The 72,089-nt window shown below is 36.0% G+C and overlaps 4 protein-coding genes across 9 annotated transcripts; 1 reads left to right on the plus strand and 3 right to left on the minus strand.

Annotated features, from left to right (window-relative positions):
- The first annotated feature begins 1,470 nt into the window (after positions 1-1,470).
- On the plus strand, positions 1,471-9,613 carry LOC109190500 (putative pentatricopeptide repeat-containing protein At1g19290). Of its 6 annotated transcripts, none has more exons than XM_019340987.1 (7): positions 1,471-4,319; positions 4,614-4,682; positions 5,080-5,227; positions 6,218-6,389; positions 8,136-8,204; positions 8,348-8,509; positions 8,841-9,613. In XM_019340987.1, the coding sequence occupies exons 1-2, from the start codon at positions 1,604-1,606 to the stop codon at positions 4,646-4,648; spliced, it is 2,751 nt and encodes a 916-aa protein (XP_019196532.1). In that variant the 5' UTR covers positions 1,471-1,603; the 3' UTR covers positions 4,649-4,682; positions 5,080-5,227; positions 6,218-6,389; positions 8,136-8,204; positions 8,348-8,509; positions 8,841-9,613. The 6 variants fall into 6 exon arrangements, with proteins under 6 accessions (XP_019196532.1, XP_019196531.1, XP_019196534.1 ...); XM_019340986.1 differs by having other exon boundaries at positions 8,146-8,204; XM_019340989.1 differs by lacking the exon at positions 5,080-5,227 and having other exon boundaries at positions 4,453-4,682; positions 8,146-8,204.
- A 6,063-nt stretch (positions 9,614-15,676) lies between these two features.
- Positions 15,677-17,788, minus strand: LOC109190504 (metacaspase-4). The gene is made up of 2 exons (XM_019340995.1): positions 17,307-17,788; positions 15,677-16,828 (listed from the first exon to the last, which is right to left on the minus strand). The coding sequence occupies exons 1-2, from the start codon at positions 17,650-17,652 to the stop codon at positions 15,915-15,917; spliced, it is 1,260 nt and encodes a 419-aa protein (XP_019196540.1). The 5' UTR covers positions 17,653-17,788; the 3' UTR covers positions 15,677-15,914.
- Positions 17,789-27,182: 9,394 nt separating this feature from the next.
- LOC109190275 (L-tryptophan--pyruvate aminotransferase 1-like) lies at positions 27,183-31,802 on the minus strand. The gene is made up of 5 exons (XM_019340750.1): positions 31,671-31,802; positions 29,083-29,685; positions 27,994-28,289; positions 27,635-27,836; positions 27,183-27,361 (listed from the first exon to the last, which is right to left on the minus strand). Exons 1-4 carry the CDS (start codon positions 31,793-31,795, stop codon positions 27,637-27,639), a joined length of 1,224 nt encoding a protein of 407 aa, XP_019196295.1. The 5' UTR covers positions 31,796-31,802; the 3' UTR covers positions 27,183-27,361; positions 27,635-27,636.
- An 18,240-nt stretch (positions 31,803-50,042) lies between these two features.
- On the minus strand, positions 50,043-53,568 carry LOC109190293 (L-tryptophan--pyruvate aminotransferase 1-like). The gene is made up of 5 exons (XM_019340767.1): positions 53,333-53,568; positions 52,026-52,631; positions 50,836-51,131; positions 50,484-50,685; positions 50,043-50,212 (listed from the first exon to the last, which is right to left on the minus strand). Exons 1-4 carry the CDS (start codon positions 53,566-53,568, stop codon positions 50,489-50,491), a joined length of 1,335 nt encoding a protein of 444 aa, XP_019196312.1. The 3' UTR covers positions 50,043-50,212; positions 50,484-50,488.
- Between the last annotated feature and the right edge of the window lie 18,521 nt (positions 53,569-72,089).

The raw sequence follows: 72,089 nt of genomic DNA on the forward strand, positions 1-72,089 counted from the left end.
CACTAGCAGCTATTTAGCAAACACCCCCTTAGTCATTAAAAGTTTTAACAAAATCTTATGGGAAAAGCGTCAAATAAGCCCTCTAACTTTATACAAAAGTGAAATTAACCCCTCAAAATTTTAAATGTGCAATTAAACACTCCAACTAGCTATTTTAATGCATTGAAATCCTAACATTGATTAATGACCTGCAATAGCAGGTCACTTGTAGGTAATCGACCGCCAGCTTCATCCGAATAGAAGGCCACCACATTTAGGTCACCTTCTCGTTGGAAAAGGTGACCAAGGTGGTCGTCTTTGCCTGGCGATGGCGACCACTAGTTGCCTTCTTCAAAGAGGGCGACCGACGGTCGGGTTGTCGGTCATCGATTTTCCTCCGTTCAATGATATTCCAAGGTAGTCAAAGTAAATAGTAACAGTCAACGATGACTTATATACCGGTAACCTGTTGGTTACCGGTAAAATGGGCTTATTTGATCTAATTTATATTGTTGGAGTGTTTAATTGAACTTTTTAAAAGTTTAAGGGTCTAATTATATTTTCGTGTAAAGTTAGATGACCTATTTTACCATTATCCCAAAGAGTTATATCTACTTTTGGTCCCACAAGTATGGAACTATTTCCACATTTGGTCCCTGACTATCAAAATATTTAGATTTGGTCCCACGACTTTTAAACCCTTGCCACATTTGATCCCTGACTATGAAAATTTTCAGATTTGGTCCCACGACTTTTAAATCCTTGCCACATTTGGTCCCTGACTATTAAAATTTCTAGATTTGGTCCCATGACTTTTAAATCCTTGGTAAATTTGGTCTCGACTATTAAAATTTCTAGATTTGATCCCACGACTTTTAAATCTTCGCAACATTTAGTCCCTGACTATTAAAATTAAATTTGATCAGGTGATTCTAATCCCAAAATTAACAACTAATCTCCCTCCTAATTAAATAAATTGTATTTCCTTTAAAAAATAAATAAATTGTATTTTGTACAAAACATTCCATGTTTGTAAATTTAAATTTGTAATATAATTTTCATTTATTTGATTTTAACATTATTAAAGTTTGTATACAATATTTGTATTCTGTGATCATAATATCATTAATTCAACACCATATTAACTTATAAAGAATTTGGAGGTAACTTTATCGTAGGACCAAATCTGAAAATTTTAATAGTCGGGACTTAATGTGGCAAGGACTTTTGTAGAACCAAATCTTAAAATTTTAATAGTTGAGGACCAAATGTGGTAAGGATTTAAAAGTCATAAAACTAAATTTAAAAATTTTAATAATCGGAAACTAAATGTGAAAATGATTCCATACTCGTGAGACCAAAAGTGAAAATAGTTGTTTTCCCAAATCTTATTGAATACAGTCTCTATTTTTGGGTTGCTTTAATAAATTAAAAAGAGTCACTGTTAGTATTAAAAAAAAAAAAAAAAAAAAAAAAAGGAAAACTTGGAATAAACTTGAACTTGAACTTCACTTGGTCTCTTTAAATTGGCGTATGGCAACCGGCCGGCGTTCTCTTTTGATGGACCGAATGTGGATGGAGACGAGCTGATGAGAACTGAATCCGTCGGCGGCGAGGAAGAATAATGGTAAGAAGCATCTTCCCTCTCTCCAATCGCAGACTCATTCGTCGTCTCCTCCCTCCGCTCAAACAACAGACGGCCGCCATTCACACTACAACAGTTACTCGTCGACGGCTCCGATTTGAGTCCCAACTGACCCGTTCCGAACTCCTCGATCGGATATGTCGACTCTTAATTCTCCGGCGCTATGACAGCATCAATATTGATTTCTCCGACGCCCTCGTTGACGCCGTTCTTCGAAAGCTCAAGCTAAACCCCGAAGCCTCTCTTCATTTCTTCAAACTAGCTTCAAAGCAGCAATTTTACAGGCCGCACATGAAATCTTACTGCATAATCGTTCACATATTGTCGAAAGCTCGAATGTTCGACGAAGCGCGGTCTTATTTGGATGAGCTCGTGGAACTCTCTAGACAAAAGGAATTAACGTCGCTTGTATGGAATGGATTGGTTGCAGTTTATACAGAATTCAAATTTTCTCCCACGGTTTTTGATATGGTTCTGAAAATTTACGCTAAGAAGGGGTTGATTAAGAATGCATTGTACGTGTTTGATAATATGCCCAAGTGCGGCTGCAGGCCGAGCTTACTGTCTTGTAATAGTTTGTTGAGTTGTTTGGTGAAAAATCGTGAATATCATACTGCATTTTGTGTTTATGATCAGATTACTAGAATTGGAATTTCTCCTGACATATACACTTGCACAATAATGGTAAATGCCCATTGTAAGGATGGTAGAGTTGATAAAGCTGAGGACTTTATTGAGAAAATGGAAGCAAAGGGTTTGGAAGCAAATAGAGCCACTTACCATAGTTTGATCAATGGGTATGCGGAGAATGGTGATATGACTGGAGCTGAAAGAGTGTTAAGATTAATGATTGAAAGAGGTATATCCAAGAATGTGGTGACGTACACATTGCTAATCAAGGGATATTGCAAGCAGGGGAATATGGAGGAAGCAGAGAAAGTATTTCGAGGGATGGAGGTGGCAGAGAATGATACAGTAGTTGTGGATGAGCAGGCCTTTGGTGTGTTGATAGATGGGTTTTGTCAAATTGGGAAACTGGATGAAGCAATTAGGATTCGAGATGAGATGTTGAAATTAGGCTTGAAAATGAACCTATTTATTTGCAATTCATTTATAAATGGTTATTGCAAGCTTGGTCAAGTCCGCAAAGCAGAATGGATTATAAGGACTATGATGGGCTGGAATGTAAGACCAGATTCTTACAGCTATAATACCCTATTAGATGGTTATTGCAGGGGAGGTTGGACAAGTGAAGCATTCAACCTTTGTGATGAAATGATTCAAGTTGGTATAGATCCAACAGTTGTAACTTACAATACTCTCATGAAAGGTTTATGTCAAGCTGGTGCCATTGGTAATGCTTTGGACCTCTGGCATTCGATGCTTAAGAGAGGTTTTGCTTCTGATGAAGTTGGATATGGTACTCTTTTTGCTGCACTTTTTAAGGCAAATGATTTTGAGAAGGCTACAATGTTGTGGAAACATATTATGGCTAGAGGGTATACCAAAAGCCTAATTCTTTTCAATACAATGATCAAGGGACTATGTAAGATGGGGAAAATGATTGAAGCTGAGCAGCTTCTTGACAAAATGAAGGAGCTTGGCTGTTCACCTGATGGAGTAACTTATAGAACCTTAATTAACGGTTACTGTAAAGATGGTCAAATTGAAATGGCTTTGAGAATAAAGGGAGTCATGGAACAGCAAGGAATCCTTGCTTCCATTGAAATGTACAATTCATTTGTTAGTGGATTTTTTATGGCTAGGAAGTTGAACAAAGTCGAAGATCTTCTCAATGAAATGCATGCAAAGGGAATAACGCCCAATGTTGTTACATATGGTGCCCTTATTACTGGATGGGTTAAGGAAGGAGAGCTTGAGAGAGCTTTTAATGCATATTTTGTGATGATAAATCAGGGGTTGAATCCAAATGGGATCATATTCAGCACCATTATTGGTGGATTATATAGGCATCGCAGGACTGCTGATGCAAATATGTTGTTGCAAAAAGTAATGGACTTTGATACTAGTCTGAACCTTAACTGTCCTCATGGTTTTCCGAACCCCCATGTAAGATCATTAGATGTTCAAAAAATTGCAAATTCCCTTGATGAGGGGGTAAAAAATTCTATTGTGCCGAACAAAATACTATATAATCTAGCAGTACTGGGGCTATGCAAAATTGGAAGGATGAATGATGCCAGAGAAATGATTAGTGCTTTGTTTGAGAAAGGATTTATCCCAGATGAGTTTACATACTGTGCCTTGATACAGGGTATTTCATTAGCTGGTAATGTTGATGAGGGTTTTAAATTACGGGATGAGATGCTAAAAAGGGATCTTGTTCCTAACATTGCTATCTATAATGCTCTCATCAATGGCCTTTGTAAAACAGGAAATGTTGATAGAGCACTGAGACTTTTTCATAAGCTTCACTCAAAAGGCCTAACCCCCAATGTTATAACCTATAATACTTTGATTGATGGGTACTGTAAGACTGGTAATACTAGTGAAGCTCTTGAATTGAAAGAGAGAATGATAAAAGCTGGGATTACTCCTTCAATGATTACTTATTCTACTTTGACAAATGCTCTGCGTAGACAAGGAAATGTGGAAGAAGTATCAAAACTTTTGGATGAAATGATGAAGGCTAGCGGGGAACTGAATCTTGTGACGAAGAGAACAATAAATGAAGGTAATGACATCTAGGATTACTTCAAATTCACTCACTTTATTTAACACACATTCTTTAGAATATCAGTTATCTTATTGCTTGTGTAGTATGCTATTGTGCCGATTATAAAATTCAAATTGATTTTTTTTTTTAGTGGCAGGCATTGGGGTTTAGTCTCCACTTGCAGGGAAATGTTACAAACAGATGAAGAAGCCTAATTAATCTGGCTCCTTCTCCTTGATACAAAATGCATTGTTGAATTTTAAGAACTTAGGGAATCAACCAAATTCTAAATCTGGAGTTGGATGTATGCAGCTCTGTTTTATTGGGTTGAAGTAACTAAGTTATAGAGATCATACATTCGCTGTGTTATGTGCTTTTCAGGTATGAACCCTCTAAACCTTCTGTTACTTCAATATTATTGTAATTTGATATTTCTTTTAAAAAAGAATCCAATAACAAGCCTAGTTATTACAGAGACAACTACCATCATAATAGAGTTGAGTAACCTGTACTAACAATTATGTCATCTTCTCAAAGACACATCTATTTATTGTTTGTGTAGATATCGTGGCTTGGGATATAATACCGTCTTTTCTCATCTCTTTTACTCTTAGAATGTACTTTAACTTGATTTCAAATGTTTTAGTATCAATTCAACAGAACATTATAATATAATTTGTTCCGTTTTATTTAATTTAGCAAAGTCTACTAGCTCAAAACCCTTGTCATTTCATGACATAGATCACATCTTAAACAGACATGGATATTTGATTCACAGGGATTGGTCCATGCTGCGTGACCTAGGGTTAACTGGTCACTCCTCAACAGCATGTTCAATGAGGTCAATCTCATAGGAAAATATTCATTTTGGCCTGAAACCATGTCATTGGAGGGGCTGGATCAAACCAAACAAGAGTACAACCTCGGTGAGAAAAATGAACCAAGCCCTGTTTGTTGTGGAAATTTTAGCATTAGAGCTAGTTCCTGGTAGTTTCTACTTGTTAACATTTGTATTTAAAAAAAAAAACATATGTTAATCTTGTCTTATTCAGCATTCTTATCCTAAATGCAGTAAATGCTCCTACTTTATGACATGAAAATTTTCTCATGGCAGCATGCACCATTCAAGCTTCTCATTTTTAAGAAGTAAAGATTATATGTGCATATATACACCTACTATTGCTTCTATTTATCGTGCTATATAATGTCTTAATTTGCAATATTATGAGTGATGTCTTGTGAATAGACCTTAAACACAACTTTGTACAAAAAATGAAAAGAAAAAGAAAAAGAAGCAGAACTTGTGAGATAGGCTAAACAAATTCATCACTGTTTGCTTCAAACTATTGCATTATACAGTTTCCGAGGATTCCGTTCAGCAACTATTGCCCTGTAATCGGTAAAGACTAACAAATTCACTGAAACAATTTGCTGGAATTTACACCATAGAATTTACTCAGTTTGCTATGGAGTACGGGAATGACTATTTAACTTCTTTTTTTTTTTTTTTTTTTTTTTTTTTCCTGATGATTTTTACTAAAAAATTTCAAAGAAGAAAAACAAATGGTATTAAGATTCTGCCAGGTATGATGCTATAAATAGAAATTCATTGCCACATAGACACATAGTTGTGCTTTTCCCTAGGGTATTGCCCTCAATCACATAACACTTGTTCGATTCTCACTTTTTTTTGTTTTTTGTTTTTTGTTTTTTTTTTTGGGATGGGTAAAAACGCTTTTTATTCTCACTTCTCAGCAAATTCTGTGGCTTTGTAGATGGATATCTGTTGGCTGTTGCATGATTATTTTTACCACAGAAGTTGCTGAAAACTATAATTAAATGTTATAGTTGTATGCAATATTGACTTAGGTTCTGGTGGTTCACTTGATGAGTATCTTGTATTTTTGTATTTGCAGATAGTGAATCACAATTAAATGAAGATGAACAAATTGCCAGAGCTCTTTGGGAGTGCTTGAGCATTGAATATCCACCTTTGCAGGCAAACCAAAATGGCAGTTGGCAGGGATGTGGATATAGCAATGGGAACTTCTATCAACTTGTAACTTCCCCCTACACAACAAGTTGTAGGTTGGTTAAATCTTCTTACTTGCCCCAAATTTTCTCATCCTAAGCAATAATTTATATTCAAAGACCTTAACTTTTCTAAATCCACTGGGTTCATCAATGTCCTAGCTGCATCCATTTGGATGCTACCTTACATAAATTTCACATATGCCTCTTCTTTCTTTTGAAAGACAGATCAGAGCTTCACAGATTGTGCAGTTTTGCAGTTTGAGTGTTTGTTTGTTTGTTTTTGTTTTTTTGTTTTATTTTATTTTTAAATTGTTATTACTGATAAATGATATTTGCATTTGTTAGGATGTTCTGGTTGTAACACTGAGATTAGTCATGGATAATTCTTAATTGCAGGTTACATTTTGGCATCCAGAGTGTTTTAGATGCTATGCTTGCTGGATATGGCATTGTGCACAATATTTTTGCTGGATACACTTTAATCTATATCTCTTAGTTTCCATCTCACCAAAAAAAAAAAATCTCTTAGTTTCTTGAGAAAGCGTGCCAGTTTATTGTCTATTCTTGTATTGGTTTTACTATTCCTATTTGCATACAGAATATCTGTGAAAAAGCTTTCATTTAGCAAATTACTTGAATGTGTTGATTAAAAGAGATTTATGCTTTGTATTTACTATAAGAGTCTATCTCTGTATGTGTATGTGAGATATATATATATATATATATATATATATATATATATATCAAATGCCTTTTACTAGAATGCTTGTTTCTAAAAATGGAAAAAGTAGGGGTTTATTGATCACATATCAATTGGGTAGGAAAAGAAGGAAAAAAAAGTGGCATAAGACAAAAAATGCCTCCCATATATATATATATATATATATATATATATTTGGCAAAAAACAAGCTCTCTCTCTCTCTCTCTCTATATATATATATATATATATATGTGTGTGTGTGTGTGTGTGTGTGTGTGTGTATTTATTTATTTATGTGTCCATGTGTTATAGGAAACTGTGCAATTTAAGTAAGGATTGATGAAGCAATGGGCAATAAAAAAATTGGCCTTTGATTTGGGTATGAAAGTGTAATTGGAGAGCAGAAATTCTTTGTTGTGAGCATATCATTAGTAAATTGTCTCCAAGTGTGATCTGCCTTATTTCATTCCTCTTCCTATATTTGCAGCTTTCTATGTCTGGAAACTATCCATCATTGCACGTAAAGTGCAATCAGCCTTCTTTTTTTCCTCTTCCTATATTTGCAGTTTTCTATGTCTGGATGCTATCCCTATCACTGAACTTGCTACAAGATGCAGTATCACCCACAATGTGATTTCTACAAACACTTAACATATATTTATATAATCTAGTATTCATTCAACAGTTGTTTTCTCTTCACTTTTATGTTACATTTCCTTTTCTTTGATAGCCAGCAATATATAACCAAATTGGGTTTTATCTGTCATTGTGTAAGTGGTTCATAATGTAATTAGACCTAGAACTTGTTTAGCACAGATGTGTAGGTCAAATGCAGTCAAATTATTTTTTAACATAAAAGCGTATCATTTACTTTGAAATTTTCAGATGCCAAATATAGGAACCTGAAAATCCTTTCACAGACATGAGAACTGAACCATATAGATTGACATGTCTTGAAGTTGCATAATTCTTATTTTGTGTGGTCTTCTTAGGTAGTGCTTACTTTTATGTTTGTTTCTTGTCTCTTGCTGTTTGTAAGGCACTAAGGCTAGGATGAACCATAACTGAGCTAAATAACCACGGAATGCTCTGCATGCAGGGGATTGCAGGCTGTTGATAGGATTGATCCTTGTGTATGGGAATATTCATGCTTGGCTTCAACTCAAAGGTAACTCTCAAATGTGCTGTGCCATGATGTTGATCTGAAATGATTTCATTTGCATGGCAATTCATCTATCTGTATTATCAGCTGGAAAAAAAACTGCTTCCTATTGATCTTGGTAGTGGACTAAATTTGTTGGGTATATGTAGGTGCTGGTGCTTATGTGGCAAGAATCTCGGATTATGTCCTTGTTGTGCAGCAACAGTGCTCAATTCATACTCTCAAATCACAAGATCAGTTCTTATGAATGGAATCTCAGGAGGTACTTCTAACACCAGATTGAATCTTGGATCACTGGTTTATGGAAATAGGTACTGAGCCAGTTTGCTGGCAGTCCTTAATTATACTTGAAATAATTCTTGATGACAGTTTACTACTCTGTACTAGCTAGCCTATGGTTAAACTTTGTGTCTCATGCATAGTAAAACTTTTCCAACCTTTTTCGTTACAAAAGGCATCGATTCTTATATTTTTCTGCTCATCATAGCATTATGATGAGTGCTCTTTAATCCCTTGCATAGATAATAACTAGGCATCTCTTTTTCAGGTTCAGAAAAACTTGATATCCTTTAGATTCCAGATCTTAAAAATATGTCGTTTTCCACTCATAGTCTAACATTCAACATTTTGTATATTGTCCAGTCATAGTATTTCCATTCCAGACTTCGTTGCAAGCTCGAGCTATTTGGGATGTGGAATCTCTGGAGAGCATTCTTATTGCCTGATTTGTGGTCACTAAAGAGAAGCTAGTTTTGACATTCTTTACGACTGTGAGTTTGCACAAGCCTGCTGGATGCAAATTATTGATACCCATAAGTAAGAACAAGAATACTCAATATTGGGTGTGAGAAAATTGCTGCTGAATTCAATACAGTTGGGCATCCGCTGGACAATATTTGTCCGGGCTTAGCTCAATGATTCAGTAGGCAGTATTTTGGAGAAGAGATCAATGTTCGAACTTCGGTGGCGACAGTGTGGAGAATATGCACAAAATGGGCAGATCTTTTGTGCGCACCGGCATTTGGCCATGTATGTTGAGTCATTGAGTCAGCATGATTTACATCCTCTCATATATTCTGTCGGGCCGGGATGTGGGAGGCCCTTGGAGTTGAGGATTCAACCTTTTGGAAGAAGTATTTTGCTTATATGATCTGGAATATATGGAAATTGAGGAGCTCCCTAGCTTTGAAGGGTATTCGAATCTCTCCAGAAGCATCAGAGTCCTATGGGTAGGGGATAAGGAGATTAAGATTTATATGAGTTGTCAACTGCATACCTCACACAAGGATTTTGGAAGCTTAGTTCTGATGGAAAATTAAGCTCATGTGACAATGTGTTAAAATTTACTAAAAATAATTTTATGGGTTAGATTGTAATTCTTTTTACGAAGTTATTATAATTTGAATTGTTTGAAATATGTATTTAATAGTTTTTAATTACCATAGAGAGTATATTTATTGATTGTATTGAAGATATTAGTTGATTAATTGAAATGGTGAAGACTAAAGGCTACATTTATTCTTGAAATTATCTCTCATGTTCAAAAGTGGATCTTATTATCATTTTTTAAAAGGAAAAACTTCATTACTTAACACAATTTAAAATTAAATCTTCAGGCTAGCTGGTCCATCCAATAGATGTGCGTACAATTAAGTGATGGATTAATCACTATGTTAAACAGTGAAAATTTTAGATACACTAAAAAAAAATTAAAACACAGATACAAATTGAAAGCGTAGAATAACACTTCCAATAATCTTGCATAGACATAACTTTTCTAACTAACAAATGAGCTACAATGTTTGTAAAAACAAACAAGAATGTGACATAGGAAAAATTCTTTACTAATTCTTTTACATCATCAAATCAACAAACTAGTAGCAGAAAGATTAGAGATAACATGGAATTCGTGAGAGCTTCTGTAATTCCCATTATTTCAGCTTCTTTTGGAGTAAAGGACCCTCCTCTATACATACATTTTGTAGCAATAAATTTACCTTCACAATCCCTAAGAACGCACCCAAATCCTGTTTCCGATCCTCGTTTGATTTAAGGCAGCATCAACATTAAACTTGACCTAACCAAGAGGGGGCTTTTGCCATTTAATTTCATGTCTCCTTTGGTTTAGTTCCCCAACAATTTCCCCCCCTTTAACTACACACAAATTTTCACAATAAGTTCTCACAACTTTCACAATGCTCTGAGCGGAGAGGGTGACATTTTCCCACAACTTTGATGACTTGACTTTGTAGTTCGTCAGCTTGGAAGAACACGTAATACTCGTAACTTTCTGTGGTGACGTGCAGACAATTCTATGCACTTAAAGCATTTCCAAATGCATAGTCAAACATTTCTAAATACACTGTCAAGTATTTCTAAATGCACAATCATAATTACAAAAATTACAAAAATGTTACCGCGTTTTCTCCCATTTTCATTGACTTTCAGCCTTTGATCATTTTCTAAATTACAAAAATTACAAAAATTATGTATTTGTAGTTAACATATTATGTACCTTCAATTTATGTATTGGCACATGATCTATTAACTGAAATAACATAATATGTTAACTACAAATACATAATTTATTAACTCCGACTCAAAAATTATGTACATACAAAAATTAATATATTATCTATCTACCGTTAACATATTATGTACGTTCAATTTATCTTCATAATATGTTAAGTACAAATGAAATATGAATGTTGTTTTGGACCAAGATCCACAATGCAATGTGGACCTAGCCCATGGTGTAAAAATTGATTTGCTCACCGGTAATACTATACTCCAATCATTATTCGGTAGATCATATTATTAAATAATGTATATTCAGTACACAAATAATATACTTTTAGTATATTACAAATGTACATTGTATTCAGGGAAAATAAATTATTTAAGTAAAGTACATTATTTTGTATAATATATATTCAGTACACGAATAATATATTTATATTAAAAATGTATTTTTTGTTATGATCCATACAACACTGTGTGAACCAGACCATGGTCCACACAATAATTTGCCACTATACTCACTCCCTCTTTTAATTTCTTTTTATCTTTTTACACTTTTTTTTGAATGCTACTGACTCTATTACAATGTAATATCTGTTCATATACTTTCTCTATTAGGACTCTATTATCCATATTAGACTAGGACTATATTATCTATATTAGACTAGGACTATATTATTCGTGTTAGACTAGGATTATATCTAGCATCTCTATATATTCGCTCCCTGTACTCTCAGACATCATTATTGAATACAACACAATTATATTCTCATCTGGTATCAGTTAGCCAGGGTTTTCTTTTCCAACATCCATGTTCCTCACTTTGTAGCAGTAGCCGATGGCATCAAACCAAGATACATCGTATCAGAAGCGGTCCGGTCAATGACGTGACGTTGATGATCCGTGTCAAATTTGTAACGGTTTCGGCCACACGGGAGCCAATTGTGTTTGGCGTTATGATGATCCGTGTCAAATTTGTGACCGTTTTGGTCACACGGGAGCCAATTGTTTTTGGCGCAATGATGATCCGTGTCAAATTTGTGACCATTTTGGTCACACGGGAGCCAAACTGTTTTCGGCGTTATTCAGGGGCTCCTGGTTTTCAGGCTAATGTGGCCGTCTCTGGTGATAATGGTGATTCCAACGGTCCTCATCAGTGGTTCCCTGACACTGGTGCTACAAATCATGCAACGCCTGATTCTTCTTTGATGACTTCTGCGACAAGTTATGATGGCCCGGAGACTCTGCGAGTCGGCAATGGTACAAGTTTGCCTATTGTTAATGTTGGTTCTGCTTCGTTAGCCACACTGATTCTATGTCTTTTAAGTTACATGATGTTTTGCATGTCCATGGTCTCTCTTCTTCTCTATTATCTGTCCAGCGTTTTGCAAAGGACAATAATGTTTTCTTTGAGTTCCACCCTCTTTGTTTCTATGTGAAAGACATTTTGACCAAGAAGGTTCTTTTTAAGGGACATGCGTCTGGGGGTCTCTACACACGGCCTGCGTCTTCTGCTTCCCCTGCTGCATTTGTTGCTGCACGGTCCTCTTACGTTTGGCACATGCGGTTGGGGCATCCTCATTCTCGAGTCTTACGTAAAATTTTAGCGTCTTCGTCTGTTGGTACATTTAATTCTAGTGATCTTCCCAATGTCTGTTCCTCTTGTCAATTGAGAAAATCTTCTCGTTTTCCTTTGTCTCGTGTCGAAACCACTAGTAGCATTATTTGGAATTAATTTATTCAGATATTTGGGGCCCTGCGCCATTACTTTCTGCGTATGGCTTTAAATATTTTGTGTTGTTTGTGGATGATTACACTCGTTATATGTGGTATTATCCCATGCGTGCTAAATCTGATTTGTATGTTATATTTGATAAGTTTCGGTCACTAGTTGAACGTTTCTTTTCTCGCAAGATTATTTCTTTTCAATCTAATTTAGGGGAAGAATATAAAAAGCATGGTTCCACTCTTGCGTCCTTAGGTATTCGTCACAGGCAATCATGTGCGTATACTTATGAAAAAAATGGCCGGGTAGAACGTTGGCATAGGCATGTTGTTGAAACGGGACTAGCATTAATAACTCAATCCTCTGTTCCGTCTCGTTTATGGGATTATGCTTTTGAAACTGCGGTTTATCTAATCAATAAAATGCCCACTTCTGTCTTATCTGATAAATCTCCTCATTATCTTTTGCATCGGTCTCCTCCATCTTATTCATATCTGCGTGTTTTTGGGTGTTTATGCTTTCCAAATTTGCGTCCCTATAATCGCAACAAACTACAGTTTCGGTCATCCCCTTGTGTCTTTCTAGGATATCCTCCATCTTTTCATGGCTATCGTTGTTTAGACACTAACACTAACAAGGTTTTTATCTGTCGCCATGTGCGATTCGATGAGGTTGTCTTTCCTTTTGTTGTTTCTGTGGATTCGCAGGTTCCAAAACCACGCTCGGAGCCGTGGGGTGTTGCACCAATTGTTTCTGGTGGTGATCCGACTATTGTCACGACTCGTGACCCTCCTGCCGCGCTCATAGCCTCTTCTGACCACCACCTCCAGCAGCTTGCTACTGCCGAGCCCGTGACCGAGTCCGAGCAGACAGTCACTGACCAGCCGGCTCCTCGGCCAAGAGGCCGGCCTCGTGGTCGGTCTCGTCACGCGCCCTCACCCGTTCGCTCTCATGGAATGAATACGAGAAGTTCGGGACCACATGATCATGTTGCTTTATCTGCTGCTGCTGTTACTCCTGAACCTACATGTTTTACTCAAGCGGTTAAATTTCCTGAATGGCGGGATGCAATGGATTTGGAATTTAATGCCTTGGTGCACAACAATAGATGGAGGCTTGTTCCCTTTAAATCAGGTATGAATGTAATTGGATGTAAGTGGGTGTTTAGAACCAAGAGAAAGGCTGATGGTTCGATTGAGCGTTACAAGGCTCGGTTAGTTGCCAAGGGATTCAATCAAATTGCCGGCGAGGATTTCTTTAAGACCTTTAGTCCCGTTGTTAAACCGACTACGGTACGTCTTCTTTTATCCTTAGCTATTTCTCGTGGATGGACTATTCGACAGTTGGACATACACAATGCTTTTCTAAATGGCAATCTCGCTGAGACGGTTTATATGCGCCAGCCCCCTAGTTATGAAGACAAAACGATGCCTGGGCACGTTTGTCTCCTTCAACGTTCTTTATATGGGCTTAAGCAAGCTTCCCGTGCTTGGTTCACTCGTTTGCATGATTTTCTGGTTTCTGCTGGTTTCTCACCTTCCAAGACGGATGTCTCTCTATTTATATATTCACATAGCAATACTCGTTTATATTTTCTGGTTTATGTGGATGATATTTTGGTTATGAGATCTGATCCGGCTCATGTGACTGCTCTTATTGACAAGTTGGCTCTTGAGTTTAAAGTTCGTGATATGGGTGTGCCCTCGTTCTTTCTGGGTATTGAGACCATTCCATTGTCTGATGGCATGCTTCTGTCTCAACAACGGTACATGAAGGATATTCTAAAACGAGCAGGTATGGTTGATTGCAAGCCCGTGGCTACTCCGGTTTCAACCACGAAGGCCGAGACTGATGCCGTGGTACCATACGCTGATCCCACTCAGTATCGCAGCTTTACAGGTGCTCTGCAATATCTTATGGTAACTCGGCCTGATCTTTCCTATGCAGTCAATCGTTTGTGTCAACACATGCACTCTCCCTCTACTGCGGATTGGGCGGCTCTCAAGAGGGTGTTACGGTATGTAAATGGTCGTTTGTGTCAACACATGCACTCTCCCTCTACTGCGGATTGGGCGGCTCTCAAGAGGGTGTTACGGTATGTAAATGGGACACTACATCTTGGTCTTAAGATTACGTCTTCTCCTTCTCTAGATATTCATGCATATTCTGATTCGGATTGGGCTGGCAACCCTGATGATCGCAAATCTACTAGTGGTTTTGCTGTATTTTTGGGGACCAATCTTGTCTCATGGGTTTGTCGAAAACAACGTACTGTGGCTCGTTCATCAATTGAGGCTGAATACAAAGGACTGGCTGATGTCTCTGCAGAGGTTACTTGGCTCGTCTCTCTGATGAAGGAAATCGGGTTTGCGCCACCTTCTGTGCCCAAACTCTGGTGTGACAATCTGGGAGCTACTTATCTGTGTGCTAATCCGGTGTTTCATGCTCGCACCAAGCACATTGAGATCGACTACCACTTTGTTCGTGATAAAGTCGCGAAGAAGGAATTACAAGTCAATTTTATTTCTACCAAAGATCAGATAGCGGATATTTTTACTAAGTCTCTTTCGTCTGTACGTTTTAATTTACTCCGTTGCAAGCTCAATGTTTTGGCTGACCAACCTTGTACTTGAGGGGGAGTATTAGGACTCGATTATATCTAGCATCTCTATATATTCGCTCCCTGTACTCTCAGACATCATTATTGAATACAACACAATTATATTCTCATCTTCTCAAAGGTTCGAACTCACAATCTTCCAAATGGAAGTCCAACTCGGGTTCCTTTTTTTTTCATCCAATAAACTAATGGGTTGTTTGGTTGTATGTAGTTACAATTCAATTACAGCCTAATTCGTTGGCCACCCGAATTATAGTGTTTGGTTTGAGAGAATTGCAATTCCACCGAATTGCAATTCTTCATTTTGTTGAATTGCAATTCATACTCTCCCCCATAAGAATTGCAATTCAATGGGAAAAGAAAAGGGAAAAAGGAGAAAAATGATTTTTTTATCCTTGATTATTATTAGCATTATTATTACACAAGGACAATTTAGTCTTTATACCACTTCTTCCCTTTTCAATCCCAATAATTCTATATTCCTTCCTACCAAACAGGCATGGTTAGAGTAATATTTCCAATGCTAACATATGATTGAGAAGCCTTTATCAATACCCAATTACCAATTGATAAAGCTGATTTCTCCACTCTAATGTGTATCTATCACACAGGTTTTACTAGTAAAAAATAACCTTAATCAAACACAATCCTTTTAGTACCAATTACACAAAGAGTAGACATAAACCAATACATATTTTGGTCAAAGCTTTATTTAATCCACTGGACAGAAACTCTTAAGCCCAACTAAAAAAACCAAACACAAAGCAAGAAGAATACAGATATGGTACTGTTTTTCAGTCATAATCATCATAATATATGCTCATGAAGTTGGTGATATTATAATATACTATCAGCACACAAAAGAAGAACCAACATGAGAGTCAGAGCAGTAAAGACCAGGGCGCTGTGAGAACCCTTGCTTTTCCAACATCTCCCTAGCCTTGTGAACAAGGTCTTGGTAAGTGACTGGCCCATCTGAGTCTTTGAGTATGGTCTGAATCGCATTGCTGAGGGCGCCATATGATTCCTGGGGATTGTTGTTAGGAGTAGCATCAGCTGATGTTTGGTCGGTTTGGCAGCCACTGATGAGAATGCCATTGTCTGGGAAATCCTTTTGGCTTGGTCCAGCATAAGCGTCTTGCTTGCTTCCTACAGGTGTTTCCAGAGCAGGTTTCACATAATTCTCATCGTTTTGCTCAAGCTTAGTCTTTAGAATTTCCAGAGCCAAGCCCCCAACCATCCCCAAAAAGCCACCACCCCCTCCAGTACCTTCGCCACTCTGAAGTTTATTAAAAATGACATTCATGAATTTCTTCACCTTAGGACTTGCATCTTCTCCAAAGACATCAAAAAGAGTTGGCCTAACATTCCCAACATCAATATCATCCTTACCAGTCTGTTGCTTAAGAATGTCAATAAGGGTGGATAAAGGCAAGGATCTGCTCTTGACATGGGTTTGATCCCCATATTCTGATTCAATCACTATTTCTCTCTCAGTCTCACTATCGTGTTCATGATGGTGATGAAATCCTGGGAGGTGAATGCCACGAGACTCAGCTTTCCCACGCAAGAATTTCCTGAATCCAAATCGAGATGATCCACCACCATCCTCATCAGCATCATCAGCATCAGCATTGTCATGGGTACTCTCTCCAATCTGCTCCTTGGCTTTATCAATAAGCCCACCACTATGGCATGAATCAGATACTATTGTTAGTCGGCAACCTTGCGGCAAGGAGTCCACCAGCTCTCTAAAATCATCATCTGAATAAAGAAGGGGTTGACGCACAGATAAAAATAGCAACAAGTCTAATGTTTAGCAATAGAAATGTAAAATCAGGATCCAAAAACACCTTTTCCAAGCCAAAAAGCGCCAGATAACCAATTGGTAGAACCATTAACCCAGATCAATACAGTTCAGACATGATGATCATCTAGATCAAATATTCAAATGCGAGGAGTATTGCCATATTGAATATTTATTATATTCCAGACTCAGTAAAACTTTATCTTATGAGCATCCAGAGCAATCACTCAAATGCAGTAGAAAAAAAAACAAACAATTAAAATATCAACTCGAGTTCACAGTACAATTCTCAACAGAGATCAAACCAATTTAAGCAGCGCTAACAATTGCAGGAAGCTGCAAAATTTCATTTCTAATCAGACAGTTTTAGATTAGTTCACAAAACTAACAATCACACTAATTGATGCTTGGAAACAAGTAATCTTAGTATCTTACCGGTGATAAGATTGAAATCAGAAGGGACGATGCACTCATCGAAGCCGGTGTCGTCTTCCTCGCCGGTCTCGGCCGGAAGGCGGGTACCGTGGCCGCTATAGTGGACAAAAAGGTAGTCGCCGGAGCCGGCGGATTTGACGAGATCGGAGAGAGCGCTGCGGATGTTGCGGCCCGTAGGCTGGGTGTAGGAAGCGTCGGTGTCGATGAGGACGGTGATGTCGTCCTCGGAGAAGCCGTAACGGTCGACGAGGCAGCGGTGCATTCGCCGGACGTCATTGACGCAGCCTTTGAGCTCGGCTTTGGTGCCAGGATAGTTGATTCCGATCAACACTGCTTTCCTCGCCATTTCTCTCCCGCTCGATCTGAATCTGCAGCGATCAGTACCGTTTATCACGCACGTTCACGACTCGATCAATCAATCAGTATATACTCCCTCCCTGTTTACTGTACAAAAAGGACGTTATCAACATTTCGCCATTACCTCTCCAATTAGAAAAAAGTTATAAATATTAAAGGGAAAATGACACTTTTTCTACCTATAGCATTTTTTCCCCCTAAATTATTGAAGTGGCTGTTTTTCCTCATGAAATGTTAAATGGACATATTTACCCTTAAACTAAATATTTAATTTATTTTTTTTTCCAACAAATTATGACCATAATTTGGTTCAAACTAAACAAACACTATAGCAACCAAACTGAAATATTCCAATTACAATTTAGAATCGAAATTCGATATTTAGAGTTTATTAAAATCGTGAACCGGAATGGACGTCATGTTCCGAACTGAAAAAATAAAATACATTTATTGTTGAATTTAGACTATTTTAAAATAAAAAATAAAATTTTAAAATAAAGACGGTTCAAAATCGCGAATCAGATCCGGAACCGTCGGTTCACGGTTCAAGATTTAATTTTCTTGATACATAATTTTAATAAATTGACATTTAAATATTGGGTTCTAGATCTGAATTATAACCGTAAACTATTAATTCGATTGCTTTAGTATCCGGTTCAATTCAAACCGAACCGTGGTCATCCCTACGTATACGCAATAATTTGTTAGAGTAATAAAATAAATAAAATATTTACTTTAAGGGTATAAATGTCAATTTAATATATTAGGGAGAAAAAAACACCACTTTTAGAATAATTAAGGGGGCTAATGTGCTTACCTAAATAATTGAGGGGGGAAAAGTGCTATAAGTATATAACTTAGGGGTAAAAAGTGTCATTTTCCCAATATTAAAAGTTTTTTCAAAAAATAAAAAAATTTATATTTAAAAATGATAACAAATTGGTAGATAATATAAGAAAAAAAAATAAATAAATAAATAATATATATCTAACTCTCGCAAATATAATAAAAGTCAATCTGGTTAAGTTTTAACGAAGTAAAAAACATATGTTGATAGTGTAGATGACATTGAAAGGTTATACTTTGTGTTTTATTTATAGTATCTCTTACATTTATTTTCTAAATTTACTCCTTTATTTTTTTATAGATTATTTAATTACTTAATTCTCTTAATATCGGTTACAAAAGTTAAAGAACGGTTATCAATTTAATGCCGTATTTCTTTTTTCCTTTTATGTTAATAACTAGAATGGTTACCAATTACCAGGACTATGTGGTCTAATGGTACCCGGGATACAACATTGTAATTGAGCTAGTAGCATTCAAAAAAAGAATGGTTACCAATTTAATATAATATTTTTTTCCTTTTGTATTAATGACTTCTAATGGAAAAAAAAAATTATCCATAATTGCAGTTATAATAGTATATTTGAGTTCTTATCACTTTTGGTGCACGACTTTTGAGTTCTTATCACTTTTGGTGCACAACTTTAAATTTTTTCAATATCAGTGCCTAATTTTGTTATTTTTATCAGTTTTGGTCCTTCCAGCCAAATTGACGGTAAAATATTTATGGATTTTATATTTTAGGGGCAAAATCGTCATACCATGGAAAGATCTTCAATATTTAAACAAAAGAAAAATCATATTAAGAGGAAAAGAAGAGTTTGCCAATGGTCGAAACTATAAATCCCATAGATCTGTCTGGTTTCTGTCCGTCTTCCCCATTATTCTCATCGATCAAACCCCTATAGATATGATTTTACAGTGATTTTGTTTAGATATTGAAGATGTTTCCTTGGGATGACAATTTTACCCCTAAAAATATAAAATCCAGCAACATTTCGCTGTTAATTTGACCGAAAGGACCAAAATTGATAAAAATAACAAAGTTAGGCACCAAAATTAAAAAATTTTAAAGTTGTGCACCAAAAATGATAAAACATCAAAAGTCGTGGGACCAAAAGTGAAATTAATTCTTACAAAGAATCTTAAAAACAATATAAAGTAGGGAAAATGGCACTTTTTACCCCTGAGTTATATACTTATAGCACTTTTTCCCCCTCAATTATTTAGGTAAGCACATTAGCCCCCTCAGTTATTCTAAAAGTGGTGTTTTTTTCCCCCATGATATATTTAATTGACATTTATACCCTTAACGTAAATATTTTATTTATTTTACTTCTCCAACAAATTATTGCGTATACGTAGGGATGACCACGGTTCGGTTTGAATTGAACCGGATACTATAGCAATCGAATTAATAGTTTTCGGTTATAATTCAGATCTAGAATCCAATATTTAAATGTCAATTTATTAAAATTATGTATCAAAAAAATTGAATCTTGAACCGTGAACTGGCGGTTCTGGATCCGATTCGCGATTTTGAACCGTCTTTATTTTAAAATTTTATTTTTTATTTTAAAATAGTATAAATTCAACATTATATATTTTTTATTTTTTCAGTTCGGAACATGAACCGTCCGTTCTGGTTCACGATTTTAATAAACTCTAAATATCGGATTTCGATTCTAAATTGTAATTGGAATATTTCGGTTTGGTTGCTATAGTGTTTGTTTGGTTTGAACCAAATTATGGTCATAATTTGTTGGAGAAAAAAAATAAATTAAATATTTAGTTGAAGGGTAAATATGTCCATTTAACATTTCAGGGGGGAAAACAGCCACTTCAATAATTTAGGGGGCAAAAATGCTATAGGTATATAACTCAGGGGGAAAAAGTGTCATTTTCCCTATAAAGTATATTCCAACATGTTGGATATGAATATATATATATATATATATATATATATATATATATATATATATATATATATATATATACTAGCATTTTGTACGCGCGATACGCGAAAATTCATGCCCAATATTAAAATATTGATAAATACAAATAATTAAAAATTATAATTTGAATTATATATACACAAATAATATATATATTTTGTACACTCACATATATAATTTATCATTCATAGAAATTTAATTAAAATATAATTAATTATTATAATAATATATAATGATTTTAATAAAATGATAATTAAAAAATAGGAAAAAGATATGATAGGTATATGTGTATGGTAAGAATGATGTGTTATCAATGTTAGAATTAAAAACTAACGGTGTTATAACGGTGTAAGGGTAGTTTTGTCTAATAACATTGAAATGTATAACATTTAAAGTAAAATGTACACACTTATTTGCATACAAAAATATGGACATAAATTAAGGATATAACCTTAATTGAGACTTAATATGTTTTTAGATATATATATATATATATATATATATATATATATATATATATATATATATATATATTTCTGAATGCAAGACTAAATTTTTTTAAACTAAGATAAATGATGTATGATAGAATTCATTTTTTTACTTTTGCCTATTGCTACAACTCTGTAATATATAATATTAAACATAAATCATTACAAGTTATTATCATAACTATTACATATTACTTTTGAAAGATAAAAATGTCAATAAATATGATTTTACGTAGCACAAAACGCTTTGATTTATATAAAAAAAAAGAAAGTTACACTTTTTATTTTTTTAAGTTATAAGGTAATTGTAGAATTCATTCATTAAGTTTCGATTATTTTGACTTTTTAATCACTTTTTCCTTTTTATTATGGTAGAATTATGCCACGATAAAGGGTTTTTTGAATTTTAATAAGAACTGAATTTTGAAGGTGATTTGAATTGGAATTCAAATTAGTTCTACGGTTATAAATATGTAAAAAAAAAAAAAAAAGATCTATTCCAATTTCCAATTATATATGGAGTAGAGTTGGTGCATTCCAGTGTGGGTCACAATCTTATTGATGAATGACAGAAGGATTCGTTTCATTGGTTCCGTCGTCATTATCGCTAAGGGGTGGCAAATGGCAATATGATTTACTTCGTATAATTATATTGGGCCCATCGTCGGCGTAAAGAAGGGGGGGGGGGGTGGAGATGATACTTTTGAATTCGTAATGGACAAAGTCAAATCCCAATTTTTTTTTTTTTTTTGAAAGTTACTGGCTCTATTACATTGTAGTATCTGTTCATATACTTTCTCAACCTACTGAAACACAAAGAACCAATAACGCCTCCACTGAGGCTCAAACTCATAATCTTCCAAATGGAAGTCCAACCCGGGTACCATTGGACCACATAGTCCTGGTAAATCAAATCAAAATTAAATACTCTCTTTAACTGCTGCAGCTCAAAGAGTCATTAATATCCCACCATCTAAGTTCGATCATGTGACCTTTCCTCAAGAACAGTCACAGAGATATCATCCGAGCACAATATGTTTGGCTACGGAATACTATGTAAAGTCTCTAGTATTATAAATATTCTATTTTAATATAAGACTATTATTCCAATCTTTCTGTTTGTGTATAGTTATCCCGTGTATACACACATAAACGGTTAACGATTATTAATGAAAATGGTTGGTTGGTGTTCTAGATTCAATTTCGCTCTTCTTCTCCTTCTCTCTTTCTCTATATTGTTTTCAATATACAATATCACATGATTCATACGAAATGACGTTGTGATTTAATGATTTACAGCAATGTCCAAGTATTGTCATTTTCTTTGAAAGATTTTTATACACTAGTTAGCATACTTGAAAAATGTTTCGAAGATGTTTTATATGGATAAATATCATTTACTTGTCACACTAACGGTTATCCAATCTCTTGAAGTAGATAAAAAACCATTTAGACTCGAAGAGAATAAAGATAATATTTTGGGACCAAAAGTTCATTATTTCATTGTTAAGTTGTTGGAACACCAATTTAGGATCAGAAGTTCCATAAACGCATCAAACCTGATATTGTATTTGTGATAAAATTGCTAGCAACATTTAGTGCTTCTCCTACAATGAAATATTGGAATAGTGTTTCACGCGTCCTCAGGTATCTTCGAGTTACAAAAGATTTTGGGTTTTATGCAAGAAATCAATATATGGTTTTCATGGGCTACTTGGGTAATGGTTATTTTATTTGATCATCATGATGTCAAGTCCAAACTAGTTATGTTTTATTTTACCCCAACTGTCCTATACGTGGACAATAAAGCTCGTGTTGCACAAATGATAAATAATATGTGATTGTACAATATTCTTTTTCATATATATATATATATATATATATATATATATATATATATATATATATATATATATATATCCCTACACTAAAACTCAAAACCTAAACCTCCCACATAGGGGAGCAATCCGATACTAGTGGACCACAAGCCACTTAGTAATGTTTTTATATTATAACATGTAGACTTTGAAGATTGTTATCTTTAGGGGGAGTGTCATTCACTTAAACCAATCATGAAAGTTGGACTTAAAAGGGCCAACAACTGTACTTTTTTTTTTTGATTGATTTTTGATCTAATTTTCTTAATTGATTTTTTTTTAATGAGTCAGTTAGTGCAACACATGAGTGCATACATATCATGTACTCTTTTTCTCATTGAATTTTTTTAATGATGCATGAGTATGATATAATAATGTCAAAAGGAGAAAAGTTGCATATAGATACTTAAATAGACGAACCCCAAAATCATGAAGATTATACACTGAAGGTTTATGATTGGTTATCCAGAAGATTAGCTCGGAAGGCTTATGGTGATACTCTTTTTTCCTTAGTTAAGTTTTTTACCACTGGGTACGGTTTTCTTGTCCTAAGGTTTTTAATGGGGCAATTCTGTATAACACATTTATTGAAATACATCATGTACTATTTTCCTCAACTAGTTTCCCTAGCAAGATTTTTAATGAGGCATGAGGCTTGATGGTGAGATAATGGCCAAGACGAAGTGCTATAAATATTTATTTTAATATGTGGCCATTATCCACTCTCTCTAATTGTGTACAATTATCTTGTGTGTCTGTGGAAGTTGGATGGATCAGATCAAATTAAAAAAAAAAATTGTGATATTTTTGTAATTATGGATAATTTTTTTAAAAAAAATGTCTTAACATTATTGTAATTATTGTTAATTTTATCGTGCAACTTTTAACATTATATTGTGCACTTTTGAACAACATAATGTGTATTTCTGAATAACTTTTTAAGATATCAACAAAAAAAATTAAATTTTAAACCTAAATTGTAAATGCTAAATCCTAAGAAATAATAAAATGAACCTCTAAATCAAATAAAACCAAAAAGCTCAGTTATAAAATCTAAATTCAAACTCTAAGTGCATTGCACTTTTGCAATATTTTGCAAAGTGCTATTTTAATACTTGTTTTCAGAATGCAAATTTTAATACTAATCATGCACTTTTTAATACCTTACTGTACATTTTTTAACAACATAATGTGCATTTTTGAAAAATCATTAGAAATACACAATATAGTGTTAGAAGTTTGCACTTTTTAAAGTGTAATGTTTAATACTAAACATGCACTTTTTAATACTTTACTATGCACTTTTTATCAGCATAATGTGTGTATTTTTGAAAAATCCTAAGAAGTGCACAATATAAAGTAAATACAAAATTCCCACAACATTTTTAACAAGAAATTTGATCTGAAAGGTCTAATTTTTCCGGATGTAAGGCTGGGATTTATATTTAGTTCTCTCCTAGGAGTGTGTTCTTATTTGATCCAACACACACATACACACATACACACACATGGTCAAGTTCTCGTGCGGACAATGCGGTCACTAACCAATAGGTATGCATAAATTGCACCATTTGGTGTGGTGCATTTTTTTTTTTTTTTTTAATGTTTGATGCGTTTTGTAGTGCTTTTTCAAACACTGTTGGATGCATTTATGCATACTTGATGGTGAATCCGCACCGACCGCATTTGAACAAGTATATATATATATATATATATATATATATATATATATATATATATATATATATAGAGTAGGGTTCTATAGAACAGTTGCTTAGGTGAGAACGTGAGAACAAATTGTGTGCATTCATCTAATATTTTTTAATGATCTAGATTAGATTAAGTGTGTGCGAACGCGAATTAAATGTGTGCAAACACACTTAATCGAGTTTGTACACATTTAATTCGCGTTCGCACACACTTAATCGAATATAGACCATTAAAAAATATTAGATAGATGCACATGATTTGTTCTCACGTTCTCACATAAGCAAGTGTTCTCATATGATCCTTAACACACACACACACACACACACACACACACACACACACACACAGAAAACCAATCTCAGCTTTACATCTGGAAAAATTAGACGGACCAAATCATATTTAAAAAAATACGGTGGCATTTTCGTAATTATTATTAGTACTAATTTTATTATGCAAATTGGAACACTAAAGTTTTTTTTTTTTTTTTGGGGGGGGGGGGGGATATGAGGGGTGGGGGGGGGGGGAGCCCTGATCAAACTTGCGATCGGACATGCCTCTTGCGGTCCTGTCTCAGGATATCTTTGATGTCGCATGGGGGTGACAGAAATTCAACCCAGTCGCAAATCTTCGCATGGCTTCCTTTGCGAGTCCGTCGGCGCATCTATTTTCCTCTCGGGGTGTGTGGTTCACCTCAATCATCCAATCCTTGCGTATCCATTCTTTGCACCAACTCACTAGGACCCCACATTGTCCTAGTGGTTTTTCATCACCAGTGAGCCAATCCACAACCCGTTTAGAGTCGCAGAACATGTAAACTTCTTTTCTTCCTTGTTCCCAGGCCCATTTCAAACGCAAGTATGCTGCCCAAAGTTCCGCTTCGGTTGCATTTGCTGTCCTAGTATGCTGCCCAAACTGGAACACTAAAGTTTAGATATGCATTGAATACAACTTGAGAACTCATTTGTCATTTGGTGATAACTAACCATGCACTCAAGTTTGTTATCATATAATACATTAATCTAACGAACTTGAGTGCACTATTTTAAATATGAAGTATACTATTATTTATAGCGAATACACTCAATTATTTATATATTATTATTTTATATGTTAGTCATTTGTATAATTTAATCATCTAAAAGTTATGTCACTGGTTGACTTATGCCTTATAGATATAAAAATTTAACATTTTTTTAAAGCAAATATATACATTATAATGTATTTAAAAGTTTCCCCTACCAAAAAAAAAAATGTATTTAAAAGTTTCAATTAAATAATCACAAACTGCTATAATGCTGCTTGTAATGTTTGCATGTTCCCAAAGCATAAAGTTATACATTTGTTTTGTCACAAATTATACAGGTGAAATGAATGCATATATTTTTAATTAAAAAAAAAGTTTTTTTTTTAAACAAATTAAAAAACAAAGTTGAAAGACACATATTTAAAATGTGACGTCTGGCCAAAAGCCCAAAACAATTAATAGTAACAGTTAGTTATCACCATCTATTCTCATAAAACTTTGACTCAAATGATATAGGTGAGATATCATCACATATTTTCTGTTACACAATCTTTTAATCTTAACTATTGAATTAAGAATAAGAAGTCAACATAAAAACTTAACTTAATTAGTTAAGTACAAATTCTAATTATTTAATTATTTTGGAAAGCTTTGACAAGCCTATTTTTTTTAATCATCGGAAGGAGGATCCAAGGGCAGACAATCGTAATGTCATGGAACTGTGTTCACCATCCATGGTGAACACTGTCTCAACAGTGTTAGTGTACTGTTATTATTATTTTTTTTCTTAATTAATCGCGTGACTTTTCTTCTTCATTTTTACATTTCGCGGTTTCACTTTAATTTGAGGTGAGCAATGATTTCGGACATTCATAAATTATGAATCTTTGCCTGCACATTCACTTTGGACCCGTGCCTACACATTCCGGTCCGAAACCATGACTGCTGCCTGCACATTCACTTTGGAACTGTGCTTACACATTCCCGTCCGAAACCATGACTGCTCCTCTGTAGTGCAAGCTTCTTCAACATTCATAAATTATGAATTTTCTGTTATGAAATTATGAATTTTCTGTTATGAGATTATGAATTTTCTGTTATGAAATTATGAATTTTCTGTTATGAGATTATGAATTTTCTGTTTTGAGATTATGAATTTTCTGTTATAGGATTATGAATTTTCTGTTATAGGATTATGAATTTTCTGTTATGAGATTATGAATTTACGTAAATTCATAATCTCATAACAGAAAATTCATAATTTAATAAATGTTTTTCTTTTATGCGATTATGAATTTTCTGTTATGAGATTATGAATTTACAGTACATTCATAATCTCATAACAGAAAATTCATAATCTGACCAAACGCGCGCCAACACCACATTCGCGATTTTTTTTTTTTTATAATGTAAAAACGGCACCGTTTGGACCCGTGTTTTCCAATGCATAATTTGCGCAGTTTATATCCCTCTCACACTAGCCCTTCTGAGATTTACCCCCACGGCCCCATGCACTAAAACTTTTTACTCAATTTAACTGCGACAAATATAAATAAATAAAAACCAACAAAGTTTACTAAATATTTTAATAATCATAATACAAGCTAAGATTGCCTTCGCATAAAAGATGTTCCGACTTTTTAAGAGTCTAAATAGAATGGGAAAACCAAACTATTAAATCCATATACCAAAAGCACAAAACCAAAATATTAAAAGAAACTTCAAGCCGCCAGAGCCACCTTCACACTGAACTATTTGAATTTCTATATATGTGAGCAGCATTCCTATTATTCCATTCCTGCATATGCCACATCAAATCATCTAATGTTGTTAGAGTTCTATACCAAAGAAAAAAAAAACACTTCATGTGCATATATACTTTCTCAATCTTTTTCGGTTCAAAGAATCAATGTCCCAGGTTATAAAAACATATTTAGAATGGTAGTGTGATGACACATCTGTTACCATTACAAATGTGTTTTCATAACCTGAGACATTGATTCTTTGAGCTGAAAAAGATTGAGAAAGTATATATAAAATAGGTGATAAGAAAAGATGTTTTTGTCATTACCTTTATCCATGATTAAGATCTGTCCCTTGGATGATTGATAGCCTTTGTAAAAGGAAGTTGAACTCCTCATCCTTGGACACCAAACTTATCCTCGCAAATTGTTTGCCAACACCAAACTTTGTTCCACTTCTAACAAGAATCTTATGTTTCTTCAACAGCTCCGCACAATCCTCCTCACCCTTAGTCGCAATCCACGCAAAAGCTGTTTTAATTTCACAACAGATCAGCTTTTTCTATCAGTTAACAGCTAATTTACCAGACATCTTTTTACAATTAGCTAATGCTATCAACTAATCAAATCCACTAACCCAATAAACTAACAACTATTTAGTATTTACCAAATACTTTCAATGTCTTACCCGGAATGTTGTCGGTCATGCCTTTGGCAAAACGGCAATACTGCATAGGGTATTTTAGGAGGGTGAAGAGATCAGCAGCCTTAACAAGCTCTCTCAGCCTGTTCCATCTTTCCTTCAAGATATTCCTGCTAAACACAAAGAAGTTCTCAATGTCGGCGGTAGTTGAGCAACTGTCAGAAACCGTTTCCAGGATCTTAGTGGCTCTGAGTTGAGAATCCTTTGACACTCCAATCGTGCTAACCTCCATAAATTTTACCATCTTCTTTGCCACTTCTTTATCCCTCACAAGTGCCCAACTACATACACAGTAGCAGTTGCATGCAAATCAGATAGAATTCAGATCAATTATGGCTCTGTTTGGTATAATTAACTTAAAGCTGAAAGCATAAAAGTGGATAGCTACTAGTATAAAAATAAGCTATTACCTAACAGAATTTATACCTTAAAAAAACTAGTTTCCCATCGTGATTTTTCCCTCCAAACTTTCTTCCATATCATGACTTTCATTCATTGAGTGCCAATGAATTGACTGACTCAATACTAATTAAAAATTAAATTTAACTACCTATCAGATGATGATGTCATATCAAGAGCGAGGGAAAGTTATTAGGAGAAATACAGGAGGGGTTTATAACATTACTTTTAACTTATTTGTAACTTAAAATAAATAAAAATGAGCCAAATAGACCCTCAAACTTTATCCAAAAAGTCAATTAAACGCTTAAACTTTCAAAAGATGCAATTGAACCCATAAACATGTTATTTTGGAGCATTGGAGCCCAAAAACCGGTTGGTGACCTATAATTGGTCGCCGATCACATTTGGAGATTTGGTCTCCTTCCCCAAATATGATCGGCGACCGTTCTCGGTCGCCAGTATTTGATGTCGGAAACTTGCTATTGTTTTGCAATTATAGGTCACCAACTAGTTTATGAGCCTTAATGCTCCAAAATAATATGTTTATGGATTTAATTGTAACATTTGAAAGTTTAAGAGTTCAATTAACTTTTTAAATAAAGTTCATGACTGTATTTGATAAATTTTCCTCTAAAATAAACTATAATAAATTCTAAAATAAGCTAGGTTTACCCGATTCTTGATCCGGCGTGGCCAGTGCACTTTGAGAAGGTGAAGAGCATAAGGTCGTGGTTAGCCGGAGAGGTGATTGGGGTGAAATGTGGCCAGTAATAAGCCAGATCATACACAACCTTTCCTTGAGGTCTATTAACCACCGGTTCTCTAATAGTCCCATCGGGGTTGTTCGGAGTGGTTACCAGCTCGATAAATGGCTCATCATCTCTCCCAAAACTCCGGGCATCTCCGCCCCATTTGAAGCACCTCGATCTCACCAAGTCGGTAACCTCAGGATATGCGGAATAGTACGGAGCGGCACAGACGACAGTGGTGGGACGATCGCCGGCGTCCGACGGCTGGGTAAGCGCGTAAAACGCCGCCTGAATAAGCTGGCTCGACCCGGTTCCCACCACGACGTAATAATGGTCGTCTTCCTCAATTGCCACATTGCCAACAATGGCGTGGAGCCTCCTGATCTCTTGTTCCAGTTTGGGCTCCATGTACCAACACAGGTTCTTGGTGTCGGAGAAGTAGCTTAGTGACTGGCTTCCGGTCAGCGTCACTGCGCTCCTCTCACTCATCTTTTCCCAGTATGCCTCGAACATTGTTGGGTCTCCGCTATAACAACAACAGTCAATGATACAACATGAGTTCTACTACATAGACTTCCAAATTTTACATCATTAATCAAACTCCCTGATACGACAAATTTAGTAGATAGAACATTTTTATCTTGTAGGTTCCAAATTAATGAGTATAGTATTTTCCTATACATATAACAATTAATTATTACTGGTTGTTCGTTTGGAAAGAAGGAATTATGGATGAAATGAACTGTAATTTTATGGGAAATGAATAAATTCATATCGTTTGGTAGACATGAATAGAATTGTTGGGTATTGATAAGGAAAAATTAAATAAAAACTAAAATACCTTTATGTAACAATAATAATAAGGGCAAAGTAGTCCTTTAATGTGGAATTCCAATTCTGGAGAGACCAAAATTGTATTTCTCTCAAACCAAATAATGAAATTATAAATTCCATGAAATTAGGTAAAAATGAAATTACAATTCCATCCTACCAAATGCTTCATTAGAAATGATGGGGTTATATTTGTGATTTTCCATTTCAAGCACATAATCAATATGTCTAATCATTTCTATATTTAATCGTTCAAAAGCAAGCTTGACAATTTTTATTTTTATTTTTTTAAATTATGTTAATCATATGAAAGTTATTCTTCCCAATCATATGAAAGTTATGTCACAGTTGACTCCTGCCCTATATAAAAAGTTAGTGATCTTTTAATAGAGACAACTTTTTTTTAAGCAAATAAATATACAATATAATTTAATTACAATTTTCAATTAATTAATGAGAAAACTGCTATATATAATGCTGCTTGTAAAACGTATTCGTGTTACCGAAGCATAAAGTCATACCTTAGTTTTCTCACATATTATACAGGTGAATGAATGATATTTTTTTTAATAAAATAAAATAAAATAAAAGTCAAACGTTACATCTTTAAAATGTAACGTTTGACTAAAAGTCAAAAACAATTAATACTATCAATTATATATTCATAAATGAATAATAACATCAATCACCTCGATCTGGACAAATCTTATTGTCATGATTTCCACCTCTATCATTTGAGTTAAAGTTTTATAGCAAATTATTTCGTGGACTCGAGTCCATGGTATAACAAATTAAGTTTTTTTTTTTTTTTTTTTTTTTTTTTTTTTTTTTTTTTTTGAGAAACAAATTAAGTTTTATAACCCAACATGGTAGTTCAAGTGGCAAATGAGCTCTCTTTGTGGGGGAGAATTTCAGGATAACCTGGGTTCGATCCCACAAGGGAATCAGTGACGATTCCCTTTGGGCCAGCTTCTGTGCCTCTCGGAGCAAACCGGGTGGACCTGGACTGTTAAACGGACAGAGAAAGACTCGGACCACATTGTGGTTTACACCAAAAAAAACAAACTACGTTTTATTTATTTATTTATTTTGGTGAAAACAAACTAAGTTTTATGACAATGTTTATAATTGTACATTATTCGAATTATTTCAACTAAAATAAAAAATTCAATTTGAATTTTATAATAATAGTATATTAATTTAAAAAATATTTTCAGTCAAATTTAATATTTTGTTAGTGTTTTGTATTATTTTTTGTTGGATGGTATAAAAAATAATAATATTAAAATAATAAAAAAATTTAAAAAAAATTTAAATCAATTTTTTGGGTCCACCCACGTTCCAAACCAATCCGAATTCAACAATATCTAATATTTGAAATAAAATTCAAATCTCACTCCAATGAAACAAACCCCACTTCTTTGGGTGTAAAACGAGAAAATTCTTAGCCCTAGCCTCCAGAAGAGATAAGAGCAAGACTTAATCACGATTTTAGTCATTCAATTATTTCTTAACTTTTAATGTAGTCTCTAATTTTTAATTTCAATCAATTTGATTATCGAATTATCTAAAATTTTGTTCATTAAATCTTTTTAGAGACTAAATAAAGGACTAAAATATTAATTTCGTAATTTACCTATCATATAAAAATGAGAATAATTTAGAGAATGAAGAGCTTACTGATCAAGATTGATAACCACATCCACAGTGCTTTCACCGATGCCATTTTTTATGTTGTCAGGAGCAGAATTGTTAGAAGAAACCTCGGACTGATTGATCGCAGAAGTTTGAACTGTCACACCCATTTTCTCCCTGTTTTGTCCAGAAACAAATTTGGTTTTTTTAATCTGTTAATAATGTCTTCTAAACCTCTCCTTTGTGTATATATATTGAGTAGGAAAAAGATAAATGCGTTTAATTGTGATCATCGTTTAATATACCAGAGAGGCACATATGGTAAAAACTAAATCTATCAATTGACAATAATTAAATACTTAAGGAATATCTATAGGAATACCATGAATATATGCAAATAATACAGGAAATTTTATATTGATAAATCATAAATATTCTCACCTGTTTTGTCAAGATCTCTCCAACACCCAAAGTGAAATAATTTTTTTATTTTAATCTATGCCTCTCCTTTATATTGAGTGGAAAGAGATAAATGCATTTAATTGTGATCATTATTTAACTGGGAAGAGTCATGTTATTTTTTCAGTGAAGTTAATTAACACCATTAATATTTTGTTTCTTATTATATATATTTTAAAAATTTTAAACGTGATCCAATCAAAATATATAGAATTCGAGTTATATTGAACCATTAAAAATGATATTTACTTTTTTACCTAACATTTTCCCTATTCCCACAAATTCTAATGGCAATTGGACTTTGCTTGATACAAAACCTCTCAAGATATTTTTGCTTGATAAATGATAACACATAAAATACACACTTGTGCATATTATTGCTTAAACATTCGCTTTTCTTAGTTACTCTTAGCACTAAAATGGTTTAATTTTTTTATTTTTTTTAAATTTTAATTGATCAATGATCGAATCAAACTATAATTTACAAAAATACAAAATTTACTTTAGTTCTATAATTTTTCGTTCTCCTGTTCCTTTTTCAAAATTTTAAATGTTTTAGTATTTATAATTATAGAATTATACGTTCATAATTTTTGAACTATATATTCATAATTATGAACAATTTTGGAACCGTGTACACCTTGCAAGGTGGACACTGTTCCACAACATAATTTTCCTATTATATTTGGCCATCATTAATTTAAATTGTTTGGCATGAAAGACAAAATACTAACTTGTATTTAGAAATGATTCTTTAAATCCCTTTCTAAATAGGACTATCTTTACTTGTTTTCTGGATTGAATTTATGACTCTTTTTCCCATTGTATTTATGACTATAATGCTGCCCTATACCTATAAATAGGGCATAACCATAGCAACTTTAATTATGATTCAATAAAACCCCTAAGCTTTTCTTTACATTTGTGTAAAAAACTTTGTTGCTAATTATGGACTCAATTAGTGGCTAGTTCGTGGACTCGACTAGCAAATTGATTCGTGAACTCGTTCTTGAATCGAAGGAAACTAGATCCGACTCTAGTTGATTGAAGATTGCATCATCGAGGTACTTGAAACTACAACGAGATTCTTTTAAGTCTTTGAGGATCCAGGACTAAAGGTTTCACGTGTGGTATAAGCTACTTTGATCCATCTCTATCCTTTCACTAAAAGCTATGTTGGGACAATACTCTATTTTATTTGAACCTAAAACTAGGTTCATATCAATCCTCATTATTTTTTTAATAATTTGCTAAAATTACAATTTATTGCATTTGTTTATAAACTTTAATTTTTTTTTTTAAATAATACTAATATATAAAAAATTAAATAATAACTAAATATACATAATAACAGCACATAAATTTTAATAAGCTGTTACATTGTGGGGCATTAGAATTGAAGAGTTGTCAGAGGAATCGATTCCATCACATTCTCTATTTGTGTGCTAGTCTTTTTAGGTTGTTCATTGATTAAATCTATAGGTAGAGTTATTTTGTTTCTAGTGGGTCAATTTATATTACTCAAATTTTGCTACTTATTACTTATATATACGTATATTTTAAATTTTTTTAAAATTGACCCTATCAAAATGTATATAATGGGAGTCAACATGCAAATAGAAAAATTGTAACTCTTTTAACATAATTTATAAAAACTGAGGATTATATTGAGGAACCAATAAAAATCTTATTGATTTAACTAGTAGTGTAGTATTTTTAATATTGTACTGTGGGTTCAATGAAATAAATGCCTTAGTGAAAGAGTTTCCAAATGTCACATGGAATAATTTTAATAATATAATTATATTTGAATTTTTCATTGTTGTGGCACTAGTGTACAAACATTTGAGAACTTATAGACCCGTTGTGACACATCTCGCAATTTATCTTCTATAGGACCTTAAGTTTAGAGTTCAAACTTCATAATATAATTATTTTACTTCTTAAAATTTGCGTGCCTTATATTATTGTTTTAATAATTATATAAAAGTACAAAGAAAATAAAATAGCAATTACGAATTATCTATATTTGTATATCATTATATAAACTAAACTTTTATCTTAATTTTAAATTATTACTAAATATTAAAGTTTCAAATATTGAAGGATTGTTTGATTACTTTTATTAAAGCGATGTATTTGAAAGTGTTGATAAAGAAATTTAGATAACATTTTTCAAAATATTGAAATGCATCATACACAATGGTAAATTGAAGGAGAATAAAATTAAATTAGTACATTGATATCAATCAATTTGAATGTTCGCTCCGCCATTGTAATTTAATATATCGGCCCATATGGTAAAAACTAATCTATCGATAATATTTAAATACTAAAGAAAATTTACAAGAATACCATGAAATACACAAATAATAAAGGAAATATTATATTAATAAATCATAAATATTCTCTTTTGAGTTTTGATTCATAGTATCCAACATTATATTCTTACTATTAGAAGTTTCCTAAATAATAATAATGTATGACACCATTTAAACATATAATGTATATAAATTATAAAATGAAAATAATGATCGTTTTGTAGTAAATTGAAAAGGAACAATGTAAGACACAATTTATTCAATAACCACTTACCCTATTATACTATGGTTCCTCAGAATTTACAAATATGCTAATCCTTTGGCTCCTTAAGCAATGTTAGGTCTCACTTGAGCATTCCAATAAACACTTCTTGTTGGTAAAAAAATAAATACGTTACAAGTCAAATAGTCAATTAGATTTTAAAAATCGAATCCAACAATACATAAGGTGACAAGGTTATATCAACAAACCACTAGTTACGTGAATTTTAGAGAATAATACTAATAATTGCTCGTTACTTTTTAGAGTTATATCAATAGACCCTAATTAACTTTTAAATAGATTTTATGAACTTAGAAAATCCAACAATCACACAATACAAAAACAATCAATATAGCATCTAAAAGTGACTAAGTAGATGGAGCATGATTCTCATTTTAGAATGTTACGAGTTTGATATTTGTAACATCATTTTGTTCGAGTGCGTCACCCGGGGGCTTCCTAATGCAATTTACCTCTCATGTATAGTTTGTGAATTATTAAACAAGATTGTAGTTTACAAAAAGCACACCCTTAGAATCATAGAGGATGTTTGGTAGCCAGGAAATTCACACTTTCCTTGGAATTTAAAATGTGTAAAAATTAGACTCACATTTAGTACAATCTTTGACTTAGGAAAGTTCAGGTCAATGAGAACAATGTACCAAACACGTTAATTAATTTTCCTAGTAAAGTTACGTTATTCCCATCAAATACATTATGGAAATGTTTTTTTCAAGAAGTTTATTGATGGAAAAGTATCAAATCCCCTCTTAGGTAGTCGCTATGGATTTCTTAAAAAAAAAAAGAGAAAGAAACAATCAATATAACAATTAAATATACGTTATGAATATGCTATCAAATCCTTTAGAACTGTTTGGAGTATAATTGTTGGGTTAATTGAGTTAATTAACCTAAATAATCTATTTATTGGTGATGGTGCCATGAGACCTCGGGGCTTATTTTATTGGAGAAGTCTTGGTCCAAGAGTGAGATGTTCAAGGAAGCCTGAAGCAAAATAAACTAAATAGGTGTAGCCAAAATGGTTCAAACCCTCAACCTCACTTATCTACACAACTCTTGTGTACTAGAGGGTGGGAAGCTCCACTTATGCATGAGAAGTGTACTGGTAGCAAAGTACTGGGGGGGGGGGGGTGGGGGACATGAGTGACCAAGAATAAAGACTAGTGATGTCGTACACTTGTTAAGCATCCGGAAGGTCTTCAACACTATATAAGGCACCCTTGCCTCCCCTTAAAAGGCATCCTTTGGTTCACAAAATCTTCCCTAGTCTAGTGGCTTGTGGTATTAACCTTCAACCCATACACCAGGGTTCGATTCCTAGTAGGAGTAACAACAATATTATTAATTTTAATCAACTATTTGGGCTATAGCTTGTATTATTTATTTATTATTTGGACTGTCGTTTTGGGCCAGTATCTAGGGATGTGTACATACCATTTTAGGCTTAGCGCCCCGAGCAATAATACTACATTTTCCTACCCACCGTTATGCACTTCCTTATTTATTTATTTATTATATATTTGGACTGCCGTTTTGAGCCAGTATCTCAGACTTTGTACATACCATTTTAGGCTTAGCGTCCCAAGCAATAATACTACATTTTCCTACCCACTATTCTACACTTCCATACTCGATTGATGGTGGAGCCGGTGTTGATAAAACCATCAATTGGGTTAATTAATTTAAGTTAATTATTCATTTTTTCGGCATTTTTTTTTTTTGTTAGAGACCTTTTGGTAGTCAAGAAAGTTCTAAGTCTCATGGGAATTTAAAAAGGTGAAAAAATGATTCCCACCTTTGGTGCAATCTTTGACTTAGGAAAGTCCAGGTTAACTAGGAATAAAATTCTAGGCTAAAGTGTCATCCCGCACAAACTATATTGGATTCTTCATGCCGCACCATCAACTTTTATAAGTGCTATTTCAATTCACAAACCATGACATGTCACAAGTTATTAGTTGATGTGGACTTCTTTTTAAGTCAACCCTATAGATTCGTTGACTGACAGGTCTACCGTGATGGGATGTTCTTGGGCATATTAGGGGAAGTATTTTTTATGTTGTAGACTGATCGAGTTCGCTGTGTACTCGATGGCCTTGAATTGGGAATGGTACTCCAGCCAACTTTGCTTTGATCAGATATATTTGCAAAGCACGTGCTACAGTAACATGCTCCTGTTCTTCAATTTTGCCCTTATCTAGACTTAAATTCTCCTACTACTATTCCACTGGATAGACAAAAAGGAGCATGTCAGAGTGTAATAAATGCCTCAGAACATCAACCTCTAACCCAGTACATAAAAACTTTAAAAGGGGAAAAATAAACATAGTGTGAATTATATTGGTATGTGCATATTGAGAGGGAAATATGCCAAATAGATAATCTCCAAAAAGAATTTAGGTTATACACCTTTTTATTTTCATGTATATAAGTAGATAATTCCCATCAAATAAGATTATTTCGTGACTTCCAAATGCACCAGCACGTTGATATGCATTTTAGCTTGATGTCCAGAGAGCTTTGCTTCATTACATGCATCTGAGAGCCAGAAGGTTTCAAAATGAGTGGTGGTGATCAGCCCAGAGGTGTCCAGAAGCTCAGGCCAAATACTTTTTACTGAACTACATTCCTGAAATAGATGAATTGTAGTTTCTGGATGCATACCGCATAACGGCATGCTGAGTTCTTATAAATTAAATTTTAAATAAAATAGTGTGTGTGTGTGTGTGTGTGTTTTTTTATTTTATTATTAAAGTTTGACTCAAACCAGCGGGAGGAGTTGCAGTATAATGGAGAGGGGTTAAGTTGTTGTTTTTAACTTTTTATGATGGTTTCAGGTTGTGCACTCTTCCGGGCGGCACTCCTGTGAGTAGAATAACAGTTTACGTTAATGGAGCTAAGTTGTTAAACGATCGGGCGCTGCACGACTACGAACTCTCCTATCACTCCGAAGTGGATGGGAGCTTTAAGCCATTGCCAGATGACCTCATTCGGATCCTCCGAGAACACGAACAATTCGAAGAAGCTTCGTATAATGGTGTTGTCGCAATGTGAGAGAAAGAAGTTTCGGTGGAGGTGAACCCGTCGGAAAACGTAACGTAGGGGAGTTGGAAAGAGCTTGAGAGATAGAAGGAGCAGCTTGAGAGATTGAAGGAGCTCCGGGACGATGGGCAAGGTATTAGAAGAGAGAAAAAAAAAGTCCATGTCAACATAGATTACCTGCAACTTGGAGGTAACCTGTAAAAAATTCTAGAAAAAAATTTAATGGTTTGTGGATCCAAATAGCACTTATAAAAATTTAGGGTGCGGCATTAAGAATCCAATATAGTTTATGGACACTTTACCCAAAATTCTATGATATCAAAGAAAGTAAATCTCACATGGGTGACTGAGAATCTACCATATTTGTTCAATTACATATTTATCATTTTTTGAGATACGTTAAAAATCTCTTATCACTAGTACATATAATCAGTCATTTGCATCCGAGGTAATGTACAATATGCGTCCGAAGTAGGTTGGACGCTTATGCCGGAGAAGCAGATTGTATGAATAATTTGGAGAAAATTACCGATTTGGTCCCTCGACTATGAGGATTTCACCAATTTGGTCCTCGACTACCAAAATTACTCAATTTGGTCCTCGACTATGACATTTTTACCTGATTTGGTCCTAAGCGTTATTTACAAGTCAAACCTAAAGGGAAATTTTGAGGTTTAAAAAAAGTATCTTCCTTCTTCTTCCCTAAATCTAAGTCGTTTGTTTTATATAGATAGGTTATTTGTTTTCGATAGCAGTCGCAGCTTCAATATGCAGCCAAAGTGTCATGAATCATCTTCATCCAGCTATAATAATCGAATGATGTTCAAAAATTTGCTGTCTTGTGCCAACATCATTTTCATCCAGCTATAAGCATCTCCATTTTCGAACATCATTCGATTCTTATAGCTGGATGAAGATGATTCACTGCACTTTGGTTGCATATTGAAGCTGCGATTGCTATCGAAAACAAATAACCTATCTATATAAAACAAACGACTTAGATTTAGGGAATAAGAAGGAAGATACTTTTTTTAAATCCCAAAATTGCCTTTTAGGTTTGACATGCAAATAAGACTTAGGACCAAATCAGGTAAAAATGTCATAGTCGAGGACCAAATTGAGTAATTTTGGTAGTCGAGGATCAAATTGGTGAAATCCTCATAGTCGAGGGACCAAATCGGTAATTTTCTCGAATAATTTGTGTTCAAGGTAATCTCGGGCGCATAATGTAATTTGTTTTTTAAAACACTATATGCGCCCAAAGTACACAAACTTCAGACGCAGTCATTCTTTTTTTAAAAAAAATACAATCTGCGTCTGTTTCTGACTTGGAATAGACGCAGAGTAAAATTATTTATTTGATAAAACTCCAATATTTTCCAGTATGTTTTATAAAACTAGTAGCTATATATAGCTTTACTACATATTTTCGTGCCTACTCATTTCAATATTATTCAAGAATCACAAAAGTTCAATACCCAAAATCAATGTAAAACTAAGGCCTAAACCCTTTGAAATCAAAAACTGGAATTCACACAAACAATAAGAAAACAAACACTTGGGACTACTTTACCTCTTGCAAGACCAAGAGTACATTATATTGAAGCCATGCCTCAGCCCTGCCCCTCAAAACATTAAGCCTCTCATCTCATTATTGCATCTTCCCTCTCCAAATATTGCAGGCATAAGAGATACCAGATTGAATACCTGCTTTCTGTATGGAATTATTACTGGGCGAGGGTGCCGCAGAAAGCTTTTTATTTTTTATTTTTTTATTTCGAAACTACTTTTCACTACACCTTTATTTTAAGGATGTAGTGGATTTTTATTTGTTTTAACTTTCCACTACACCTTCATTAAGGAGTGTAGTGTAAAGTTATACTTATATACTCATTTTTGTAGTAGGGTGGCCTCATGCATACTCCAGCTTCTCTTTTCATTTTACATGTACATTATTCATTCCATCATTTATAAGAAGGAGCAGTATTCTAACTTATCATCTTTAGAGATATATTCCATCATTTATAAGCAGGAGCAGTTACCTCTAACTTCTCATCTTTAGACATATATTCCATCATTTATAAGCACAACCAGTATTTTTTTTTTTTCTCATCTAAATTAATTAGACAGTATCTTGATTGCACAGAATATTTCCCATAAACATGAAGCAGTATTTTAAAAGACAAGCAAAATATAATTTAATAAATAATAATAATAATAAAAATAAAAAGGCAGAAGAAAACAAATGACTTAACAGATTATCCAAATCTGGTTTAATTCATTCATCCACACTACTATTAATATAAGAGTTGTCTTTGCCACATATATTCATTGTCTTTTCCTACTTTACTATCCATTTATTTATTCTTAACATTATGGGGTTAAGTAGTTCGGAATACCGGAATTAATTTAATCCATTGATATTTCTATTTTAATTTTTAAATTAACATATAATTACATTAAATCACTACTGTAAGTTCATTTCAATTTATTACATGTTCATTTTCAAAATATTGTAAGTTCAAAATTACAGCACTAATGCACATACCTAATTATATTGATGGATATTTGAAATAAGTTCATTGAGCAAACATAGTAGCGCAGGTTCATTTTTATAATATAACAAGTTTATTTTCAAAATGCCGCATGTTCAAAGTTTATTTTCAAAAGGCAGAAGTATCAAATATGTCCATCTATTATCTCGAAGTGTTCAATTAATCCCACCATCTAAAACATATTCTAATCAGGCACACTTACCCCTTAAAATTGTTTAATGATTTTTTTTTTTTTTTTTTTTTTTTTTTTTTTACAGATTACCTCTTATTTGTGATGACTTGGCCCGGTTAAGATTAGGTGTCTTTGATTACATGGTATGAGTACATGACATTAAAATAATTAAAAATTGGAGCTAATGAAATTTGCTCCCAATTCGTAAATAACCTAAATAAACCTGATTTTTCCCCAAATTTTTTATGAACTTCAAATGTCTTAAACGATTAAAATTGTTATTATATTAAAATTAAAAGATTAATAATATTCACGTCAATAATTGATGATTGGTTTCATTAATTTGTATAAATAAAAGATGAAAAACACTTTTTTTTTTTTTTTCATTCTTTCAAACAAGAACATGTCATTCTTAAAAAAAAAAAAAATCAGTTTTTTCATCAATAAATGTTCATCATCTTCTTCCCGTAAAAAAAGTTGACCTGCAGAAATTCAGAAGTTGCAGATGCTCCTACTAGGTGTCATTATCTTTCCCACTGCGTTTGTTTGGAATCAAATTAGGGTGTGTTATTTTCCGAGTTTTCAGTGTTTGGTAAAGAGGAAAATACTAAAGTCAATGAAAAATGAAGTTTTATCAATAGAAAATTGATGCACTTTTTCTGAAAATGACTTCCCCTTTATTTTTGGGGAAGTCATTTTCCGCTTGTTCGCACAACCACAGAGAGGCTTCCTTCTTCTTCCTCACACGCCTAATTGATGAAAAATGTAACGGAGGACCAAATTGGGGTAATTTTTAAAAGTCAAGGGACCATATTGGGCGCAATTAAAAGTCAGAATGCAAAATTAAGAATGAGCCATAGTCAAGAGATCAAAATGGGTAAAAACTCTATTAACAAGATATAAACACAAAACAAAGAAATATGACTCAAGAAAGGGAGCATTATCATCTAGATGCTTCAACAATCTATGAGATTAGGGAGAACAAATAACCAAGGAATCAAGTGTGAATGCACATAGGTATTCAAGTCTAAAGCCACTTCCATGAGCAAATAAACAAGGATTAGAACAAGAAATTGTCCCACTCTCATGGTGTATCAATTCCAAGTCCATCAAGCACACAAAGCATCTTAAACCCCCAATTTCCCCTACTTTAATTGGATCAAATCGGGTTTATGCAAGGGGTGGCTCGAATTCATCACCCAACTCTCGTCGAGGCAAGGAATCCTCCAAAAACATGCTAATGAATGTGTACATCAAACATTAACAAGATATAAACACAACACCCACATAAACATATGAACCCTAGGTTAGAGTTCTTCCTTTTTTTTTTTTTTTTTTTTTTTTGCAATAATCACAAATCAAGCATCAAGATAGATAATACAACCCTAACTCAAGTCCAAAAACTAATTACTCATAATTAAATAGCATAAATAACACAAAAGCACAAGCATTAAACATAAATCTTGCAAAAGAAAGAGATAATGGAAAGAAAACTTCACTAAGAAATGGATGGTAAATCTTGGAATCCAAGTGTTGAATGTTGATTACAAGCTTGAAATATGTTTAGGAACCCAAATCTAAGCCTAATCTAACCCTAAAATATGAAAGAAATGAGTAGAAAATGTGAGTTGGAACAAGGTCCAAAACTGAGTTGAAATGACACAAAAACGCGCCTAAATAGAGCAGAGCACGGGTGGCACGGCCGTGTCTTAAAACAACAAATCTGGGCAGGTTTCTGAAAACTGCACAAAAAATACACGGTCACAGACACGACTGTGCAATTGGCCGTGTCTTTTGGCCTTCAAAACGTAAGAATTTGGAACTATGGTCTTCATGAAAGTTGTAGCTCTTCGAGTCTTCTTTCCAATGGATCAAGAATCACTTCATTTAGACATTCGTAAGCTGAGATATGGTCAAAGTACCGAACAGTGGTCGATTTTGGACTGTAAGTTTGGAACTTCAACTTCAAAGACGATTTTGACCACTGTGGCTTCCTTTTTAGGCTTTGATATCTTTATAAGAGTTGTATCCCTTTGAATCTTATTTACAATGGAACAAGAATAACTTAATTTGGATACATCTAGACCGAGATATGACCCGAAAACAAAACAGTGGCCAATCTATGCGAGAATTTCAGCTTTTTGACATTTGTTCCACTTTTGCCTTGGTTTAATTTGTCTATATGATCAACAACATGGAAAACACCAATCCTTGGCTCCATTAGAAGTGTTGCATCCATCTCCTTAGCTTCACCTTGACTCCAAATGTATCCAACATGATCTAAAATCCTTCATTTCTACTCAAAGATAACGAATTATGCATAAGGGATCAAATAAGCAAAATAAAGATCATTTTGAACAACATTGTGACACTTCATAAGCAAAACAAGGCTAAATATGGGGTAGACATGTGGTATAAATATGAACAAATATGTACTTATGATGAGTTTGGGAAAAGATTATCGATTGAATAATAGAATCACAGTTACATTAATACTCTCACAGAGAGAGAGCTATCCTATAGGCTAGAGACTAGATCACTAACAGATTATTACATAACCAATTATATATATATATATATATATATATATATATATTAATAACATAGTCTATAATAATATCATAGTCTAACACTCCCCCTCAAGCACAAGGTAGGTGAGGAACCACATTGAGCTTGCCACGCAGGGTAGCGAACCGTGCTGCTGGAAGCGGTTTGGTGAAGATATCTGCTAGCTGATCTTTGGTAGACACAAAATGAACTTGAAGCTCTCCAACCGAAACTTTTTCCCGGACAAAGTGGTAGTCAACCTCAACGTGTTTGGTACGAGCATGAAACACCGGATTCGCGCATAGATATGTCGCACCTAGATTATCACACCATAGCGTGGGCGTAGAAACAGGCCCTAATCCAAGATCTCGTAACAAGGATACAGCCCAGGTAACTTCAGCACACACATCTGCAAGTCCCTTATACTCTGCCTCAGTCGAAGAGCGTGCGACGGTGCGCTGTTTCCGAGAGACCCAGGAGACAAGATTTTTACCAAAGAAGACTGCATACCCACTAGTGGACTTGCGATCAACAGGACAGCCGGCCCAGTCTGAGTCGGAGTAGGCATGAACATCCGAGACCCCTGAAGCCGTAATGCATAGACCGTACTCCAGAGTTCCTTCAATATAACGAAGAACTCGCTTCAGTAGGCCCCAGTGCTCATCAGTAGGCGAATGCATGAACTGACAGAGTCGGTTGACAGAATAAGATAGATCCGGCCGAGTGATGGTGAGGTACTGAAGAGCCCCGGCTAGCCGGCAATATTGCGTCGGGTTGTCGAAGGAGTCAGTGGACTGACACACAGGCTGAGTCACAGAGGCCGGAGTGGCTAATGCCTTGCAATCTGTCATGCCGGCTCGCTGTAGAATATCCCGCATATAATGTTACTGTGAAAGTATCATACCATCAGAGATAGGAATGGTTTCTATGCCGAGAAAGAACGTCGGTTGCCCTAGATCTCGTATTTTGAAGGCCGTCGCCAGTTGCCTTAGTATAGAATCAACTAAGGTCGTGTTACTCCCAAGCATGATGATGTCGTCCACGTAAACGAGTAAGAATACCCGGGCGTCAGCAGCGGAGTAGTGAAACAGAGAAACATCTGTTTTGGAAGCAACAAATCCTGTCAGAATTAGAAAATCATGTAAGCGCTTAAACCAGGCGCGGGGTGCCTGTTTCAACCTATATAGGGAACGCCGTAAGTGACAGATGTGAACGGGATGATCGGGATCCTCATAGCCTGGTGGCTGCCGCATATAGACCGTCTCAGCTAGATGCCCATTTAGGAAGGCATTGTGAACATCCAACTGTCGGAGTGTCCACCCACGGGAAATGGCTAAAGCAAGCAACAGCCGAACCGTGGTCGGCTTAACAACCGGGCTGAACGTCTCAAAGAAGTCCTCGCCGGCTACTTGATTCTAGCCTTTGGCAACTAGTCGGGCCTTGTAACGTTCCACCGTGCCATCAGCTTTCTGCTTGGTGCGAAAAACCCATTTGCACCCTATTATGTTCATGCCCGGAGTAGCGGGAATAAGAGTCCACGTGTTGTTATGTAGTAACGCGTTGAACTCTTGGTCCATTGCGTCTCGCCATTGTGGATGTCCCACTGCTTGAGAGTAGCAAGTTGGGTCATCTGTGGATGCTGTTAGGGCATGAAGCTGCTCCCCAGTCCCCTGTGTCATATGCCTGAGCCGCATAACATGAGATCGCTCCTGAGGCTGGGTTCGACGTCCCCGTCTTTTGACAATGGGAGCACGAGCTGGAGCTGGTTCTATAACAGGGCAAGGAGTGGTGACAACAGCTTCAACAGTTTCATTATGATGCAAGATGGGACTGGACCCCCAAGGTAAGCTGGGTACGGCTTCACGTGCTCCATACTGTACGGGGTCCTTGTTTGCAACGGTAACCCCTAAAGGACGGTGGGTAACCTAAGAAGACACACAGACTGGACCGGTACTCAATTTTATGACGGTTGTATGGACGGAGGTATGGGAAACAAAGACACCCGAATACACGCAAGTATGTGTAAGTGGGTGGGGACTGATATAACCGGTAGTGAGGTGTGTCAAACTGGAGTGAGGATGACGGTAACCGATTTATTAGATACGTTGCTGTTTCAAAAGCATGATCCCAATATCTTTGTGGAACAGAGGCTTGGGCCATCATGGCAAGACCGGTCTCGACAATATGCCGATGCTGGCGTTCCACACGCCCATTTTGCTCATGCGTATAGGCACATGATTGCCTATGCACAATCCCTAAGGAGGTAAATACTTTGTGTAATTTTTGATATCCCCCCCCCCCCCCCAAATCAGACTGAATGGACTTGATAGAACGTGAAAACGTACGTTCTACCGTCGCCCGAAAAACATCAAAAATTTTATATATATCGGTTTTGAGTTGTAGCGGATAATACCAACAATAGCGGGTATTATCATCTACGAAGAGTACAAAGTAACGTGAGCCATCCGCAGAAAGAACAGGTGCGGGACCCCAAATATCAGTGTAGATAAGGTCTAAAATATTATTGCTAAATTTAGCTACCCTATCTAACGGGAATCGAGAGGATTTCCCGAGTTGACTAGAGGAACATAAACTACGAGTTACATTTTTATTGAATTCAACCGGACATCCTTGTAAGACGCGTTTTAGGGCTTGTTCGTGGGGATGACCTAGACGCTGATGCCAGATTGTGGAAGAGGCACAAGCAGAAACGAATGCACAGTGTGGACTCGGAACTGACAACGTGTACAATCCCCCCGAGATCGGACCTTTAAGAAGAACTTCCTGTGTGATGGAATCCTTCACAACAAAAAAAATTAGGATGAAATTTGAAGTAACAGTTATTATCTTTTGTAAAACGATTTACAGATAATAATGAGACCGACAACTCAGGGACATGTAAGACACGAGACAATTTTAAAGGTTTAATGACCGAAGGAATAACTGCATGACCCACACTCGAGATTGCCAAACCTGTGCCATTACCCACTCTCAGAACATCATCACTGTGATATTCTTCGGCCTGCGAGAAAACTCCGGGATCCGGCGAAGCGTGTGTGGATGCGCCCGTGTCCGGCAGCCAAGAGGTGACTGCCGACGTTGCGCCTGCACTGCCTCCATCTCAGCGACTGCCACGTGCGCCGAAGGTGGTGGCTCGGAGTGTCTCTTGTAGCAGAAGGCCGCCGAGTGCCCTTGTGCTTGACAAATCTGGCAGCGCAAGCCACCATTCCGGCCACGTCCTCCGTGGCCTCCTCCGCCGCGATTGCCGCCTCCGCGAGACTGACCACCACGGCCTCCACTGTTTTGGTGCCGTCCACCGCGACCGACATAGAACGCCGAGGGAACTCCACTCGCCGTTGCAGGTTGATAGGCCGGAAAGTCATCCGAGTGGATGAACTGCTGCGCCTGCAAATAATCCGCCAATTGCAGAATCGTCACCGGCGTACCGTTGACCGCCTGGGAGGCCGCCATAGACCGGAACTCCGGTCGCAACCCCCGGAAGACATACAGGTTTTGCTCCGTTAATGCTAGCGGTCGCCCGGCCAGTGCGAGATCCTCCACCAAATGCTGAGCACGGCCGAGATACTCCGGCGTGGAGCTATCTCCCTGACGAAGCGCTTGGAACTACCCCATGAGGTTGAGACATCGGACTTGGGAGGAGGAGCCGAGCGCCGTTTCTGCCGCAAGCCACACCGAACGGGAGGTAGTCTGGTCGAGGGTGAGATACATTACTTCTTCCGAGATCGAGGATATGAGCAGAGATAAAATGGAGGCATCCTGCTCAATCCAAGCCTCGTGTGCCGGATTCGCGACGACAGACGCCGCATCTGCTTGGTCGCCGGCCGGCAGTTCGATCACCGGAGAAGGGCATGGCCGTGTGCCATCTATGAAGCCAAGCAGTCGTTGTCCTCGTAAAAAGGGAATTATTTGGGTTCTCCTATATAAATAGTTCCGATGGGTTAATTTAAGCGACACAAAATGGTGCGCACTAGGGAGGGAGTTTGGGGTGGTGTTTGGGGAGGAGATGGTGGTGGTCGTGAGTGTGCGTTCGGAACTGGACGACATTGTCGATCGGAAAAGGGGAGAGAGAAAAAAACGTGAGATCCCTACTGGCTAACTGATACCAGATGAGTTTGGGAAAAGATTATCGATTGAATAACAAAATCACAGTTACATTAATACTCTCACAGAGAGAGAGCTATCCTATAGGCTAGAGACTAGATCACTAACAGATTATTACATAACCAATTATATATATATATATATATATATATATATATATATATATATATTAATAACATAGTCTATAATAATATCATAGTCTAACACTTATCAGCGCCCATTTTTTTTTAATTAAACAAAAAATTGTAAAAATTCACTAATAAAACATAAGGTTCCCCTAGTTTTTTCTTACAAACTATTTACGTACGTGGTTGTAAAATTGTTCAAAATATTATTGAAATCATCTAAGTACATAAAAAAATTTAAATTAAGAGCAAAAGAAGCATTTTTTTTTTATTTTATAAATTGGAGGGGCAAACCGCATTTGCCGTGGATAGATCTCGGAAAAATACGCGATTTCAATTTTTTTTTTGTCCAAAACGGATAACCAAGTCAAAAGTTATGCCTTACCAAAGTTTCTACACTTTGCAACTAGTAGAAACTTCAACAAGTCAACACTAGTATTGTAAAATGGGGTATTTTTGTTATTTGATGCTTAAGCAAATTGGCAATAACCCAAAAAAAAAAAAAAAAAAAAAAAAAAACTGGTTTGGACGGTTCAACCGGCTAGGCGATTTAGGTGACCTCCTAGCCGCCCGGCCGTGGAGGAGGCCGATTCTAGCCTTCCTCGCTGCGGCCGGGCGGCGCAATTTTTGCAACACTGTTTGCTCGGCTGAAGCTTATGCGGAAGCTCGGCTCCCACCTCCACGATACGACTTGGCGGAGAAGTACACTCCTCAGCTGATCGCGGTTACGATCGTCGTTCCTCCTCCGTAACCCAGCCATGGCACCGAAGGTTTGAGCTTTATTCAGGCTACCAATGAAGCTTTTGAAGTCCCCTCGATCGGGTTACTTCACTTGTTTCACCTTACTAACCAACACTTTGCTCTTGTCGTGCAGGGACGAAAATGGATCGGGTTTTCTCCACCGCACCCTCTACTATCCGAGTGCCGCGCGCCAAGGCCGCCTTGGGAAGGAAAAATGCCAGCGCACCGGCCTCATTAGAGCCAACCTCTACAAGGGCGATCATCCAGTCGTTGTGTCCCTGGCCACCTCCACGGCAACGACCACTTCCACCTTGACCATTGGATCGGGCCCCGAGCTACAGCTCATCCGGGCTCCGAGCAAGAGGGTTAATGAGAAGGTCACAGAAGCTGTCGTGGAGGAGGTGGCTTCGATGAAGCGCGCTCGGCGTTAAAGCCCCCCAGCGCAGATTCCACTAATGGATGCCCTCATGGGCGGGGAGCGCCCCTCAGCCCTTCTTGCAAAGATCAATGCCATTCTCCCTTCGGACGATGATATGCTCGACTAGACTCCCGAGCAGATATCCGAGCAAGGTGCTCAAGATTTGGTTCAGGTAGGTGCCCCCGGTCTCTAATACTTACACTTCGCCTGCGTACGACTAACCCCTCTTCCACACAGCTCACTCGGGTTCTAACCGTCCTCTACTTCTGGTCGAAGGCGATGACGGAGGTCGACCCCCTGAAAAGGGAGATCAAGGAGCTCAAGCGACGCCTCAAGTCGGCTACGAACAGGAAGACTCAAGGGCAGCTTAGGCAAATTATACCATGGATCATGGTCTAAAACGGTGTCGTTTCTTTTAATGAAACTATTCGTTCCACGTAAAGTAGCTCTGTTTGTATAACGTATTCAATTTTATTTCGATATAACCACAATTTCATTTTGATATAACTACAGTTTCATTCGACATTATACACTCAAATATGTGAAATTGTTATTCAGTTTCATTTTATATACACTGTAGTTCCATTACAACACAACTACATTATCATTTCGATATAACTACAATTTCATTGGACAATATACACTCAAATATGTGAAACTGTTATTCAGTTTCATTTTTGTATACACTGTAGTTTCATTACAACACAACTACAATAATTTCGATATAACTACAGTTGACAATATACATTCAAATATGTGAAACTGTTATTCAGTTTCATTATTTTATATACAATGTAGTTTCATTACAACACAAATACAATATCATTTCTATTCAACTACAGTTCTATTCGACAATATACACTCAATATTTTTCAGTTTCAAAATACTGACATTTTTCAGTTTCATTTTATACATACTGCGGTTCATTTCAACACAACTAAAGTATAATTTCATTTGATAATATAAAAACAATATGTAGGACAGTTTCATTTTAGATACACTCTAGTTTTATTTTGTTATGCGCACACAAAAAATACAGGCTCTGTTAAAATGTAACGACAACTTTTTTTTACTTTAAAAACGGCGCCGTTTTTGAACCATGGTCCACAAAGCTTTGTAGACCATGATCCACGGTATAACGACTGGGCAGCTTATTGCCCTCTCACACTAGCCCTTCTGAGATTTACCCCCACGGCCCGTGCACTAAACTTAGGATCGTTATGCTGTGGAACCTTGTCCACCTTGCAAGGTGGACACGGTTCTATGTTCATAATTACTAAACTATATGTTCATAATTATAAAGCTATATATTCACAATTTTTTAACTTCATATTCACAATTATTGAATCTCTATATTTATAATTACAGAACTATATGTTCATAATTATGTTTACCACTCAATGTTCATAATTATAGAACTATATATTCATAAATTTTGAACTATATATTTATAATTATGAATAGTTTTGGAACCGTGTCTATTTTGCAAGGTGGACACGGTTCACAACATAATTTTCCCAAAACTTTTTACTCAATTTAACTTGGACCAATATAAATAAACAAAAACCAACAAAGGTTACTAAATATTTTAAAAATCATAATACAAGATTGCCTTCGCATAAAAGATGTTCTAACTTTTTAAGAGTCTAAATAAAATGGGAATAGCAAACTATTAAATCCATATACCAAAAGCACAAAACCAAAACAATTGCAAATATTAAAAGAAACTTCAAGCCGCCAGAGCCACCTTCACATTAAACTATTTGAATTTCTATGTCAGCAGCATTCCTATTACTCCATTCCTGCATATGCGACATCAAATCATCTAATGTTGTTAGAGTTCTATACCCATAAAAAAAACACTTAAATGTGTATATATATTTTCTCAATCTTTTTCGGTCCAAAGAATTAATGTCTCAGGTTATGAAAACACATTTGGAATGGTAGTGTTATGACACCTCTGTTACCATTTCAAATGTATTTTCATAACGTGACGCATTGACTCTTTGAATTGGAAAAGATCGTGAAAGTATATAAAAACAGATGATAAGAAAAGATTTTTTTTGCCATTACCTTTATTAATGATTAAGATCTGTCCCTTGGATGATTGATAGCCTTTGTAAAAGGAGGTTGAACTCCTCATCCTTGGACACCAAACTTATCCTCGCAAATTGTTTGCCAACACCAAACTTTGTCCCACATCTACCAAGAATCTTATGTTTCTTCAACAGCTCCGCACAATCCTCCTCACCCTTAGACTCAATCCACCCAAAAGCTGTTTTAATTTCACAACAAACAGCTATCAGCTATCAGCTAATAACTAATTTACCAAACATCTAACTACAATTAGCTAATATTATTAACTAATCAAACTTATTAACCCAATCAGCTAACAACTATTTACCAAACACCCGTATTGTCTTACCCGGAATGGTGTCGGCCATGTCTTTGGCAAAACGGCAATACTGAATAGGGTATTTTAGGAGGGTGAAGAGATCAGCAACCTTAACAAGCTCTCTCAACCTGTTCCATCTTTCCTTCAAGATATTCCTGCTAAACACAAAGAAGTTCTCAATGTCGGCGGCAGTTGAGCAACTGTCAGAAACCGTTTCCAGGATCTTAGCAGCTCTGAGTTGAGAATCTTTTGACACTCCAATCGTGCTAACGTCCACAAATTTTATCATCTTCTTTGCCACTTCTTTATCCCTCACAAGTGCCCAACTACATACAGTTGCAGTTGCATGCAGATCAGATAGAATTCAGATAATATCAATTCTGTCTTTGTTAGGTATAACTAACTTAAAGCTAAAAACTTAAAAGTCAGTAGCTACTAGTATAAAAATAAGCTATTGCCCAACAAAGTTTATAACTTATTGAAAAATACTCTCTTCCTTTTGATTTTTTCTATAGCATGACTTTCATTCATTGGGTGCCAATGAATTGGCTGACTCCACCACTAATTAAAAGCTAAATTTAGCTATGCTAATGAACTGGTTGACCCCACCACTAATTAAAAGATAAATTTAGCCAAGCCATATCAAGAGGGGAAGTTTTTAGGGAAATAAGAAGGGTTTATAGCATTGCTCTACCTTATTTGTAGCTTAAAATAAATGGAAAATGTCAACTCCTGAACTTTATTCAAAATGTCAATTAGACCATTAAACTTTCAAAAATTACAATTAAACACATAAACATGTTATTTTGGAGCATTGAAGCTCAAAAATCGATTGGTGACCTATAATTGCAGGTCACTAGGGTTCGGCGAACATTTGACAAGTTTTCGGCATTCGGTCGCTGATCACGTTTGGAGAAGGACTCCTTCATTGAAGAAGGCAACCAATTTGGTCTCCTTCTCCAAACGCGATCAGCGACAGTTCGGTCGTCGGTATTTGATGCCGGAAACTTGTCGGAGGTTCACCGGAACTGTAGTGACGTGGAATTATAGGTCACCAACTAGTTTATGAGCTTCAATGATCTAAAATAATATGTTTATGACTTTAATTGATACTTTTAAAAGTTTAATGGTCTAATTGACTTTTTAAATAAAATTCAAGAATCTATTTAACTCTTTTTTTTCAAAAATAAATTATAAATTCTAAAATAAGCTGTGTTTACCCGATTCTTGATCCGGCGTGGCCAGTGCACTTTGAGATGGTGAAGAGCATAAGGTCGTGGTTAGCTGGAGAGGTGATCGGGGTGAAATGTGGCCAGTAATAAGCCAGATCATACACAACCTTTCCTTGATGAGGTCTATTAACCACCGGTTCTCTGATAGCCCCATCGGGGTTGTTTGGAGTGGTTACCAGCTCGATAAATGGCTCATCATCTCTCTCAAAACTCCGGGCATCTCCGCCCCATTTGAAGCACCTCGATCTCACCAAGTCGGTAATCTCAGGATATGCGGAATAGTATGGAGCCGCACAAACGACGGTTGTGGGGCGATCGCCGGCGTCCGGCGGCTGGGAAAGCGCGTAAAACGCCGCCTGAATAAGCTGGCTCGACCCGGTTCCCACCACGATGTAATAATGGTCGTCTTCCTCAACTGCCACATTGCTAACAATGGCGTGGAGCCTCCTTATCTCTTGTTCCAGTTTGGGCTCCAAGTACCAACTCAGGTTCTTAGTGTCGGAATTGTAGCTTAGTGACTGGCTTCCGGCCAGCGTCACTGCACTCCTCTCGCTCATCTTTTTCCAGTATGCCTCGAACATTGTTGGGTCTCCACTGCAACACAACGATCAACAATATAACATGAGTTCAACGGACTCTTGAATTTTTCTTCATTAATCAAACTTCAACAATATAACATGAGTTCTGTTACGTTGACTCCCGAATTTTACTTCATTAATCAAACTCCCTAATACGACAAATTTAGATAGAACATTTTCATTTTATGGGTTCCAGAGACAGTATATTATTTTCCTATACATATAACATTTAAGTATTACGGGGTGTTTGGTTGGAAGCGGGAAATTATATATGAATGAAATGAACTATAATTCGGTGGTAAAGAATAAGTTTCTATTGTTTGGTAGACATGAATAGAATTAGTGAGGGAAAAGTGAATAAAGACTAAAATACCATTGTGTAATACTCCCTCCATCACATTTTATGTGTCTGGTCCGATTAACGATGTTTGACTGAACTTATTTTTAATTCAATTTTTCATAATATTAAGTTTAATATTAGTATATAAAATTTAAAATTACTATTAAACACACAAAAAAAAAACTAAATTTAAAAATGAGTAAAAAATACTAAAGAAAATAAACAAAACAAAAAAAAAAAGAGTTGGTTTGACCCAGGAATAGTAAGTAGGACAGATAAAATGAGACAGATTGAGTAATAATAATAAGAGCAAAGTAGTCCTTTGATGGAATAATTATGAATGGACCCAGAGTGAAGTAATACGGAGCGAATCAGACCCGGGACCCGATATGACTATGCACGCGACCGGGCAGACCATGGAGGGGTCCGCCACCCCGGGGTCCTCGACCACCTCGGGGTCGGCCACCTTGGGGTCGGCTAGCGTGAGGTCGACCTCCTCTGGGGTGAGCCACCTCATGGTCCTCGCTTGGCCGAGCTTCGGGCTCAGCCAAGGGACGGGGTCATCGTGTTGACTGAGTCTTGCGGTGACAATTGCGATCCAGGCAGCTCCCATCGCGTCCTCCGGGGTTGTTGGGGTGACATGGGGGTATAAAAACCCTCATTTGTGTCTTGTTCAGACATCTTCTACTTTCTATCTAAATTTGTCTTGTTATTACATAAGCCCTACCTTTGTATTAACACTTTATATACGGTTAATACAACATTATTATATTCATTCATTATTATCGTTGTTACATTCTTTATTCGTTCAATCCTTATTCATCACGATTCATTCATATATTCGGGTTATATAATTCGAACCCCTGGGTTAATATAATCCATCATTGGTGCTCTTGTTGAGTGCTGTTGTACAAGCTTAAGCGTGCTCTCTCTTTTATTCTCTTTCCCTAACTATGACGAGATCGAGATCGAACACCCGTAACTCCCATGATTCACGCAACCCCTCCCACTCCAACCACACCAATGGGGCAACTACGAGTCGACAAACCTTGCCCGTCGGGTCGGCGGGGGACCTCAGGGATCGAATCAACGGGAACCGACAAGGGTTGGTAGCGGACCTTAGGGATCGGATCATCAACAATCACCGTCAGGGTGGGTCGGCACTGCCGATTCCACCTCAGGTCCCGGGCCGCCAAGAAGAGGCGGAAGCGCTAGAACAGGCTGCAACCGCACTGAATCGCGTTGCGGAAGGAATCCGGAGGGGTGCTCTAGCACCTCTGCCCCCACCCCCTATGAGGGGCCACAACGGTCCAAGCACTCACGTGCCCCGAGCACCTGAGGCGCCAGTAGATGAAGAGGTTAACTCACCTCAGCCATTAGAGAGGCGAGATGGCGAGAAGACTAGCAGAGGCCGACACGAACAGCACGAAGAGGGGAGGACTTGGCCGATCCGGATAACATCCGCACTGGGACAGTTGGGCTCTTGGGCCGAGGCGGACTGTGAACGCTCAGCCCGCAGTGTCATCGCTTTCACGAAGGTCCCGGAGCCATGAGCCCCGTGCTCCGAGACGCCGAGAGCAGACTGTGATTTTGTGTGAAATGATAACCTACTATATTGACCTACTTTCTTTCAAACAGTTGGTGCACAGCCTAACATAGACAGAAAACCAGATAATCAAACAGATAAACCAACATAAAGCTAAAGTGTGGAAAACTAAAGCAGAAAGTAAATCAACATAGAGATTTGTTTACCCAGTTCGATACAATGTGTATCTACATCTGGGGGACGATCACCGATGCGTCCAATCCACTAACTCACAAGTACAATGTACAAAGGTAGAGAAACGATCTCACCCAAGTGCCCCACACTAGGTCAATACCCAGTCTACAAGAATTTAGTGGATTGTTGAAGACGGAGAGCCATGCATCCAGAAGTCCATGAAATCCCTTCAATGGAGAGCTAACTCTAATGCAGTCTGCTTCAATGACGCATTCCTACGCTGTTCCACAACTGAGTGATATTCGCGTCCACTGTTTAAACACAATTATTTCTTTCCAAGTTCATCTTCTTAAATCACCATGAACTTTCAGTCTTGAGAAGAGATAATAACAGAGAGAGAGAGAGATTTAGAACAATGAGTGTTTTCTTGGATTCAAGAGATGTAGAGTGTATTCGTTAACCGTTCTTTGAATCAGCAACTCACTATATATATCTCTGGTTGAGGGTAAGGGACACGTAATTAGAACATCAGACAACATCTAAACCAGATTACGTCCATACCCTTTCACTACAAGAAAAATCACGATTCGCGACGGAAAAAATCCGTCGCGAAAACGTGAAATTCCGTCGCAAATCACGTTTTGCGACAGAATTTGTCATTTTTGCGACGGAATCCATTCCGTAGTCTCAAGGCTTGTCGTATTTCAATTCGTGACGGAAATAATCCGTCGCGAACGATGGCGACAGAAAATAGTGACGGAATTGTTCGTCGTGAAGTAGGCGACGTAAGTCATTCCGTCGCTAGTCCGTTGCGATTTTGGCAACGGAAATGTTTCTTTCTGTCGCCATTGCGTGATAAAATAATCCGTCGCAAAACTCATATTCCGTTGCATATTTTTGTTGTGAAAGATAACAACGGAAATAATTATTGTCGCGAATCCGTCGCTAACATTTCCGTTGCAAAATTTTTTTTTTCCGTCATAAAATTTCATCGTAGAAAAATGACGAAACAAATTGTCGTCGCTATTCCGTCGCAAACTTTTCCGTTGCAAATTTTGTCTTCCGTCGCACAAATTCGTCGTAAGAAAACGACAGAACAAATTTCTGTAGCAATTCCATCGCTATATTTTCCGTCGCAAAATTTGTTTTCCGTTACAAAATTTCGTCGTAAAATAATAACATAACTAATCACTGTCGTGATTTCGTCGCGTTTCGGATGACAAAAATCTTTTCGTCGCCATAATTACAATAAATATTCCATCGCTAAAATTATATTTCATCGCAATTTTGCTAAATTATTATTTTAATATTTTGTAATTATTATTATTTTGTTAAAATTCTAATATTTGTATTTAAAATGTTAATGTCCAAACTAAAATACAATATAATATGTTGTACCCAAATACCAAATAAATGTATAAACAACAATATAGTAATTCATAAAAGAAAAATTAAATCAAGGTGAATTCGGTCGTGATGAGGGTGATGATGAAGTACCAGCTCTCTCACTCTGAAGAGCATTTAATTTTTGCTGCATAAGAACCATAGAAGCCTTCAAATTCTCAATCTCATCGAGGACCTTAGCAGAATTAGCATTCTCTGATGGCTGCGAGGTTGATTCTATATTGCCCGATGTGTTAGCATTTATTGGAGTACGAATGAATGTACCATATGAGCCAAGTCCATAAACTCTTCTTTTTTTATCATGTCCGCCAACTGCATCATAGTACACTCTCATCTACTTCTTCTCGATTTTGTGTTAATACCTCCCGTTGCAATGCAATTTGATCCTGCAAAAATTTAAAGAATTAGTACAATTTTTATAAAAATTCATATACATTCAAGGAAAATCAAGATTAAACTTACATGGATTTGTTTGTCTTTTTCAACTATAAATTTTTGACCATCATGTTGTTTGGTATGTTGATAGACACATTTTACACTCATATTTTAGGTACATCTTTATAATAATTTTGCATTGGTTATTTAATATTATCTAATAATTAGTTCTTTTTATATATAATATAATATATAATATATAATATATATAATATATAGTATATATATATATATATATATATATATATATTACGCACAAACTAAACATATATATATAATATAATATATAATATATAGAATATACTATTAATATATAGTACGTACTAGTACATATATATATATATATATATATATATATATATATATATATATATATTATAAAGATATAAAAGGTCCACTTTATATATATATATATATATATATATATATATATATAACATTATGTACTAATATATCCTCCCCTCAATTTGTTTTGTACAGGTTGAGCAAAATTATAGCGGAAGTGGAAGATGTCTTCCGGACGTGAGGCAAGAAATTAGGAATTGAGTGGTGGAAATTCATTTGACCTATTTTTAGAATGCTATAAATAGCAGGAGTTTCCTATTGTAAAATGTTCATTCTTTCCCTCTCGATTATTCTTTAAAGTTGTTGTCAATGTCCATTCATGGCTAATTTCTTTAGCTTGGTTTAGTGAATTGAAGCCCCGGAATTGATTATGCTGTAAGATTATTTATTTATTTTATTATATAATTTTTATGCATTTGGGTATTAAATATTCTTCTAAGTTATTTGATATAATTATTTGCTATATTAGATAATGTTGTGCTACAAATTATTCTAATATTCAGTAGCAACTGAGGTTAATTATTGACGGCTTAGTGATAATTGGACTCGGGAAGAATATTTTCCTAAATTAAATGCAACCGCTTGTGCTTGTGTTATTTAGTTTGTCGGTTTTCCTAGTTCCTATTGCTGCTATTAAATTAAATCTATAGCGCTTGTCTTAGGTTATTTAGTAGTTAGGGGTAATTAAACCGCTTGTGCTTTATTTACCTACAACTAAGGGAAAACAGAAATGAAATAATTTCACGACAAATATTCAATTGCATATTAATTACTTTATTAATCAATGATCAGTGTTGAATTCCGGTGGTGGATCTTTACTAACCAAGGTTCCTTATTATAAGTATTTTCGATATATTATTTTCATTGCTTTATTCGTTAATTAAATTTCTTGTTTATTTAAATTCTCTTTTATTTTATCTTTATTCTCGATATATTCCAAACCCCCTACCTTTAATTTGAGCACAAAAGTTAAACTAGTTACTCCTCGTGGGATCGATCCTTACTCCCGCTACTACGTTTGTAAGGTTTTAATTTGGGAGCCTACGACAGCTCACCAAATTTTGGCGCCGTTGCCGGGGAGATTTTCTAGCTTATTTTGTGTTTATTTAATTATTTATTTATTTATTTATTTTTCATTTGTCTCAAAAAAAAAAAAAGAATTTTAAAAAAAATCTTCTCTTTCGTTACTTTTGCATAATTGCTGCAATATATTTTCTTTTCTTTTTTTATGCCTATAACTCGATCTGCTAATAAAAAAATCCTGCCGTACTATCCGGAAATTGAAAGAACTATACGCAGGTGGAGGAAACAAGCTTTGAGCAAATTGGAGTTTAGTGATCTGGCTACCGATTCTACCAATTCTGATTTAGAAGGGGAACTCATGGCTCAAAATCGGACTTTAAAAGAGCTTGGAGCTTCAAATCTAGATCAACAACCATTATGCATCACCTTCCCTGCTCTGGATGCCAATGTGCAATTCGAACTAAAGTCTGGATTAATTCATCTTTTGCCTTCTTTTCGTGGACTTGCAGGTGAAGATCCTCACAAGCATTTAAAGGAATTCCATGTGGTGTGTTCGAGTATGAAACCCACTGGGGTTACTGAGGAACAAATCAAGTTGAGAGCCTTTCCCTTTTCGTTGAAAGATTCAGCGAAGGATTGGCTATACTATCTACCTTCTGGGAGCATCACCACATGGAATAACTTAAAGACACTATTCCTTGAAAAATATTTCCCAGCTTCAAGGGCGGTCAACATTAGAAAGGAAATTTGTGGTATAAGGCAAAACAATGGAGAGTAATTGTATGAATATTGGGAGCGTTTCAAGAAACTATGTGCAAGCTGCCCACACCATCAAATCAGTGATCAATTACTCATTCAGTACTTTTATGAAGGACTCTTTCCAATGGATAGAAGCATGATTGATGCCGCAAGCGGTGGTGCTTTAGTTGACAAGACACCAGACGCTGCAAGAACTCTAATTGCAAACATGGCTGCAAATTCTCAACAGTTTGACAATAGACTTGGCCAACCGTCGAAGCAAGTGAATGAGGTAAATATTTCTTCTCTCGAACAACAAATTTCTGGTTTAACTACTCTTGTTCGTCAATTAGCTGTTGGCAATATGCAAACTGTGAAAGCATGTGGAATTTGCTCGGTAGTTGGGCACCAAACTGATGCCTGCCCAACTCTTCAAGAAGAACCTACTGAACAAGTCAACATGGCTGGAGGTTTTCCTGGACAACCTCAAGGTAAGTATGATCCATTTTCTAATAAATATAATCCTGGATGGAGGGATCACCCGAACCTTAGCTATGGGAACTCACAAGGGAACCAGTTTGTTCAGAATCGTTCCAACTTTCAACAGTATAGGCAACAATTTCCTTCCAGCCAACAACCAGCCCAAAACTCTAGCTCAGGTATGAATCTAGAAGATATTGTTAAATCTCTTGCTACTAACACTTTGCAGTTTCAACAAGAAACACAACTATTCCAACAAGAGACAAGAGCTAGTATTCAAGAAACAAAGGTTAGTATTCAAAACTTAGAAAGGCAAGTGGACCAACTAGCAACTACGGTAAGTCGGTTGGAAGCACAGAGCTCTGGCAAATTACCATCTCAAACGATCGTTAATCCTAAAGAGAATGTAAGTGCAATTACTGTGGGAAGTATGTCGCTGAAAAAGAATGTTGATTTAGACAAGGAAATAAGTGCAGGTAACATTGCCAATAAAGAGAAGTCCCAAGGTAACCTTTCTTCTTTTTCTGATTATGAACCAGTACCCCCTTTTCCTCAAGCTCTTTTGGAACCAATAAGAGGAAACTCAAATAATGATTTATATGAGACATTTCGTGAATGTGAGGCTAATAAGCCATTTTTAGATTCTATGAAAAAGGTACCTCGCTATGCAAATTTTCTAAAAGAGGTATGCACATTGAAAAAGAAACAAAATAAAGGAGTTGATGAAGTGAAAGTGCACGAGAATGTCTCTATGGCTAGTCAAGGCAATCTTCCTGAAAAGTGCAAAGACCCAGGTATGTTTACTATTCCGTGCATGATAAGTGGTGTGAAACTTGAAAATGCTATGTTAGATTTAGGAGCTTCTATTAATGTGATGCCATATTCTGTTTATAAATCGTTAAATCTTGGACCCCTGAGTAAATCTACTATAGTAATTCAATTGGCTGATGGATCTACTACATATCCTAGGGGTGTGATTGAGGATTTGCTTGTTGAAGTTAATAACTTGGTTTTTCCTGCTGATTTTTATGTACTGGATATGGAAAATGATAATAAAATTTCTCATATTTTGTTAGGAAGACCATTCTTAAAAACTGCAAAAACTAAAATCGATATTCATAATGGTATGCTTACAATGGAGTCTAATGGTAAACTTGTGACTTTTAATATATATGATACCATGAGATCTCCTAGTAATGATAATTTCGCAATTTTTGTTGATTCTTTAAAACTTGTTAAATTTAATGCAATTGCTTCTATTGAAAATAAAGAAGAACCAAATAATAAATCATCTTTGAGTACTAATCTGCATGAAGGGACTGTTTCTTTGAATACTCATAATCATCGAAGGTACTCAAAAAGACGATGGAAATTTAAAGAAATATCATAAGTCGAGCCAACGACGATAAACAAAGGCGCTGCTTGGGAGGTAACCTAAGGTGTGTTTGTTCCATTTTTTTTTTCTTTTATTCCATATTCTCATTCAATAACCCTTTTTCTGTGCTTTTTTATTCAACATTGGGGACAATGTTGATAATAAGTGTGGGGGAGGGAATTTAGTTTTATTATTTGTTTGCTTATAACAAAATTTTCAAAAATTTTCACAAATATTTTACTAGTATTTTATGCAAAATAAGTATTATTTTGAAAAAAAAAATTATATTTTCCTTTCCTGAAATTCATAATGTGGTTGAATAAATAGTTTGGCAAATTGTGATTAGTTTGTCAGCATTTCTTGTTTGATATGTAGTGGCTATATTAAGTAAGCAATAAACCTGTGAGTGTTTTGAGCCACTGACTGACACTTCGGTCTTATTTTCTTTCTTTTGTGTGATTTCTTCCATAATTTTGTTTCTCTAGAACTTGCCTTGATTCTCTTTTAAAGCTAATTAGACCATGCATGATTCAAATGTGATTAAGGCCATTATTTGACTTTGAGCCTCACTAGCCAAATAACCGGTTTGTCCTATGATTTATTTTCCTTTGTTAACCACTTTGAGCTTTATGGCCATTCCTTTCTTTATTTTGGACCACATTACAAGCCTTTTATATCTAAAATAATGCCTTCACCCAGCTGAATAACTAGTGGAGCAAATTTTGGATTATTTTTTTAATCTACGTGAGGTTGGGAAGGATAAGTGTGGGGGAGATCACTTACTCTTATTAATATGATTGGGAGTGAGGTGAGTTGTATCTTCGTTGCCAATATGTCGTTGGTCTTCTATGAAAAAGAAAAGAGGAAGCAGTTCACGATTCAACAAAAAAAAAGGCATGAAAAATTGAAAAAATGAAATGGAAAAATGGAGAATATACGTTTGAAAAAGAAGAATATTGCTGAAAATTTATGAGAAAATGAAAAAGAATCAGCAATTGATTTTGAGTTGAAGTTACTTCTAAATAAACGAAGTAAGGGGGAAGTTCTTGTAATATTGAGGAAGAATTCTATATTTCTGAGAATGACAATTGGGTTGAAATGTCAATACGAAATGCTTTGAATGAAAAAAATTTGAGGGTGTTAGATTAATTGTATGTATTTTGCTCCTCTAGTTTGAAGGTTTTATTTAAACTACTTTCCTAAAATATTCCCTACCTTAACCCTAGCCCCATTACAACCTTTGAAAAGTCCTTATGACTTGTGTCATGCATGACTCTTGTAGTGGTGATTGAGAAGATATGCAAGCCTATGGTAGAGCAATTTTATAGGAATGAACATGAGTTAAATCTATACCCATCAAACACTTGAGTGATGAGTGATATTCCTGTGAGAGCTTACTTATTTAGTTATCTCAATTTTCAGACATGGGTGCTAGCTTATAATTGCAGGGTGCTTCAGATTGTTGTTCATGAAGTGTTATGAGTTTCAGGAGCTTTATTTTAATTTGCTTCGCAAAATAATATTTTTGCTTAGGGACAAGCAAATGTTTGAGTGTGGGGGAGTTTGATAGACACATTTTACACTCATATTTTAGGTACATCTTTATAATAATTTTGCATTGGTTATTTAATATTATCTAATAATTAGTTCTTTTTATATATAATATAATATATAATATATAATATATATAATATATAGTATATATATATATATATATATATATATATATATATATTACGCACAAACTAAACATATATATATCATATAATATATAATATATAGAATATACTATTAATATATAGTACGTACTAGTACATATATATATATATATATATATATATATATATATATATATATATATATATTATAAAGATATAAAAGGTCCACTTTATATATATAATATAATATATATATATATATAACATTATGTACTAATATATCCTCCCCTCAATTTGTTTTGTACAGGTTGAGCAAAATTATAGCGGAAGTGGAAGATGTCTTCCGGACGTGAGGCAAGAAATTAGGAATTGGGTGGTGGAAATTCATTTGACCTATTTTTAGAATGCTATAAATAGCAGGAGTTTCCTATTGTAAAATGTTCATTCTTTCCCTCTCGATTATTCTTTAAAGTTGTTGTCAATGTCCATTCATGGCTAATTTCTTTAGCTTGGTTTAGTGAATTGAAGCCCCGGAATTGATTATGCTGTAAGATTATTTATTTATTTTATTATATAATTTTTATGCATTTGGGTATTAAATATTCTTCTAAGTTATTTGATATAATTATTTGCTATATTAGATAATGTTGTGCTACAAATTATTCTAATATTCAGTAGCAACTGAGGTTAATTATTGACGGCTTAGTGATAATTGGACTCGGGAAGAATATTTTCCTAAATTAAATGCAACCGCTTGTGCTTGTGTTATTTAGTTTGTCGGTTTTCCTAGTTCCTATTGCTGCTATTAAATTAAATCTATAGCGCTTGTCTTAGGTTATTTAGTAGTTAGGGGTAATTAAACCGCTTGTGCTTTATTTACCTACAACTAAGGGAAAACAGAAATGAAATAATTTCACGACAAATATTCAATTGCATATTAATTACTTTATTAATCAATGATCAGTGTTGAATTCCGGTGGTGGATCTTTACTAACCAAGGTTCCTTATTATAAGTATTTTCGATATATTATTTTCATTGCTTTATTCGTTAATTAAATTTCTTGTTTATTTAAATTCTCTTTTATTTTATCTTTATTCTCGATATATTCCAAACCCCCTACCTTTAATTTGAGCACAAAAGTTAAACTAGTTACTCCTCGTGGGATCGATCCTTACTCCCGCTACTACGTTTGTAAGGTTTTAATTTGGGAGCCTACGACAGCTCACCATATGTGTATGCTTGAATAATTCAAAATATGATGGACGACGACCAAGTTACTTTTCCTAAAAATTAGTTAAAATAGAAACAAAATAAAAAAAAATTAAAACAAATAAGATTATAATATATACTAAAAGTATTTCAAACATCAACTCAATAAGCAGAATACAAATAGAATTAGTAAAATAGAACGAAATTTAGTAAAAATATTCAACAGAGTTTCCTTTATAAATAGAACTATCTCCAATATAGAACACAAACATTAACTCAATAGAGACAATAAAATTAAATCACAATGATTTTATCATAATAGTGTCAATACAAATTTCTACCAACACAATAGCACATAATTATTATATAAAGCAAACAAAATTCCGATAAAAAAATCAGCATAGTTTCCCGTATAAATAAAACTATCTCTCTGCTTAATATATAATATAAACATCTCAAACATCAACTCAATATGTACAATAAAATAAAATCACAAGAAGTTCATCGTAATAATCTCAATAAAAGTTTCTACCAACACAATAACGCATAATTCAAAGTAATTTGGCACAAAGCCAAATTTACACAAGTGATATCTCACAATCTCAGCTTCTTCAAATGAGATGTGATGACATTTTATACAAGGACATCAAATTTTACTTCCATCCATGAAATTTGGTTTACTACATGCAAACTCAATAAATGTTTCTAAATTTTTTATAAAATCTGGATTAAGATCACCACGTTGAGTTCGCCTTTGATACATCCAACTTCTATCCATAATACTTATATGTAAAGACCTACACATATACATTCATATATTTAACAATCATTAGTGTTTAAAAAATATTACTATTATCATTCCTATTCGAATATTTGAATCTAATGCCCCTCTAAGAATAGAGAAATAATAAAACACAGAAAAACAAAAGAGATGAAAATATAGTGCATAGTATACACATGAAGAAAATCTCTGGTTTAGCACTATATGCAGGCATGTTACAATACTTTCTTAAGTTATCATCCTACATAGAGGCTCTAAGTTAATATGGAATACCAAATCTGCATGGAGTAATTGGTCCTTCGTTACTCATCAAGCTGGATTTTAATCATTTGATTTCAAGTGCCAAGATTGTGGCTTGCTTATTCATAGTGTTATTTTTATTTGACTTCATCATCTATAAAGATAAAATAAACTGGTAAATCGTAAAGTTAAAAACAATCAACACTTATATGTTACAGATCAAGGGTAAGTCTATTATTAAGAAATTATACTATTTTATGAATATTTTGTCCCAGAGATTACACTGGTTCATCTTTTTTCTGAATTATAACATGCATTATGCTACAAGACCCATGGAAATTTTATTTTGTCTCTTTCCTTTACTCTATTATTTCTAAAGCTGAGTTCAAGACATGTAGTGATCAGCAAAGGAGGCCTGAATCAACAACTAACTAGCTTACTTAGTGATGTAAAAGGTGGAGCAATTAATGATTAAGATTCACATTATTCATTTCTGTTTACTCATATATATATATATATATATATATATATATATATATATATATATATATATATATATATATATATATATATATATTGTTTTTAATGCTTTGTATATATATTTGTAGTTTTTACTGCTTTGTATATATATTTGTGGTGTTTACTGCTTTGTGTATATAAATGTGTGATATATATTTACTGCTTATGCTTTGTATATATATTTGTAGTTTTTACTACTTTGTATATATATATATATATATATATATATATATATATATATATATATATATATATACACGCATTGTATACCCACAACAAATAATAAATTTATAATAATACACAAAAAAGACTTTCAGAAAGAAACTAACCTCGGTCTCGGTCGTTGCCTCGCCGCAAACCGTCGCCGTCTTGCCGCAGCCTGTTGCTGCCTCGCCGTAGCACGTTGCCGCCTCACCGTAGCACGTCACCGCCTCGTCGTAGCACGTCGCCGCAAAGTTGCAGAGTCTGAAGCCGAGGAGGGTTAGAGATGCGGCTGAGTCTGAAGCCGATGAGGATTAGAGATTTTAGGAATTTAGTTATTTTAGGATTTTAGGTATTTTAGGATTTTAGTGTTGTAGTAAATTAAAATAGGATTTAGCCTTTTCAATATATATATATATATTTACTGCTTTGTGTGTGTGTATATATATATATATATATATATATATATATATATATATATATATATATATATTATGTAGTTTTGATTAATGAATATAATACATACACTTCTAAAATAATTAAGAAAATGATTTATTTAATTATTTTTTACATTTGTGTATGATAAAAAATCTTCTTATATTTAAATATTCACGTAAATGTTAATTAGTATCTTTAGGAGTGTCTACAATTCGGTGAAAATCTGTTAAATTATCAAATAAAAAATTCAATTAATAAATTTTTAAAGTAAAATATTTCAGTTCGGTCAATGGATAAAGATTTTTTAAAATTTTAACTATCGATAGTTTAATTAACTAAATTAACATATTGTTTAATTGTGTAGTTATTTTTAGTGTGTGCAGGGTCGATCCATTAAAAATAGGGGTCATGTCTAATAGTTTAATCTAGACTCCACGTTATTGTATTATATAACAAAAATAAAAATGTAATTAAATTTTTTTGTCCAAATATAGTACATAAAAATTTAATAAAGAGAGAATGCAATTCACAAGTTAATTTAAAAGTTTCATTTTTCGTTAATATTTAAATACAAAATTATTCACCAAAATTTCGATGTAAATTCTTCTAAAATTTTATTTTCAATTACAATGAAGACCAATCTATGAAATAAAAAATAATAAGAATAGGTAAATGTTTTGTTACAATTTTAAATATAAAATAAAAATAATTATTTTCGATATAATCAAAATGAGTATTTTAAAAAATTGATTATTAAATTATTCATATTAATTGTTTAACCAAATCAAACAACTATAATAGTGATTAAATACATCAAAATTGACTGATAAGCTAACTTTGATACTAAACATGAACTTCAATTCATCATTTAATTTGTACAAACCAAACATGTCTATGTAAATATCTATGATCTTTTGAGGCTAAACCAATTATTTACACGATGTCGAAAATAAGATAGCATGAAACAAAGTCTCATTATATATATACATTTTTTTTTGGGTAAGGATACACTTATTTTTAATTGTTAAGCTAACTACGAATTTGAGAATTTCAATGTAATTTCTTGTTAATCCGACTTCAGTTTCGTATATGATTTTAATACTCTAATGTTGCTATCAGGGACGGAGCCAAAGGAGGGGCAGCTGCCTCCCCCCCCCCCCCTCACCCCACCCCCACCCCCACCCCCACCCCATATATAATTTTTGTATGTATGTATGTATATATAGTACATGTGTTAGTATTAGTAAAATAAAACTGTTGAATGTCAACAAAGGTTGATTTAGGTGAGTTGGTTAAGCATGTGTTAAGTTATTATGATAAAGGATAGGGTTCAAATCTTGGCATTAACATAGTTTTATAGTTGGCTTCAACAGTTTTTTAAAAAAAAATATTTCTGGCTCCGTCCCTGGTTGCTATCATTAGGGTATAAAACAAATGTCCCATGAGCACCAATGATATCACATTTTATATTAATGTTGTACCATACCAACATTAGGTACTTAAAATTGTACTAACTTCATATTTACCAATAATAATTTTATATTTAAAGATGCAATATAATTTTAAATTTCTTTTTAAATTTAAATTTTTACACTTATATACAATGCTTTCAAAATTTTCATAAATTTTGGTCGAATTCCTTTTTTAAAAAAACTAGAACTTTCTATTGAAATATTTATTTCAACAAAATTAAAAATAATTTTAATTTATCTTATAAAATATCTCAAAATATCACTAGGAATATATTGGTCTTCGTTATGGACAGTGACATTGTAGAAAAGAGGGTGCGATCATTCGGCCATTAATGATTCCAGCGCCATAGCGCGACAGACATATAGGGCGTCGCATTTTCTGTCGCCAATGTGTCAACATATTGGCGACGGAATTGATTTTGTCATCGCATTTTGTAGCAAAAATAAACTTTACTTAAAAAATTTATTATTTCAGTGACGGAAAGAACGGTCGTCGTATGTTCCGTCGCCAACCTCAAACGTCAAATCTACCGTTGCACCAAACATCGCAACAGAATTAATTTTCGTTGCCGATTCCATCGTCATAACGCGACAAACATATAGGGCGTCGCATTTCCTGTCACCAATGTGTCAACATATTGGCGACGGAATTGATTCTGTCGTCCCATTTTGTAGCAAAAATAAACTTTACTTCAAAATTTATATACTTTCGCGACGGAAAAAAGTCTCGTCGCAAATTCCGTCGTAAGCCTCGGTCGTCAATCTCTTTGTGTAAAGATTACGTGGGAATATTTTCAAGTTTGCGCCAGATATTGCAAAAGAATTATTTTTGTCGCGGATTCTGTAGCAAAACCGCAACGGCACCATCAATCGTTGGCTTTTCCGTCGCCGTTGTGGTGACAGAACTTAATTCCGTCGCAAAATCCGTCACCAAAATGTGGGCGCCAAAATTTCCTGGCCTTTTTCTTACTTTGCGCCAAAAATTGCTACAGAATTGATTTCCGTTAACATTTCCAACGCAAAATCGTGACAGAACACGTTCCGTCGCAAAAACCGTTGCAAATCGACAACGGATTACCCTCTGTCGCAATGTTTCCGTCGTGATTCGTGATTTTTCTTGTAGTGTGAGGTGTCCAAATCAGTAAGGACTTTCTTGTAATTTCACCTCAAGCCATAACGCATTCTGCCAGCACAAACGCTCCTCTAAGAAATGTCTTCCAGACGGCTTTAAATCTTCAGAGACGCTTCTGATAGATTACCTGATCAATCAGGTCTTCAATCTTCAAACTTCATACTGACTCTGATCTACAGCCTATTCTAATTTACCATAATAATAATGCCAATTACATGTTGGGGTTTTAACTAACTAATCAAAACACTAACACATACCCCACGGCTAGAACGCTCGGGGAAGACCAATGACCGACCTCAAAGCTCCTAGCGCAATGAGGTGGACGAGTTGCGATGGCAAATGAAGGAGCTACAACGCAAGATCGAGGCGCGGGATGAATCACCCGAGCCTCAAAATACCTTGGCCACACCGTTCACTAAGGACATAATGGCCGAGCCCTTACCTATAGATTTCCGTTTTCCGACCATCAAACCCTACACGGGGTCGGCGGATCCTCGGGATCATCTCAACAGATACAAGGTCGTCATGATGATGACCGGAGTTAACGACGCCATCATGTGCCGCGGGTTCTGCACGACTCTAGACTGTCAGGCCCAGGTCTGGTTCGGGTCCCTACCGAAGGAATCTATCCCCACCTTCGATGTCCTAACGAAGAGGTTCCTATCACACTTCACAGGGAGCATGAAGCGAAAGAAACAGCTCGTGGATCTATGCTACTTTAGAAACAACAAAGTTCGGAGACCTTGGCGGAGTACCTGAGCAAATGGAAGAAGGAGGCCATAGGGATGTCCAACTTCGACGACAAATCGACCATCCTGTTCTTTACAAATAACCTCAGGTCCGGCCCTTTCCACAGCGACCTCCTTTGGAACGAACCAAAGATGTACACGGAGCTGATTAACCATGCAGCGCGGTATGCCAATGCCAAAGAGGAGAGGGAGTTATACAACCCACCAAAGAAACAAACTATCCATGTAATCTTTGGTGGTCTAGAAGGAGGAGACACGCCAGCCGAGAGGAAGATGTGGGCGCGGAGCCTATACATGGGGGAGGTCGTCAGACCACCACACGAGAAGAAGCCAAGAAGGGAGCCCATAAAGTTCATCGATGACGACCTCCTAGATGGCCCATTGCCGCATCGAGATTCATTGGTGATAAGGCTCTAGATCAAGGACATCATCATCCATCGAGTGCTGCTAGATACGGGAAGCTCCGTGAATGTCATGTACTATGACACTTTCACGCAGCTAGGCTTTTCGAGGAAGCAACTCGGGCACGTAAAGACCCCGCTATCTGGTTTCACTGGGGACTCCACCGAAACGGAGGGTTCCATCACCCTCGAGGTCGAGGTCGGAACCCCACCTCACTTCAAAAGGTGGGAGGTGGAGTTTGTAGTGGTAAAGATCAGTTGCGCCCATAACATCATCCTCGGTCGACCCGCCTTGGAGGGCTTCAGGTGCATAATATCTATGAAAAACTTATGCCTCAAGTTCCCTACCCCATTCGGTGTAGGCGTCGCTCGAGGGACCAAAAGATAAGTCGCAGCTGTTACTTGAAAGCTTGTAGCCAAATTGGGAAAAGTGACCTCCAGGTCCACACCATAGCCGAGAAGGCGCTTCAAGAGGATGAGAAACGACCTTGAGCCGAACCAGTGGTGGAGACGGAGGAGGTGGTCTTGGACCTCAGCCGACCTGATAGGATGGTGAAGGTTGGCCCTCCTGGTCAACCTCCGAGGTCGGATCGTCGAGGTCATCCGTAGTTACAAGGACGTATTTGCATGGGGCCCCGAAGACATGCTTGGCCTCAACCGGGAGGTCATCACGCACAAATTGGCGGTAGACCCCAAAACCAAGCCGATTCAGCAACGAAAGCGATACCTCACCGCGAAGAGACGTGAATTTGTGAAGAATGAGGTCGACACCCTCCTCGAGATCAGACATATAAGGGAGGTCATGTACTCGGAGTGGATCGCAAATGTGGTCTTCGCACCTAAGCCACCTACGTGGAGGATGTGTGCGGACTACACAGAGCTTAATAAGGCGTGCCCGATGGACCCCTTTCCACTGCCCAACCTCGACCAACTAGTAGATGAGACGGTGGGGTGCGCGCTCGTGAGCATCTTGGATGCCTTCTGAGGGTATCACCAAATTTTCATGCATGAGGAAGACGACGTTCACAACCCCTGAAGGGGTCTTTTGCTACCGAGTCATGGCCTTTGGGCTCAAGAACTCGGGGGCCACATATACAAGGATGGTTCAAGGTCTTCAAGATGGTACGTGGCCGGAATTTACAAGCATACGTCGATGACATAATCGTGAAGAGTACCAAGGCCGACCTCCACGTAATTGTCCTGACTGAGGTATTTTCCATTATGAGACAATTCGATTTACGTTTGAACCCCAAGAAGTGCACCTTCGGGGTGCACGGAGTGAAGTTTTTGGGGTACATGGTCTCAAAGAGGGCATCGAGCCCAACCCCGACAAAGTCAAGGCCATTTTGGAGATGAAACCCCCAAGGTCCCTCCATGACGTCCAACGCCTCAATGGTCGGCTAGCAACCCTATGTCGTTTCCTTTCGAGGCCAGCCGAGAGGTCCCTACCATTCTTCGGGTTCCATAAGAAGAGCCAAGGGTTCGAATGGTCGGACGAGTGCCAGAAAGCCTTCGAAGACCTTAAGGCATACTTAACGTCGCTACCCCCTCTAGCCAAACCAGAGAGGTGGGAGGTCCTATATCTGTACTTGGGGATCTCGCAAGTCGCGATAAGCTCTGTGCTGGTCCGGGATGACACAGGGACCCAACGGCCAGTGTACTACGTGAACTGAGCCCTCTGAGGTGCGGAGCTCAGGTACTCACCTACAGAGAAGATGATATTTGCCATAGACGCCACGGCCAAGAAGCTCGGCCACTACTTCCAAGCCCATTCCGTGCATGTCCTCTCCAACCAACCCCTCGAGGTGGTGTTGAGGGCATCGGGGTCGGTTAGTAGGTTGGTCAGATGGTCTATGCGTTTAATCCAATACTACATACAGTTCATTCCCCGACCCGCAATCAAGGGGCAAGCACTCGCCGACTTCATCGTCGAGTGCACCGCCCGAGAAGCGATGAGGAAGACTGGTGGACCTTATCCATCGATGGTTCATCAAGTGTCAAAAGGTGCGGAGGCAGAGTGGTCCTCGTGACCCCAGAAGGGTTCCAAGCCTATTACGCCCTCCGTTTCCACTTCAAGCTATCTAACAACGAGGCCGAGTACGAGGCGCTTTAAGGCGGTCTCCAACTCGTGTTGAATATGAAGGCGGAGAAGGTGAATGTGCGATGCGACTCACGACTAGTGGTCGACTAGGTGACCGGCGATTTTGAAGCCAAAGTGGAGATGATGAGGTGGTACCGCGACGTAGTACTCTAGGTCCTAGGTCAAATGACCCTCTACGAAATTTTGCAGGTACCCAGGGACCAAAACGAGGACGCGGATTTATTATCTAAGCTCTGCCTTGGAGCCCTGGAGCACATCTCCAAAATAGCCTGGATCGAAAACCTCAAGAGGTCCAGCTTGGAGGCTTACCCGGTCCTCCCCATACAAAGCCGAACCTCGTGTTGGTTGGACCACCTAGTGGAATACAAGAAGACGGGTACCATACTGTCAAATGAGGCCGTGGCCAAAGCTTTCAAGAGGAGGGCTCCGATGTACATCCTTCTTGGCGACAACCTGTAAAAAACGTCTTACAATGGTGTCCTCCTCCGATGCTAATACCCATAGGAGGCCAAATCAGTTATAGAGGAGATACATGAAGGAACATGCTCAATGCACCAGGGGGCCTACACCATGGCCTGGAGGGCCATACTCCAAGGGTTCTTCTTGCCTAAGATGGCTAAGGAGTGCATGGACTACGCACGGAGTTGCCCGACGTGTTAGCACTTCCAGGTCGGCCCGGACCGACCCCCCACCAACTGCACACCCATCAGCT

This window comes from Ipomoea nil, unplaced genomic scaffold (assembly GCF_001879475.1).
Source record: "Ipomoea nil cultivar Tokyo-kokei standard unplaced genomic scaffold, Asagao_1.1 scaffold1576, whole genome shotgun sequence".
Taxonomy (NCBI): domain Eukaryota; kingdom Viridiplantae; phylum Streptophyta; class Magnoliopsida; order Solanales; family Convolvulaceae; genus Ipomoea; species Ipomoea nil.

Coding starts and splice junctions, on each gene's coding strand:
- LOC109190500 (XM_019340987.1), top strand. CDS start 1,604: ATGGTAAGAAGCATCTTCCCTCTCTCCAATCGCAGACTCATTCGTCGT. Junction 4,320..4,613: donor GAAGAGAACAATAAATGAAG/GTAATGACATCT, acceptor GGATGTATGCAG/CTCTGTTTTATTGGGTTGAA.
- LOC109190293 (XM_019340767.1), bottom strand. CDS start 53,568: ATGGGAGCTGCCTGGATCGCAATTGTCACCGCAAGACTCAGTCAACAC. Junction 52,632..53,332: donor ATAGTCATATCGGGTCCCGG/GTCTGATTCGCT, acceptor GTTGTGTTGCAG/TGGAGACCCAACAATGTTCG. Junction 50,686..50,835: donor CATGGCCGACACCATTCCGG/GTAAGACAATAC, acceptor AAATTAAAACAG/CTTTTGGGTGGATTGAGTCT.
- LOC109190275 (XM_019340750.1), bottom strand. CDS start 31,795: ATGGGTGTGACAGTTCAAACTTCTGCGATCAATCAGTCCGAGGTTTCT. Junction 29,686..31,670: donor GTGGTTATCAATCTTGATCA/GTAAGCTCTTCA, acceptor TTGTTGTTATAG/CGGAGACCCAACAATGTTCG. Junction 27,837..27,993: donor CATGACCGACAACATTCCGG/GTAAGACATTGA, acceptor AAATTAAAACAG/CTTTTGCGTGGATTGCGACT.
- LOC109190504 (XM_019340995.1), bottom strand. CDS start 17,652: ATGGCGAGGAAAGCAGTGTTGATCGGAATCAACTATCCTGGCACCAAA. Junction 16,829..17,306: donor TGATTTCAATCTTATCACCG/GTAAGATACTAA, acceptor TTCTTTATTCAG/ATGATGATTTTAGAGAGCTG.